The sequence below is a fragment of the Brassica napus genome, unplaced genomic scaffold (genome assembly GCF_020379485.1).
Source record: "Brassica napus cultivar Da-Ae unplaced genomic scaffold, Da-Ae ScsIHWf_1060;HRSCAF=1499, whole genome shotgun sequence".
Taxonomy (NCBI): Eukaryota; Viridiplantae; Streptophyta; class Magnoliopsida; order Brassicales; family Brassicaceae; genus Brassica; species Brassica napus.
In genome coordinates, this window is record NW_026014488.1 from 87,564 (window position 1) to 159,652 (window position 72,089).

Genomic DNA, 72,089 nt, shown 5'->3' on the forward strand with positions numbered 1-72,089 from the left:
GCCAGCGTCTCGTTCGTGTTCCTTGAGTTTGCACCTCCCCATCGCGATCTGGAAAGACTGCAGGTGCGCTTTCGGGTCGGTGGTGCCATCGTAGATGGAAATTTTGATCTTCCCCGGGTCCGAGACGTTGGTCTCAGTAATTCGGGCAGTGAACGGGGTTTTGCGTGCTTCATCGAGAAGTCTGTCGATCTCGGGCGCAGCGCTTGTCGTTTGGTGGATTTGTGATTTCATCGCTTTCACCTCCACTACGGTTTTCGCGATGTACTCGCGGAGATCGTGGATCTCATCAGGATTTCCGGCAGCCTTGCGAGCTTGTCTGTATTGGCCGCGGTGGATCCTGGCCTGCTTCTCGGCCAGCTCCTCCTGTTCTACCCAATAGAGGTTTTCTTCTTCTTCGGTCATGGGTTTTTTGAAGGACGCGTCCTGCCGAGCGGACTGGCTTTGCGTTCTTCTTGGGTGGATGTCAGCACCGTTGTCCGAGTGATCGTACTGGTCGCTTATATCCAGGTCGATGCGCTCGATTTCTTCTCCTTCGTTGCTCCCGGTAGGAGGTGGAAGGTTCTCTGCAGTTGGCTGTGCACTTGGCTGGCCCGTTTCATCAGGGGTTTGGCCTGAGGAAGCCTTGTCCGCGTGTGCAGCTCGATTTCCCGGAGTTTCAAAATCAAGTCTTCTACCGCTGTGGGCTCTTGTGGTTCCGCGCGGGGCTTTGCTCCTGGCCTTCGCCGTTAAGGTTTCCACCTGTTTTGCGAGAGAGGCCACGAGTTTTCCTTATTCGTCCGTCTTTTTCTGAGCGGTGGCGAACATTTCCTTCATCTGGTCTAGTATCGCGGTGTCGGCAGTGATCGTTGATATGTTTCCAGCTGGAGTTTTATCAGCGTTGGCATCGACGGGAGTCCCGTCGTGCGTTTGCGGGTCTTTGTCAGCGTTGGTCGTCATATCGGACTGAGCGTGTGTGGTTGCGAGAGAGATAGATCCGTACCCCCCTCCTTCTAGCGCCAAACTGTGGGAACCGAAATTCACACCGTCGAGTTTTGTTAATCGGAGGAAAGCCAAGTTAACCTAGCCTTCCCTGAAGGTCCCGGTTATCTGCTGGGCCACGCACAACACAATCAATATGAAAGATTCGAAAGTAATAAATCGTAAAAGAGCGAAAAGAGAACAAAGAGGTCTTATTTCCGAATTCACGTATGAGCGTGAACAACAGGTAAGATCCTAGGCCACTAGAGCTGTCGGTATGTTCGCTAGTCTAGCCACCTAAGTTCTAACCTAGTCGAGTCGCAGCTCGGTAGTAAAAAACAGAAAAATGCCTAAATTGCTCTAAGTATTAAGTTTTCTCTTAAAATGCCCTCCTCTTCGTCCTAGGTCCTCCTTATATACTCCTCCTTAGGTCGGTTAACCTCTTCTCGGGCCGGATTTGTCGTGAAATGGGCTTCTACATACTTCCTTCTTCTTTGTGATTATCTTCGGAAATTTGACATTTATCTCTTCCCGTGGATGAGATAAACCGTCATACCAGTCTTTGGGTTCAAGTCTTTTGGGACCATAGATGGGTCGTTGTCCGCAATTCGGACCCTCTTTGGGCCGTATCGAGACTTAAGCGTTTTTACGATTTTACTCGCGAAGTAGCCGTTGGTATAGGCATGGTTCTTCCAACGGAACCCTGTTTCTTCGCATAGCCGAGGCAGTTGGTGTTAAGTTAACCGTAACCTGCTCTACTCCGAAGAATAGGAAATTGTTCGAGAAACATAACCTTTCCAACTTCCTGCATACTTTCGACGATGTTTTTTAGACGGAACATTGGTGTCGTATCCACGGACCCGAAGACTGAGTTACGGAAACTTCGGACGAAGATGCATGGTTATGGGATGGGACCGGGTTCGGAATGGTCCGCGGAGAATTGGCCGCGCTCGCCGGGCGAGCTGGCTCGTGTCGCGGCCGAGCTCGCCGGCGAGTCGACCGGCAACACGGCCGTGCTCGCCGGGCGAGCTGGCTCGTGTAGCGGCCGAGCTCCCCGGGCGATCCGTTTCGGCTAATCGTTTTCTCGGCTTTTGAAGTTTTGACCGTGATTCGGTTTTTCTGAGGACTTTCGGATATCGATTCCGTCGTGAACGATTTTGACCCCAACATTCGTCATGCTACTTATACTTTAGTATATAACGGATAATTGTAATATAGGAGACATAAGTAAGTAAGATATGGTGGAATTTGTTTGTTTTTTTGTTACGATTTGAATTGAAACAACTAATTAATGTGTTTAATTATATATTATTCAGTAAAATATACAGGTGGTCCCCAAGGAAATGGGTTGGACACGGGAACGGCTCTAGACAGAGGTGCTTGTGGTTACTACGCATGTCCCACTTTGGTTGGTTGTCGAGAACACGATGCACGACCCACATAAATTTTCGTTTGCATGAGATCCAGTTGTTCACTAAACAAAGATATCACAACGACTTTTCCAAAAAAGAAAAAAAGAAAAGAACAGACAATCTTGTTGTTTTTAAGAAAGGGAAGAAGATATATCCTTTTCATAAATAAAGATAATAAAATAAGACGGGAATCGTTCATTGCATGTGATCATCCACTTGGGAATTTAATAGACATAGTTATATATTATTATCAAAAACAAAAAGGAAGGAATATATTTTTTTAATAAATACTGTTTCATATTTTAAGTAGTTTTAGAAAAATATTTTTATTTCAAAATGTAAGTAGTTTTCGTATTTTTAGGTAACTTTTATATTTATTGAATACAGTGTGACCAATCAAATTAAATAGACTTATTTTTTATTGGTTAAATTATATCTAACATATTATTATAAAATACTTTTTAAAAACATAAAAAGTTTTTTAATCTTCGTGTTTTTAACCAAAACTAAATGGTGACCAAGGAACGAAAGGTAACACTGAATTCCTTATCATTCCCAAAAAAATTCAGTATTCACAAGGAATAGTTTTTCCTTTTTGTTCCTCTTCATTCTTTTTTTTGTAGAGAAATATAGAACAAAAGCATTCTTTGTTAAATTTGATAAGGAACAAGCATTCCTTTTCATTCCTGCCATTTTATTCCTATACGTTCTTTTCCTATTCGTTCCTCGTGTTCCCGAAAAGGTCACCGGTCATAGCCTTATATTATGAAACGAAAGGAGTATAAAAATAGGTTTAGGTAAGATATCACGCGAAATTTGCGCCATTAATTAGAAACGTAAGCGGCAATTGCGCTTGCGCCCTACCTAATCTGACCCCACCCATGTTCTTTAAATACGTCCCGCATGCGTTCTCATTCTCATTATGTTTCTTCTTTCATCAAAACTTCTTCTTAGGCGTTTGTTTGTTCATAAGTTTTGGTTTTAATCTCTTGTTCGTTATGATGTTTTACCAAAATCGTTTTATGATTCTCTTGTACCCTTACGTTATTCTTTTTCTTTTTAATGGCAAACTCAAATCCGGTGGTCAAGTTGATGATGACCAATCTCAGATCCTTGATCCTGGTAGGGATGATGATGAGGGCTTAAACCCACATCCTTGATCGCTGATTAGGAATGGTCTTAGATGTTTCTTTTTGTTTTGTTTTTCTGTTTCATTCGGATGATTTTATGAAATCGTTTTCTATGTTTTTTAAAAAAAAAAACTATATGATTTTCAGTGGTAATTCTCTATGGGTCAATCCCATACCACAATGGTTTAATTGCCGTGTCCCACATACCCAAAGCCCAATACTATTCGGCCCAATATGATTTAATGCCCTGATATTTAGTGGCTTTCGGTTCGTTGTTTCAATCTCTAGGGTTTTTCAAAAGTCGACTCTCCCTCACCGGCGAGATATTCAACCGAGTCTCAGGTTTGATGCATTTTTATCTCTCCTCTTCTCATCTTTCATTTCCCTGTTTCTATCCATGTCTGCTTACTTGAAATCGTTCGTCTGTTCTTTTCAGGCTTGTTTTCGAAAGTCGCATCTCTCTCTCTCTTTCTACAGAGATATTCCACCACGATTTGCAGGTTTTCTTATGACCTCTATAATCTCTATTCAAATGTTGCTGGTTAGGTTGTCATATTTGCATATTTTGAGCCACGGATGCTTAACTTGTTTTAATCTCAGATTTGTTTAGTCACCTAAGCAAATTTACTTATATCGCCTAAGTTTAAGACTATATGAAATGAATAATAGATCAAGTGTCCTGTATACGCTCTGCTCAACTCTATCCGATCATCTTTCCCTGTTTCTATTTATGTCTTCTTACTTTATATCCTTTTTTGTTTCTCAAAGTTTGTTTTTTTCTCTTTGTGTATCTAGTAACTTGTATACTTTCTGCTCAACTCTCTTTTTGCGCTATGTTTTTATTCAGATCTTTTCTGATCAAAACCTTTCTTTTGTTTTCCAGAATGACTGGAACAGATAAAGCCATATTCTACATTAGTGTCGATCCTTCAAATGTGGAACTAGCTGCTGTGCTCTACATCAGCGTATTCAAGGCCGAGAGAATCACACAATATGATGATGGAAGTGTTGAGCTTAAGATTTTCGATTCGTCTGTGTTGGTCACGAGTGGCTCTCCTCGTTTCAGGTGACTCTTAATATTATTTTTATGTATCATATAATCATTTTTCATTCATTTTTAACGTGTTGATTAAGTCCCATTTGTTATTTGTTATTATAGGTCCATTGTGGAACTCCGAGTGGATCCTCATACCATCTCTTTGGTTATAGATAGCCAAGCTTTTGTTGCGACAGATCTAAAACTAAATCTCTCTTCACAATATCTCCTGAAAGTGATAGACCCTTTCCAAGTCATTTGGCTGTTAAGTATAAAGGAGTTTTCTGATGGTTTGCGTTATCTTCCTTCTTGTACCAAAGTAAGTCCTCCCTTTTGTACTATTAAGTCGATTTTATTGCAGTTATATGTTACATATTTTATATGCTACTTTCTTATACGTTACATATTGTTTTGTTAAGTGCAAATACCCTTCACATCATCGCCCCGCTCTCTGTTCCGAGATGACAAGATGGCAACTAATGATTGGCCAATCACTTGAGACTCGAGAGTTGTTAGGGATCGAACCCTATTTTAGAGACATCGAAACCTTAGAAGCGGTATGTGTTTCTATTTGCATATTTTTTTCAGATATATTATTATTATAACAATAATAATTGGTTTGATTTATCTATGCAATTCAGGACTTGTTCCGGATAAGAGAATGTAGGACTTTCTACGAAATTCTTAATGTCAGATCCTTCGTAGGTGTTTTGTCTACCACACTGGACGAGGTACCCTTTAATGTTTTGCATATTTCTTTGCATATTTTTTTTGGTTTTTGATCGTTTTATTCCAACTTTTCAGTTGGAACGTTTTAACACCCTATTGCAAGGATTGCATGTGGTTCGGGCTCTGAACCCGACCTACGAAGCTGCTGGCAACTTCAAGAATCTGTTACGTTCTGCTGTAAACAGTTACAACAGTCTACTGGAGGCCATTATTCCTACGGGAATGGCTAGGGAAACGCGTGAGCTGCCTAACCCTGTTGCAACTCGGGCACGTGCAGCTGATAATTGGAGGCAATTGGTGAAGCGTTGCCACTCTGCTAGATTTCTCATGAACAACAAATTAAGTAAGGCTAACACTCGTGAGGAGCTATGGATGTCGGACCTCCTCTATGACGAGGTATCAGATTGGAGGAAACAAAATATATGATATCCAGATTTCTCATGAACTTGGGTTTTCTTCTTTTGAATTAGTAAGAGCTTTAATTAGTTTATTTACTTGTTTGATTTTTAAACATTTCATTCTCTAAGCTTGTTTTTCTTGTCACTCCTTGGATATTGGGTTTTATCTAGTTCATGCTTTTGTTATATATAAAGAACTTTTAATTTCAAAAAATTGAACATGCTAATATGTGCCTGATCTAATGTACAACACTTGATATCAATATTAGTACACAAACTTACGCCCTGGAAGAACACAGAATAAAATATGATCCACAACATTTATGTATTCTATTCATTTGTAGCTAGTGACTCTTTCTTTTCTGGTCACCCGAAATCATTTATATTGAGAATCCACTGTGTTGTATTATTTATTTGTATAAAATATGGTAGGATGCTTTACCAAAACTTTTGGTGGGTCTGGTACGATAGTTGTTAACAAATACATCGCTATCTTATCTAAATTCGAAAATAAAATCTTTAACATGGAGCGTTAGAGTTTGCATACAAAGCGTGCATACTTTTTTTTTATTATAGATTCCGACTTACATACCATATATCAAATTAAAACATATTTTCATATTCCGAACTTGTTTAGTAATCAATTTACGTATTAATGTTACTGATAATAATACACAGTAATACAGAAGTGTAACTAATACTATTAATATTAAAAAACGGTACAATTATCATGTAAACACACAAAACTCAAGCAAATACAACTAGATTAAGAAGCATGTAATCATCAAAATATGTTCTTTTACTTTAAACGCTGGGTAACACATTACATCATCATATAATTTCTAAATCTATTACAATCAACCAACTACCTGCAACATATGCAATATTAATGAACAGCTCTACGAATAATGATTCCACGATGAAGCTCTCCCCGAAACACTTGAAATCACGGACGGTTCTGCATGTACGACATCCTCGATGGATAGGCTCTCACCGCAACAAGCTATCACAACAAACGGCTTGCTTACAGTACTCTGGAACCTCCGAAAGCTTCGCATCCTATATGCAAGAAATTGCATAGTCTGGGATTCGAATCCCATACCTGGATGTAGAAGCATTTAAACCTTAACCAATAGACTAGGATGCTTTCACAATCAAAATATATTCTTATAGCATGAGATTTAGTGTTCATACTTCTTACACACATATGAGTAATGACTAATTGATTTAAATTTTGCATACAAATACTATGATTTCTCTCGCTCTATTGTTATTGTAGTAAGTTGTTCTCAACAACTTTATAAACAAAAAATGGTAATGACTAAACATTTGCACCAATTTTAAAAAATAATAATTTTGTTAAATGGAAATGAAAGAGGAAGCTGAAGTTAATGTGGAAGTTTGGTGGTACTAGAAGATTTGGTATGATTGACTGGACAAATGGGCACAAAGTGAGTCAAAAAAGTTTTATTCTACAGTAACCAAACACATAAACTGGTTCCAATCTCAGACATTGTAAGTGGGACACCTTCTTTCACTAGTGGGCTTCAACATCTGATCCACAAAATTTTATTGGTTGAGTTTCATTATTATATATCTTTTTACTGACGTTGTTTGTGAATTAACGATGATAATTGACATTGTTTGTCAATTAACAATTAACGATGATAAACATGTCACCAAAATCAATCAGGACATCTGATGACTATGTTAACCAAATTGTCATTCATATACTATACGTGTGCAATTTTTACTTTAAAATAAATCTGAAGTTGACGCCAACGATAATGAAATAAAAGGCTTTTAAACTATAAAAATAGATTTTTATATTAGATGTAAATTCAGTGATACTAGTTTACGTTTATTTGATATAAAGGATGCAAACTGTGGACACTAATGAAGATGCAAGTGGAACTTGTAGATGTCAATAGTCTTCCGTGACTTACTAGGCGACGAAGTCACTGATGCTGGATGTCTTAACGTAGTCGTTGAAGTAGTTGTTGAGGCAGTGTGTGTTAGAGAGTGAACTAGGAGGCATGCAGAGTGGTAGAGACCATGTGGACGCAAGATGCTGAGCTGGCGTGGGATAAACTTGAGCAAATTTATACCGTGGAGAAAAGGCAAGAGATAAACTTGGGGAGTAAGTTTATGCCTTGAGGAATAAGTGCATTTCAAGAAAAGAAAAATGTACTTATTGATATGGAAGTTGTCCATATTCATGTTCCTTGGAGACTAGGGTTTCAGGAACGTGGAGATCACTATAAAAGAGCTATGGAGTCATATGTATTCCATAAGACACTGACTATTATTATAGAAGAAGGGTGAAAATCCCTTAGGGGTGTGTTCTTGGGTCGTGCTGAAGCAGATGCTGAAGTACTGACGGGAGACAGACATGTTTGGGTAGATTAGGAATCTTTCAGTAGCAGCTGTTAGGGTGTTAACAGACTGTGTAAAGCTGATAAGCAAGTCTTGTAATAAATTGTTTAGGCGATTTCGAATAAAACATAGTTGGTTGCTTGTATTTGATTGTCTCTTTGATTTAGCATCTGCATTACCTATATTGTGGTGTCATCTTGCACTTACAAGTGGTATTAGAGCGGGTCACCTAAGTTACTGGTGTGATCCTGAAGGTGAAGAGGGACACGATTGTTATATGCAGAAGACAATCATGTTGAAGGATGGCCGGTATGGTCATTGGAAGGTGCGCATGAAGCTGTTGGTTCGAGGAATCAATGATGCTGTGTGGATAACTGTGAAGACTGGGTGGGAAGAGCCTACCATATTTACAGGAGAGGGGAAGAAGCCCAAGCCTAAAGGGCCAAGACAAGGAGTGGTTCGAGAGGTAGTTCGAGAAGTAGTTCGACGGATGCGTCAGAGTCTGATGCACTACGCATGAAGGAGCAGACGGGTGTGTCTGTGATGGAAGGCTTGACATCTAAGCATCTTTGTTTTTGCTTAGTATGCAATCAAGCAGGGGGAGAAGTGGTGACGTTCTGGTCCAAGGAGTGCATATCTCGTGGGGGAGAAGAGCATGGTGATGGACGTCTTGTAGTAGATGGTGCTTATCTCGTGGGGGAGAAAAGTATATATATTGTAGAAGATGAAGATAGTGCAACTCTCGTGGGGGAGAAAGGCATATCGAGTATGAAGGTTTCCAGGTGAGGAAACGTGGTTGTTAAACCAGAAGGATATTGTGCTTGATCGGCACACAAAGCTAAAAGGGAGAGATTGAAGATGCAAGTAGAGCTTGTAGATGTCAATAGTCTTCCGTGACTAACTAGGCGACGAAGTCACTGATGATGGATGCATTAGTCGTTACTACATAAGAAATGCGGAGTAGTGGGTTACCATGTGGATGCAAGATATGCTGAGATGGAGAAAGATAAACTGAGGGTTTATGTCTTGACATAGTCGTTGAAGTAGTTGCTGAGGCTGTGTGTTTCAGAGAGTGAACCAGGAGGCATGCGGAGTGGTAGAGACCATGTGGACGCAAGTTGCTGAGCTGACGTGAGATAAACTTGAGGAGCAAGTTTATACCATGGAGAAAAAGAAAAGAAATAAACTTGGGGAGCAAGTTTATGCCTTGAGGAATAAGTGCTTTTCAAAAAAAGGAAAGTGTACTTATTGATATGGAAGTTGTCCATATTCATGTTCCTTGGAGACTAGGGTTTCAGGAACGTGGAGATCACTATAAAAGAGCTATGGAGTTGTGTGTATTCTATAAGACACTGGCTATTATTATAGAGGAAGAGTGAAAATCCCTTAGGGGTGTTCTTGGGTCGTGCTGAAGCAGATGCTGAAGTACTGACGGGAGAGAGACATGTTTGGGTAGATTAAGAATCTTTCAGTAGTAGGTGTTATGGTATTAACAGGGTGTGTAAAGCTGATAAGCAAGTCTTGTAATAGATTGTTTAGGCGATTTCTAATAAAGCATACTTGGTTGCTTGTATCCGATTGTCTCTTTGATTATCTTCTGCATTACCTTATTGTGGTATCATCTTTGCACTAACAACTAACACAAGTTTAAGTAGCAATGATTTATTTACCAATACCAAACTTGGCGAAAATGAAGGACAAGCGCCAAAGCAGTTTCTCTCAGCTCACAGTCGTCCAGAAATCAATCAAAATCTCACCTTCCATTATTTTTCTCAGCCTCTCTAATTCTTTTTTTTTTGTCATCACCAATTGTTCGCATTTAGAACCGGTTCTAGCTATAACTAAATATTTGTTTATATCCCAAATATTTTAAAAATATTCTACATATATCTCATGATTTCTATATTATCAAATTTTTATCATTAAAGTTAACCAAAAATGTTATCTTTTGTATTTTCAGGGAAATTCAGATCTTTTGCTTTAATCTCTCCTAAATTTTGAACCAGCCTTTGCTAATACTATTTTTGGCGTAAATTCTGATTCGGTTATGCTTGCATTGTCTCTCATACACACAACACACCACAAAAGGAGGTGTATAAGAATTTCAATTTGAAATGGCCTTGATGGCAATTCAGTAAATCTACACTTAATAAAAAGTTGATAGGAAGAAGAAGCTAACAAAAATAATAGCTAAAAATGAAAACTGTTGTGAATTAATTAAACAAGGATGAGATGAGATCCCTTTTGTTTTATATAAGTATATATTAATATATTTATTTCTGTCTTTTGTGAATAAAAGTAACGAAGGGAGAGAGAGTAGACAAAAATGATGTTATTATTTCTTTTATTTCTTATCTTGCAATCGTACAACAAAGAGGGAGATGGTATTTATAACCCACTAAAGTCGGTCATGGACTCAGATATTTACCGAAGAAAGATGTGGTGGGGACATATGTATAGTGATAATCACACACATTTGATGAGAGTGGGACATCTGTTACCATGATGAATAATCATCTTTTCCAATACTCCCCTAATTATTCATCTTATATTACGTAGTGCCTCGTTAAAAACCTAATCACGGAAAAACTCATTGGGACAAAAATCATGACAAGGAAAAAAGAGTACACTGTTGTAATCTCCCCCTAAGAATAGTAGACATAGATTTCTTGTCACAGGTCACGCAAATGTCGCATTCCGATACCGTAGACATGTTTTGGGAATGTTGTAGTCGGAAGAGCTTTGGTGAACAAGTCAGCCGGATTTTCGCATGACCGTACATACTCGATGTGCACTTCTTTATTTTTCTCGAGTTTCCTTATGTACGAGAAAAATCTTGGAGGGATGTGTTTTGTTCTGTCGCTCTTGATATAGCCTTCTTTAAGTTGAGCGACACACGCCGAGTTGTCTTCAAATATTTTCGTCGGTTCTTTCTCATTGACTATTCCGCTTGATTCTTGTATGTGTTGACTTATTGACCGAAGCCACACACATTCTCGACATGCTTCGTGAAGCGCGATAGTTTCTGCGTGATTCGAAGAAGTTGCAACCAGAGTTTGTTTCTGGGACCGCCAAGAGATCGCGGTTCCACCAATTGTAAAAACGTTGCCGGTTTGCGATCAAGCCTTATGAGGATCTGATAAGTATCCTGCATCTGCAAAACCAACCATACTAAACTCGGGTTTTCTAAAATATTTTAACCCTAAATCAATTGTACCTTGGAGGTAACGGAATACATGCTTTATTCCGTCCCAGTGCCTGCGAGTAGGAGCAGAACTATATCTTGCCAGGAGGTTAGTAGCAAAGGCAATATCTGGCCTTGTACAGTTTGCAAGATATAACAGCCCACCGATAGCACTTATATAAGGTACTTCTGGACCTAATATCTTCTTGCTATCTTCGCAGGGCCTAAAAGGATCACTCTCAACATTGAGAGATCTACCAATCATTGGAGTACTCAAAGTAGTCGCTTTGTCCATACGAAAGCGTTTCAATATCCTTTTTGTATAGTTTGATTGATGCACAAATATCCCTTCTCGAAGATGCTCTATCTGGAGCCCAAGACAAAACTTTATCTTGCCGAGATCTTTCATTTCGAACTCCTCTTTCATATGAGTTCGAGCATCATCAACCTCCTTTTGAGTTCCAGTTATGTTCAGGTCATCTACATATACAACAATGATCACAAAGCCAGATGACGATTTCTTTATAAAAACGCATTTCTTTATAAAAACGCATGGACATATCGCATTATTCACATATCCTTTACTCAAAAGATATTCACTTAAGCGATTGTACCACATGCGTCCAGATTGCTTTAATCCGTAAAGTGATCGCTGTAACTTGACCGAACAAATCTCCCTGGATTTTTCTTTTAATGCCCCTGGCATTTCAATCCCTCAGGGAGTTTCATATATATATCGTTATCCAACGATCCGTACAAATATGCGGTCACAATGTCCATAAGATGCATTTCAAGATTTTTAGATGCCGTTAAGCTCATCAAAAATCTAAACGTAATTGCATCCATTACCGGGGAATACGTTTCCTCAAAATCAATTCCCGGTCTCTGAGAAAAACCTTGGGCAACTAATCGGGCTTTATATCGGGTTACTTCATTTTTCTCATTTACTTTTCTTACGAATACCCACTTATACCCAACATGATTTATATTCTCAGGCGTTATGACTATAGGTCCAAAGACATTTCTTTTATTCAGGGAGAGTAATTCAATTTGAATGACCTTCTTCCACTCCTCCCAATCATGTCTTTTCTGACATTCCAAAATGGACCTTGGATCGGGATCATCATTTTCATGATCGATCTCTTTGGACACAAAAAAGGAGAACATTCCATCAACATCTTTTATCTTATTTCTGATCCATAACTTTTCATCTTGGGCGTAGTTGATGGAAATCTCATACTTTTATGTTCCCTTCTCGTCATCTGGATCATCTTTATCTATGCCTTCTTTCAGACATTTTTCAGTATCAGGTTCTTCTGGAACCTTACTTTGTTCATCCAATTTCTTTTTCTTTCGGAGATTTTTATCTTTAGAACCCGATGGCCTCCCCCTCTTTAACTGAACCCTAGGTTCATTCATTTTGTTTCCATCAGTTTGTTTTTTTAGGAACATCAACTCTGGATGGAACATTTTCAGCGGGTATACATGATTTCGTCACCCTTCTCGTATCTGTGAACGCATCTGGTAACTGGTTTGCCAAATTATTCAAATGCACAATTTTCTGAACTTCCAGCTCTCTTTGATTCGTAGGGGGATCAAGGTGTAACAACGACAGTGTACACCAAGTAATCTCTTTAGGAATTCTATTAATTTCACCCCTAACGCTGGAAATTCATCCTTATTAAAATGGCAGTCGGCAAATCGTGCCGTAAACATATCACCAGTTACTGGTTCCAGATATCTTATTATACTTAGTGACGTATAACCCACATATATTCCCAATCTCCTTTGTGGGCCCATTTTTGTTCTTTGTGGCGGTGCTATCGGAACATAGACCGCACACCCAAAGACACGGAGATGGGATACATCTGGCTCTTACCCAGATGTCAATTGTAATGGGGAGTACTTATGATATGCACTCGGTCTTAACCGAACCAGTGCAGCTGCATGCAATATAGCATGACCCCATACAGAAATTGGGAGCTTCGTTCTCAGGACTAACGGTCTTGCAATCAACTGCAACCATTTTATCAATGACTCGGCCATGCCATTTTGTGTATGCACATGGGGAACTGGATGCTCCACATCAATCCCCATTGACATACAATAATCATCAAAGGCTTGCGATGTAAATTCACCAGCATTATCAAGCCTTACTTTCTTAATGGCATACTCTGAGAACTGCGTTCTCAACTTTATTATCTGGGCGATGAACTTTGCAAAAGCCGTATTTCGTGTCGTCAAAAGAGACACACTTGACCATCTACTAGATGCGTCAATCAATACCATGAAATACTTAAACGGCCCGCATGGTGGGTGGATCGGTCCACATATATCACCATGTATTCTTTCAAAAAAAATTGGTGATTCATTGTCTACTTTTGCTGGTGATGGCCGAGTTATAAGTTTTCCTTGAGAACATGCATTACATGTAAACTCGCCCGTTTGCAAAATTTTTCCGTTTTTCAACGGATGGCCATTCAAATTTTGCACAATCTTTCTCATCATGACTGAACCAGGATGTCCTAGCCTCTCATGCCAAATTTTAAATGTATCAGTAAACTTCATGTTTACCACGGCGTAAGACTCAGTCATGGTTATTTTCGTACAATATAGTCCAAAGAATAACATTCTTAACTCTTCCAATATATGTTTCCTCTCGGACTTAATGCAAAGAAATTCAGTGCCATCTTTACTCATAGTCTCAATATGATATTCATTTCTTCGGATATCCTTAAAACTTAATAAGTTTCAATGAGACTCGGGGGGAATACAATGCATCACTTATTTCAAATATTGTTCCCCCTGGCATTGAAAATTTCGCTCTTCCAGAGCCAATAATAATCTTTGCACTACCAGATATTGTACTTACGCTTCCAGCGTAATCTTTTATTTTGAGACTGGAGAAATATTTCTTATCTTTAATTATCGTGTGCGTTGACGCACTATCTGCCAAACACAAATCTCCATCCATAGTCTCAAAGTTTGGCATTTTCTGAATATAAAACATATATTATTAAACATTAAACATGAAACATAACATATATCTTACAACAAAAGATATAGATACTATAATACAATCTACTTATATCACATCGATTTATATCACTCATCGATACTCTCTGGCTCAACCAGAAAGTCCGATACGTCGAGATGAGTATCATCATTTAAACCATGAAAGGATGGCCCGGGTTCTTCAGAGATGAAGTTAGTTTCACCTCTTCCTTTCTCTTTTCCCTTTTGGGATTCTCTATACAGATCGGCTAAATGTTTTGGCATACGACAGTTACGTACCCAATGACCTTTCATGTCGCATCTGTAGCAAACCTTTCCCGTTTGCCTTTTATCATCCTGGCCCTTTTCATTCCTTTCATTTTCGTGGAAGTCTTTATTATTTCTTTCATCATAGGGACGAAATCTTCTTCCTCGTCCTCTTCCACGACCATGATAACGGTTTCCACTACGTCCACGACCTCGTCCTCTTCTATTATCATAACTGGATGATGCAACATTCACTTCAGAGAATGGAGCAGATCCAGTGGGACGAGCTTGATGGTTTAAAGTCATGAGTTGATTATTCTGCTCCGCTACAAGGAGGACTTGCATCAACTCCGAGTAACGGGTATATCCATTCACCCGGTACTGTTGTTGCAGGATTACATTTTCAGGATGGAACGTGGAGAGAGTTTTTTCGATCATATCATAATCACTTATTTTCTCTCCACATAACATCATCCTCAAAGTAATTCCGAACATCGCGGAATTAAACTCACTAACTCTTTTGTAATCCTGGAACCGGAGATGGATCCACTCGTGTTTAGCTTTCGGTAAGATCACATATTTATGGTGATCGTACCTCTCTTTTAAAGATTTCCAGAGGTCACAAGGATCTTCTTTTGTAATATATTCATCGTTTAAACCATCATGGATGTGGTGTCGTAAGAATATCATGGTTTTTGCTTTTTTCTCATCCAACGCCGTTTTCGAACTATCGATGGTTTCCAAAAGCTCGTTTCCTCTCAGGTGCATCTTTGCACCCACTGCCCAGGTCATATAATTATTTCCCGTAATATCCAGGGCATTAATTTCTTGCTTTGTCAAATTCGACATGATAACTGTATTCATAGAATAATAATATAAATATAGTAAATACGAGAATTTAAATGCATAATTTAAATGCAGAAATTAAAGGCATAAAATAAAAGCAAAAATTAAATTGCAGAAATTTAAATTGCGGGAATTTAAATAGCATAAATAAAATCGGGAGGCTTAGCCTACCACATGATCCGAGGAATCATAGACTACCATATTGATCATTTTTTCAAAATCCGAGGAGACATGGTCTACTATTTTGACTTTTACTTATTTCAAGGTCCGAGGAGACTTGGTCTACCATTTTTGACCTTTTATTTTTATTCAGGTGGCAAAGCCTACCACGTGTTTCACTGATCATGAAGGCATAGCCTACCATAACGATCAGTCGGGGAAGGCAACACCTATCATCCCGAAAGATAAACAGAGAAAGTCCAGCCTCTCACTCCGAAATAATAATAAAATTTAAATAAATTAAGTATATTGAAATACATAAATTTAAACATTACCTCGGCTGGTTTAAGAACTTTCGGATTGATAAGCTTCAGTTGGTCAGAGCTTCGTGCTGATAACGTGTTGTGAATTAATAAAACAAGGACAAGATGGGATCCCGTTTGTTTTATATAAGTATATATTAATATATTTATTTCTGTCTTTTGTGAATAAAAGTAACGAAGGGAGAGAGAGTAGACAAAAGTGATGTTATTATTTCTTTTGTTTCGTATCTTACAATCGTACAACAAAGAAGGAGATGGTATTTATAACGCACAAAAGTCGGTCATGGACTCAGATATTTACCGAAGAAAGATGTGGTGGGAACATGGGTATAGTGATAATCACACACATCTGATGAGAGTGGGACATCTGTTACCACGATGAATAATCATCTTTTGCAATAAAAACCAGTAAAATTTAGGAGGAAAAAGTGAAGTAACGATTAGTCCCACAAAAACGTGCGTTCTTTATTAGAAACTCAAAACATAGCTGTCAATTTTTAAGTGGATAATATTGTCAAAATTTTAAAATATGTTTTAAGAGTTATGGGAGAGGCTCTCACCGATGCTGATGGCCTAAGGTGGGACTTAGATGTCAACTTTACACTTGACATCTCTTGTAATATAAAAAAACGACCAAGGATACAAAATTGAAATTAAAAACCACTCTGTGATAATTGGATTGACTCATCTATATATATATTATTTAGAATCTTTTCTAACTACAGATATGAGACTTTTGTCCCTAATACAACCTCTCGAAATGATGGTTTTTTAAGCGTTGATCTCGGAATATTTTGGGAAGAATCAACGGGCCGACTTTGGGATGGATCGATAACAGATCGAGTTGGATTGTCTGGATCGGGCTTTGATCTAATGTTAAGCTAAATATGATTCCAATCTAAAACCAATTGGTGATAACTGGATTAACTCATCTATTTTATATATTGTCCCTAATTTTATCCTCATCTTCTTATTTCTTCGAATTTCACACCTCATCAAAGAGTTTTGTACAGCAAGCTTCTACGACATCAGCCATCGTCAGAAATATGTTGTCTTGTCCAATCATGTCAGCAAAGTGCGACAAGTGTAGCTTGTCTATCACCAACGGTCCAGGATTCGCAAGAATCAACTGTTATATAGACAAAATCATAGTCAGATAATATTTTACAACTAATTCACTGATTGCTTAGATAAAATGAAAACATTAAATCTATTTTTTAATATGTTTACCTGAATATCTCTCTTCTGGAGAGATTTGTACAAATCTTCTAGGACGTGGATACCATTTACCGATGTCCGTAACAGCTGAAATCTTATACAATAAAAGAGACTTTTGTCTCTCCTCCTTGTGCCACATCATCAGAAAGGAGAGGGCAAAACATGACACGTGACATCTCCTATGTTTCTCTACATCGACATCTCTCAATTTTGACGAGAGAACTGGTTTCCTTTTCCGTAGGCCCATTAAAGTAGAAAAACTCATTTTCCAGAAGCGCTTCACCTCCATCGCCTTCTTGATTTACCCTACCATCACCTTTTTGAAACCGTCGAAATCACTCCTATCTTCCACTCCACCACCTTTTTGAAACTGTTAATTAATCACTGCAATAGATGATATCTTCATCCGTCTAGCTTCCATGTGTTCCCCACCAATTCTGACGACTATATATATGAGACCAGAAAGAGAGACCACAACTTCCATATGGGGATCGCTATGGTTCTGGTAAACCGAGAAGGTAATTCGATTCCACTGAATCTGTCTTCCTTTTAACTCATCGGAGAATTTTTGCTTCCTAACACTACATTATCTTATACAAGAGCACTCGCTCAATGTTTTGTTTCTTTAGCTCATCGCATAGAATTGGATTTGTAACATTTGATTGTTTTCTTATTGTTGCAGTCCACGCTAATTAAGGGGACCAGCTGTTTGTGTCTGTGTTTTTGATGGTCTGGTCTCAGTTGTTGAGACGAAGGTGTTCGTCGCAACTAACGTCAATTATAAGTTTGTCGGAGGTTCTGGTTTTCCTGAAATCTTTTTTAAAATTAATCAATTCCACTTAGCAACTCCTGATATTTTTATTTTTTCCCTTCTGACAGATCGTCTCTTCCTAAACAATACGACAAAAACCCATTTTAACTTTGACAAATAATGTGCTGTTGGACAAAAATGCATTTTTACTTAGCTCTGCTTATATGCAGTTACTTTAAGCTTTAGTAAAGGTGAACTAGAAGACTCACCAGTAGTGGTTGTATAACACAAACTCATACGTCTTCTTGGGTCGATGAAAACCTACACCAGGTCAGATATCTGAAAGCCTAAACCTTTTTATGCATCACCTCCAAAGATTTAGTGTTAACCTCCATTTGTCAAAATTCTTCCTTCAGGTATCTGAATCCATTATCGTTTCCGGAACCTAAGAGAAAAGGGTTTCACTTTTAACCCAAGAAAAGCCAATTATCATATATTGTGTGTCAAAGATACGATATCTTGCATATTTGCATTGTTTTAAGCTTCCATTTTGTACATAATGATCATATAGATTAGGAGTTTAGCAACATTTCATTAAGTCAAATATATAACAAAGCAACACTTTAAGTCTTTAAACTATCCACTGCTACAAAAGCTACAATTTTCTGCCACCCGAAAAACATTAGCCACTGCTATTTGTACAAGTAAATCAATAAATTAGTGTTTCATTTGAAACATGTTTATTCAATATCTATATCAATATTGTAATTTTAAAACGCAACAACTATTATGTAGATTTATGTGTCTCGCAGTTAAAGTAAATGATCACTCTTCTACGATAACAATTCATATGTTATCTCTAACATATAAATTCCTAATGTCATACATCAAAAAAAATTCAACTTGCATCAGTCAGTCGCATCCCACTATTTGAATACGTACCCATCAATACCAATAGCAAAAAAACATAAGAATCTCCATTCTAAATTATACAACAAATCAGCAAAAAAATTTACAAATTTAAATAACAAAAATGTCAAATAATCTGCGCGTAGCGCGGACATACCACTAGTATGGTAATAAAGTTAACATACTTGGCTTCAAACAATTAAGAATATTTTGCTTAGTATTAAAATTAACATACGTGACATTTCAGTGATTAGAAACTGGATCCTAGGTAGGCTTGCTAATTTCACCTTCTTTTCTTCCTCTAATCTTTGAATCCTGTAAATTTAAAAGTTTTCAGATAAGGGTTCTTGTGAACCAATAACACATCTTGAGCTTAGCTTTTTATTTTGCTAAACAAGATGGAACAAGAAAATATAGTGACATGAACCAAGTTATCTTGATCCCATAACAAACCCGAATTTATGGTATCAGAACTGACCCAACACCCTGATCCATGAATCCGGCCTAGACAGTGGCCCGATCATCCCATTTACTGATGACCCATAGAAAGTTCAGTTCCGCCGAAATTGCTAGAAAATAAAGCATGATTTTTGTTGGACCCAATTTTGGTCAATATCTTAATGGGCCGCGATCAAAGACATAGGCCTTAAGGAGCCGAAGCCCACAACAAAAATACGAGCTTGAGGAGGTCGCGAAGGTCGTGCAACAAGAGACAGAGATCACAGAACCGTTACGAATATCACGAGGTCGACTCACTATAAAGGAAGAGGAGTGGAAACAAAGGAGGACACGTTGAAAACCCTAGAGAAAGCTACACACATACATCGACCTTGTTTTCTCCCATTCTTAGATCCTTTTCTTTATGGATCTCACTTGTGTAATTCGATATAGTTTAACTTATTGTATTCGATCTTATTCATCAATAAAGTCCATTTTTGCATACGGGAAACTGTTTACATCGCTGTGTTCTAAAGATATCGTTGCCTATATCTTTTGTCTTCCCTAGATCAAACTCCCGATCACTATCAAATACTTAGTGTAGATTTTAGATTCTACATTTTGGCGCCGACTATGGGGAAGATAAACGAAAAGCATCTTTGCTAAGAAACCGATCTAAGTTTCCTAAGCGCGAATATGGATCCAAACCAAACCGCCGGAATTGCGCCCTCAAGAGTCAACGATATCGATCCTATCGGATCCGACTCGGCGACCGAAACCACACCAACTGGGTTAACAGGAGCCAATGACGCAACCGAAACAACCCAGACGCAACGAATCCCTCCAATCGGGACTTCGAGTCAAGATCAACCTCTTCCGATCAACCAGACATTGATCCCGGAACGAGCTGGAGCTCGAGTCTGGAACCGTCCCGAAGATAGACAATCTTTCGACGACCTAACCTGATCTAGACCGACTTCGCCGACTCCTCTAGCCCAAACTCGAGGAGAATTTACCAAACTTTGAGGAATGATGACGACTCTAATCGACGAAATTCGTAGTCATAGGATCGCCAATCAAACCATTGCTAACAGACTGGACCAAGCTGAAACGGAACTCACAGACCATCGAGCTGCAAACGCTCGAGAAAGAAATCAAACGCTCCTCGATCCATCAAGGGGAACGTCGAACCCTCAAAAGGCCGGTCTGTTCGGCACTCCAGAGATCCCAAGCGCCCTATCCGGACACTACACGAGAGAGAACTCACAATGACCCCCGCCGCAAGGCATGACTCACTGAAGCTTAAGCTATAGTGGATTGGACGAAATCGACACTGGGCTCCAACGCCCACAAAGTACTCAGATCCAATTTTAGAACGGATCAACGGAAAGACAGGGGGAACCGAGAACTCGGGTCCCACCACCGAACCATTCGATCCTTGAAAATCGAACTCCGTCTGCGTCGAGGACCATCCGTCAAGCAAGATTCGATAACCCAACAGAAAAAGCTCGGAGGCTCGACCTTCGCCCCCCCCCCCCCCCCCCCCCGTTGATATCGACCCTCAAAGGGAAGACCTGGGTCGATGCCGAGCTCAAAAAGATACATGCCATCGTACATATGGCAACGAGCTTTGCCCCAGATATCGATATGGTTATTGAGGAAACGAGAAGAACTCCATTTACAAACAAAATTGCTAGCGTGAGGCTGCATCATGTTGGAAAACTAAAATTCCTCGACTAAGCAGGAAACTCAGACCCAAAGGCCCACGTGCGAGCCTTCCGCCTCGCAATATCGAGAGCACACCTCACCGACGATGCAAAAGAGGCCGGTTACTGCCGCTTCTTCTATGAGAACCTCACAGGTCCCGCCCTTGAGTGGTTCGCTAGACTAGAAGAAAAATCGATTGACAATTTCACCCAGTTGGTATCTACATTCCTCAAAAAATATTCAGTCTTCGTAGAGACAAGGGTTACCGAGGCAGATCTCTGGAATCTCAAACAAGCACCTTTCAAGCCATTGAGAGCGTACATAAACAATTTTCGAGAAATCAAGGCCAAGATTTCGCATCCAAACGAGGTCGTCGCCCTAGCAGCATTGAAGTATGGCGTCTGATTCTCGTCCAAATTCAGGGAAGAACTAGCAGTACAGGTACCTATCTCGTTGGATGACGCCCTACACCGAGCCTCTTACTTCGCCACCCATGAAGAGGAGGTCGCAGCCTTAAAGGAACAGTGCATCGCAAACAAGAATAATGCGACCAAAAAGCCTGCTGCTCTCAAAGAGCCAACCACCAAAGGGCAACACTCCTATGCAATAAATAATTCGCCACAAAAGTCTTCAACATACGACCTCAGCAAATACTGCACCTTCTACGACCGCAAGGGCCATTCGATCGAAGAATATCGAGCCACAATCCGCAGTCAAAACAAAAATTAGAAAACGACTGAAGAAACCGGAGAGGAAGAAGAAGAGCCAGCGACTCCAAAATCCAACCGAAAGGCCAGAGTCTCGACAAACAAAAGAGGCAGGGAGACCGAGCTGGAATCACCGAGCTCTCCACCCTTAGCTTCGAAAAAAGAGTCGACATGATTTCGTGGGGGCTAAACAACAACGTGACCAACGAAATCAAGAGCCAGACCAAAGGGAAAATATGCTTCGAGATCACAGTAGCTATTCGCCCGTTGGTAAACCCTGATGAAGCTATTCCTCCTCCAACCGTCACTCAATACAACTCAAACACAGAATCTCCCTGCGGAAAAACCCCCAATTTCAAGCGAAAGAACAAAATGATCAGAATCTGCGAGCTACTAGGAAAATCGACGGCTCTGCAAATTCGTAAAAAAAACAGAATGCAATCCTTCAATCGTAATCTGTCTGGGGGACAAAGATACTATCGACCAGCACTAACCAAGAAATGGAATTTTCTGGCCCATAACAAAGGCAAAAAACGAATCGACCTCATTTACGGAGGTTCCAAGTTTTGCAATTCGGTCAACTCAATCAAAGCGTACCAACGTAGAGCCAAAAACAATGTAGGGGTGAGAGAACCCTTATCAGGTCCTGCCACAAAATCACCTTCGACGAAAAAGAAACCGCAGGCTTAGACAAACCACACGACGACACTCTCGTAATACGACTCGATGTTGGCGGTTGCGAACTATCTCGAGTAACGATCGACACCGGAAGCTCGGCCGGTGTCCTCTTCTACGACACATTCAAAAGAAGGGGATTCACGAAAGCACTCCTAAAGCAAGAGCGAACTCCCCTCATCGGGCTCGCAGGAGAAACCACCTAGTTCCTCGGATCGATCGAGCTCACGGTAACCGCTGGGGAAGTTAGGAAAATCGTAGAATTCATCGTATTAGACCGACCATCCCCGTTCAACGCAATCCTTGGGAGGCCTTGCCTATATAGCATGAAGGCGGTTCCCTCAACATATCACCAATGCCTAAAATTTCCAACCCCAAAAGGAGTCGAGACTATCAGAGGAAGCCAAAAGAACTCCAGGATATGCTACCTCACGAGCTTCAAAGACATCAAGCAACACTCCTAAATCGAGCAGCCAAAACCAACAATAGACGTACACGAACCATCAAACATCAGACCCAGTCCCTAGGAAAATAATCGAACTATGTTATGACTTGATCCCTCGACGAGGGTATGTAGGCAAATCACGACACGAGTCCAGTCACTCTCCCCCTACAGAACTCGAAGCGGGCATATCGCAACACCCGAGGAACGACGGCACAACAATGTCAAAAACTGCCTTCTTTTCACAAATATGTAACTAAACAGAATCCAACATGTTAATAAAATCAGTTCTTAAAAATTCGAACACATCAGACTTCTAATATTAGAAAATCGCATAACTGCGACAGTTGACCAAAAACCAGGATCCCGATCAAGTCCTCGGCCGCAGCCAACTCCGTCAACAAGCGCAAAAAACTAGCTAACAAAATCTTTTGTTACATCGAAACTATCGATAAAAGTATCTACAACAAATCGACACATGGCCCCAAAAGATCGGCCTCGCATAAACATAAAAAGGGCAACAAATAAATCGGATCCACGATCCCCTCTTTATTAAATAAAAAATAATAAAGCAACAAAAAGCTGAGGGAAAAAGAAAGAAATTCCCTAAAAGCTACTCTTCGATGTTGAATTCACCATCCTCAAACCGACTACCCGAGCACTTCGCCATGTCGTCCGCTGCAGAAGGGACCTTAGCGAAGAAATTCTCTGGCAGATCCTCTAAAATCTGAGGCAGATCGAGCTTCCCAATGGAGAAATCCGAAGTCTCCATCACATCGACCTAAGTCCCAAGCTCAACCTCCTTCGCTCGAAGCCGCAACAACTCATCCGAAGCCATGAGATTGTTATTCATGATCTCCTTCAAGAGATCTATATTAGCCACGACCTCCCGAAGACGAGCCTCACAATCAGTTGCAGCCTTCTTCTTTTCCTATTTCTCCTTCATAGAGACCAGCACATCCAGATAGCTGCCCGCCATAGCCTTTTTGGCGTCATAAGTCGCACGGCGAAGGTCGTCGGAGAACTTGTTGGCAGAGGATTCAACCTTCGCTTCCAAAAAGGAAACTTGCTCGAGGGCCGATTTCCTTTCGTTGCTGACAACTTGCAGACGAGCTTCGAGCGAAGCAGCCTGATTCCCCAGCTTCTCGGCGGCAGGCAGTTGAGCAGCATTGGCGCGCTCCAGGTCTTGAGCCATCTTTAGACCAGGCTTTAGCTCGCGAACGACCTTCTTTATTTCATAAAGTTCATCAGAATGCAGAACATCCTGCATGCGTTTCTCTAAAGTCGCCGCAAACTCGTTGCTAGCCTCCCTAGCCTGGAACACAACAAATCAGCACAAAACAAACCGAAAAATCGAAAAGAATCGAATATCGAAAAGAACTACCTTAGCATGGGCCACATCCATCTTCACGTAGGCCTCGCATTCCGTCATATTCTGCAAAGAGGGAAGCGGACACCCAACATGTTTGAACTGCCTCACCAAGTGAGCGACACTATCAGGATCTTCCTTAATAGGGCAGTCCTTGGAATGGGAAAACTTCCAGTGAAACAGCTTAGCAATAGCCGCCTCGCCCGAAACGCCAAGACGATGGTCTGACCCATTCGTTTTAGCTTTCTTCGGGGGTCGATAATGCCCCTCTGAACCCATCGGGCTGTTCGACTTAACACGAGCAGCAGAATTCTCACCCTCGAGGTCCTTCACCTCTTGGGTTGAAGCCCTTGGGAGCCGGGTCTCCACCTGAAGAACTTCCATAAGCGCCTCGCTCACATCTCTAGATCGAATACGTTCCGCGTTAGCACTACCAGTTCGAGTTTGTGCCCTATCAGAATCGCGAGGGTTCGATCTTCTTGAAGCCATGTTACTTTGATAAGAAAAAGCGAAATCAATCACTATGATGAATCTTATAACAAAGTGAAGCTTTATAAAGGTCAAGGTCTCGCTGTATCTCAACGACCCAAACAAAGGGAATCTCGAAGGCTAAGGAATCAGAGATATCCCAAAAAATTATACTTATCCTTTAGGAATATCTAAGATATCACAATCAAAGATCGCGGAAAACAAAAGATATTACACAAAAAAAGGAGAAAATTAACTAGAAGCGGAATCATTGGGGATATACGACCCCCCGCCTTGATCCACTAAATCGTCTGAAACTTGAGGAAGATCGAGCTCGGAGATTGACCAATCCGGCACGGCAGCTGAAGCAAGAGATCCTTTAAACGAGCAAGCTCTGCATCCACACTTAGACCCTCATCCTTGAGCTCGTTCAGAAGATCGATGTTGGCAGCCACCTCTTGCAACCGGATCTCAGCAGACACTTCATTATTCTTTATTGACCATTTATCCTTCAGAGATTCAAGGATCTCTTGGTATCGGGTCGCGATATCATGACGAGCAACGCGAGAAGCACGACGAATGTCCCGATCTCTCTCGACCTCGAGCACCTCAATTCTTGCCTTCTGAGCAACCATCTGGGTCGTAAGAGCCTCGTTCTCCTGATAAACTCTCTTCCAATCCTCGGTAAAAGCCTCGATCTTTTCGGCATCCTTCTTGCCTTCTCGCTTGGTGGCTTTGAGTTCCTTCGAAAGCCTCTTAATCTCGGAACCAATACTCTCGATTTCCTTGTCATTCCGAGAAGCCACGACGTGATCCTCCATCACCACGACGTATTCATTAAAAGCTTCCATCACCGGAGAAGAAGTCGAAATAAGCAAACTAATACCTCGAAGCAACTTTTCAAGGAAAGCAAGGCAAGAAACGAACCTTAGAGCTCGCTACTGCGACCTTGGCATAGGCTTCCCTCTCGGCTGAGGAAGCGAGAGATGGGAGACGGCAACCCGCAGACCTCATACGACCAGCAAGGAAAATTAGGTCACTTTGGGCCACAAACAAAGAACCATCTCCCTCAGGAGAAAACCTAGCACGAGATGGACTGGGCAAGGCGCCCTCCGACAACCGGCGTCGTTTACGAGTCGCCGCGACGGTCTCGTCTTCTGAGCCAAGACTCAACGAGACAGGAGGCTGCCTCTCTCCCGAGACATCTTCATCGTCAGAATCGTGAATCGAGATCAAGGGAGATTTTCTCGAAGCTCGGCCCCTCGACGCAAACCCGGAAGTACAGAACGACGACCTCCTCACAAGCTGTCTAGTTAATCAATCTGAAGACTGGGTCTGAACGGAAGGAGTCGCTATGACTTCCTTGGAATGTTCGGCCTCATCCTCAGAACCCCCAACCAAAGGAGCCCTGTTGGTCCTCTCCGGCATAGCGAAGACAGCTCGAATCTGAGTTTGGTCAAAAGTAGACCAGTTCGAACGATCTCTCCGAAGAAGACCAATCAGACCACGAATCTCGTCTGACATCGAAGAGCTTCCAGAAGGAAACGAATCAATCGGGATCTACTCCACGAGGAGCGCTACAGACATAGGTGATATCATCCTTCTCGCATCACTGGAAGAATCGAAACCACATTCGTAGGCCACGAAAGGTTGAGTCACCAATTCCCTAAAAAGGAAAAATCGACACATAGACAAAAGAAAACTAACCGATATTCTCGGCCCAACGCCGACGGAGCCGAGAGAAGTCGAATTCACCCATAGACGCTCGATCCATCTTGAAAACAAAAAATTGTTCGCGCCACTTCTCGTCGCGGTAGGGAATGTCATCGATGACATGGCGACCTGGGCACGGAGACACGAGGAAGGGACCAGGGTTCTGCTGGTTTCGCTTCTCCAGAACGAGCTGTCGGAACTCACCAAGGCCAAAAGAAAGGCCCTCCTCCCTATCCTTGACGAAGAAGGTGACAAGATGTCTATGAAAATTCGGGAGGATCTGAGTAAGCGATAACCCATGCTCCGCCAGAATCTCGAGTATTGGCTCCGGAATCGGGAAGATAAGACCGCAAGAGTGAAAGAAAGAAAGATAGGCTCCGTAGTAGCCTTCTCTCATGGTTTCGGGAGTCTCATGCATACCGGCCAAGTCGAGAACGACGGAACGATCGTCCATGTACGCCCTGTAAAGGTCCTCGAGATCGTCGGCTTTAGTAGTTGGAGGAGGAAAATTGTACGACGAAGACATCTCGAGCTCAACGAACAAAGAATTTCAGAGCAAAGAAGAAAGAGACGAGAGATAAAAATGATAGTAAGACTAAAGAAGATCTCTCACGCATATATATAGCCACCTAACGGCTCCATCGCCGTTCTCAAGGAAAATAATGATGACCTAGTCTACGCCCTAGCGGCGGCTAAAATAGCTGTTACCGATTAAAATAATAATAAAAGAAAAACGCACCAACAAACGGCTTTTTAAAAGTCATCATTAAACGAAAACCGAGCGATATCGGCTACCAAGCGACGAGACCGGGCTAAATGATAACCCCAGGAACACCAACACTTGGTGTGTATGCCAACGAATAAATGGCACACACATTAAGGTACTGACCCTCCTTACCTTTTTACAGTGTAGACATTTAGCTTCAAGTATTGGGACAAAGATTAATCAAAAACTTATTTTTCATTTTGCAGTGTAGTTATCGTAACTGTCAGGCGACATTTCACCCCACCTGTGCCAGAAGTGCTGCCTTTCATATGACTGGTGGTGGGAAACTTCCGCATAAGGCTTACTGCACAGCTTGGAACACAAGGCAAAGGTCTTATTGGTCATCTCATTTACTCATTTTCTTGATGGCCCACTTGCTTCACAAGGTTGCTTATATATGTGTCTGACTGTTAGCAGGCTAAATTTCATAAACATGGGGCAGATGACCTGAAAAGTCTCAAGCATTATAGGGTAGAAGTTCTTAGCTGAAAGAAAAAATGATTTTAAATTATTTTTAATTCTTAGAAATTTCGCTGTATCTCTTCCAGGTTGAACATGAGAGGTTATGCGTTCTATGTGAGCGGATAGTAAAAAGGGAGAAGTTAAGAGTTAGTTAGAATACCTAAACTCTAGATCTTCTTTTCACTGAAACAAAAAGCAAATGGGAGCTTGGCCTTTTACTGGTGTATATTTACAGCGAGAGCTGGCTGTTTCCTCACATGAGATATTTGCAGCCAGAACGGATCAGGCTGGACGCTCATTACCGGTCCGTAATCCATTTTCTCCTCCTGAAGTTTTCCGACTCAGCTACAACATCAATAATAGGTTATCCAGATAGTAATATATAATGGCTGTGAAGCAATACGGAGGTCAGATGATATCACCATTGACAGCACAACCTCTGTTAAGTAGCGAAGCAAGGGTCGGTTTACTCGTAAGCCAACAGAAAGCCAATTATTTTCCGGTAAAACCGTCCCACGCAAACATTGTATAGTCTCGCCAATTGTTTCAGAGGAAGGAGATGAAGAATCAAAGACTAAGAAGGTGAGAAGAATCGTTTTTTCTTTCTAAGTTGCATGCATTGTAAGTTCGTCACTTATACATGTTTTTGTCTTGATAACTGATAATAGGAGCATGTAGAAACATTTGCGAAGGAGCTTCTGGTGATGACATCGGATGAAGCTTTTTTCAAGATCCGGCGGCTTCCAAAGGGTTATTTTATGTTCCTATTGCTTAAATCATTAAGTATGTGTAGTGTTTTTAAAACTGGACAGACTCTTGGTTGTGCAAGGTTCGACCATGACCCGGTCACGTACCCAGTTTGATCTAATAATTTGTTCGATAATGAATGGTCAAGTAATCGAATTGGATCTCGGTGACAAAACACTATTAAAACTATAAAAATGATATAAACCAATCATATGATCAAAAAATAGTATTCATTTTAATTATATATCATATTTACTCTGTTTATTTTAAAATTTCTATATCTAAATTATTAATAACTATATTATTGAATAAGGTTTGATGATCCGGTCGAACCATATTAAACCGTAATCCAAATAAATTTAGTTCAGGTTTCGGTCCGGTTTTAAATCCCACACCCCAAATAACGATGCGTTCTCCCTAAACAACGTTATCTAAATTAAGAAAATAGCAAGACATCTGACAGTTAAGCAATTAGTTGGTTTGAAACTTTGAATATAAGACGCCTTCATGAGTACCCTAGACATCCTTGTGTTTGCCTTTTAATAGCCGTAAGGCACTTATTCGGTGAACTTAATCATTATGTTCTTTTAGTAAAAAAGTAATTAATAATTGAGAAAATTGCCGGAACAAAATTTAGGATGTTGTCCCTCAATTTTGTCAATTTTGTTTCTATTTTACCCTTTTTATTTCTTAAATTTAATGGAATAAATAGTTTTATGAATTAAAAATATTAAAAATATAAATAATTAATAAAACATCCATGTACATAAACACATATTTTTTGGTTGAAAAACTTGATAAATAAAAAATTTTAAATTATGTTCTACTAAAAGTAGAATTCATCTTTTACGAAAAATGGGTTAGTAGAAAACGAATTCAAGAATAAACAAGTCCACTTATTTTTTCTGAAACGAACAATCTACTTTTAATTAAAATAAATATGGAAAATGTGAATTCTATTAATTGTAAATATATCTACTTTTCTCTCGATTGCAGTTTCTAGTTTTACGAAGTATTCTAAAATCTACATGAGATAAAAATTGCATTTAAGATTTTTTTCATGGTTCTACTCATTGTAAAAGGTGTCTTCTATGGATAAGAAAACCTGTTTTTCGAAAATTAAGGAAGTTTCAGTTAATAAAATATTCTAACTCCTAAAACGTGTTTTGATCGATTTGCTTTGCTAAAATATAAAAAACGATTTTGCATTTTCTTCTTCATTAATCTCTGATTTTTCCTTGGTTTATCTTGTGATTTTCTCAAACTCTTGTTCTATGATGTATATCTATACAATATGTGGTGTTTGGAAATTTGGTGCAACCACGAAATAGGTTTTTTCGGCTGATGAAAAGGGGTATGCTACTGTTATTAGAATCAAGTTCTACCTTACAGGATTTTAAAAGAATGGTTGTGGAAGATTTGGATATGGAAGAAGATTAAGGTTACATGATATTTGGTTCAATGTCTTTTGTTTCTTTTTTTAATTGTTTTAACATTTCTTTTACCTTTTTAAAACATTTTATTTTTATCTTTTTTTTTATTATGCTTTAAAAAATAGTTTTAGTTTGTGTTTAATTTTATTAATGAAAGGTTAGTTTTAGGATTATGAAAAATATTATACCGTAGAAACAACTTAGTAATGACATTATATTAAGGGGACAACCATCCTAAATTTTTGTTCCGTTTTGGCAATTTTCCCGTAATAATTTCAGACAACGACAAAATTAAGACACAGAATAATAATTAAACTCAACCAAAAATTATCAATAGTTCAGTACATTGTTTTATACATGATTGCCTATTTTCATTGCTTAGCATTCATTAATGTTCAAGTAATAGTTAAGTTAGTTCTAGGAAGGACAACTAGTTCTTCAAATTTCAGACGTCATTTTTACAATATCTAGGTAAGTCAAGACATATAATTCAGAACTAATTACAACTTAGATTATATCAAGAATAAAGACAAGCTACAAGAGGGGTGTTTTATATTATGATATTATAGGAGAGATCGGAGTTGATACTTGACCGTTGTGAGTACGATCAGCCTCCGATTACAGATTACAGCCTCCATGATTTGTGTTTTCATTGGACATCTTTATGCAGAATCAGTATAATGCAGAATCAGTATCATGTTTAAGCTGTTTTAAAATACTTAATATATGATGCTTTGTTAGGAATCTCTGCCCAAAAACACCTACACTTGTTGTGTATGCCAACGAATAAATGGTACAAGCATTAAGGTACTGACCCTCCTTACCTTTTTACAGTGTAGACATTTAGCTTCAAGTATTGGGACAAAGATTGATCAAAAACTTATTTTTCATTTTGCAGTGTAGTTATGGTAACTGTCAGGCGACATTTCACCCAACCTGTGCCAGAAGTGTTGCCTTTCATATGACTGGTGGTGGGAAACTTCGGCATAAGGCTTACTGTACAGCTTGAAACAGAAGGCAAAAGTTTTATTGGTCATCTCATTTACTCATTTTCATGATGGCCCACTTGCTTCGCAAGGTTGCTTATATATGTGTCTGACTGTTAGCAGGCTAAATTTCATAAACATGGGGCAGATGACCTGAAAAGTCTCAAGCATTATAGGGTAGGAGTTCTTAGCTGAAAGAAAAAATGATTTTAAATTATTTTTAATTCTTAGAAATTTCGCTGTATCTCTTCCAGGTTGAACATGAGAGGTTACGCGTTCTGTGTGAACGGATAGTAAAGAGGGAGAAGTTAAGAGTTAGTTAGAGTACCTAAACCCTAGATCTTCTTTTCACTGTAACAAAAAAAACAAATGGGGGCTTGACCTTTTACTGGTGTATATTTACAACGAGAGCTGGTTGTTTCCTCACATGAGATATTTGCAGCCAGAACGGTTCAGGCTGCACGTTCATTACCTGTCCGTAATCCATTTTCTCCTCCTGAAGTTTTCCGACTCAGCTACAACATCAATAATAGGTTATCCAGATAGTAATATATAATGGCAGTGAAGCAATACGGAGGTCAGATGATATCACCATTGACAGCACAACCTCTGTTAAGCAGCGAGGCAAGGGTCGGTTTACTCGTAAGCCAGCAGAAAGCCAAGTATTTTCTAGTAAAACCGTCCCACGCAAACATTGTATAGTCTCGCCAATTGTTTCAGAGGAAGGAGATGAAGAATCAAAGACTAAGAAGGTGAGAATAATTTTTTTTTCCTAAGTTGCATGCATTGTAAGTTCGTCACTTATACATGTTTTTGTCTTGATAACTGATAATAGGAGCATGTAGAAACATTTGCGAAGGAGCTTCTGGTGATGACATCAGATGAAGCTTCTTTCAAGAACCGGCGGCTCCCAAAGGGTTATTTTATGTTCCTATTGCTTAAATCATTAAGTATGTGTAGTGTTTTTAAAACTGGACAGACACTTGGTTGGACAAGGTTCGACCATGACCCGGTCACGTAACCAGTTTGATCTAATAATTGGTTCGACAATGAACTGGTCAAGTAATCGGATTGGATCTCGGTGACAAAAAACACTTTTAAAACTATAAAAATGATATAAACCAATCATATGATCAAAAAATGGTATTCATTTTAATTATATATCATATTTACTCTGTTTATTTTAAAATTTCTATATCTAAATTATTAATAACTATATTATTGAATAAGGTTTGATCCGGTCGAACCATATTGAACCGTAACCCAAATAAATTTGGTTCAGGTTTCGGTCCGGTTTTAAATCCCACACCCAGACACCCCCCCCCCCCCCCCCCCGGCCCCCCCCCAAAAAAAAAAAAATTTCTTATCACTAGATCCCCCCAATCTTACAAATATCATCCCCAAACCACATATAATTTTCAACTTCTAATTTAATTCCAAAAAATCTACTAAATGGCGTTTAAATGACTAAGGCGTTTAGCAAATCACGTTTACATACCGGTACGTACTAAACCATGCTAAAAACCAAATAAAATATATTTTTACAAAAATTATATTTAAAAAAAATCAAAATCCTTTCTGCTGCGGTTTTAATGTTCACGATTCTAACTCTGAAACTAAATATATGATAAATTAAGCATAATACACGAATAGAATGTAAGAAAAAAACATAATGCAAACACACACACACTTTCATACTAATCAGAGTCATTACACTCCGTTAATACTAACAAGCACCACAAAGGAACAAACTGAAAAAAAAATTGAGCAAACCGACATCATAAAATTGTATTACATGCAATAAAAATCATTAATAAAAGTAAAAAAAACTTCAATCATTATGTTGTTTTCGTAGATTCCAAATCTATTTGTGGAATTCGATAACAGAATATGAATAAGCACGACATATAGCTTCACATCGACTAAAACCTGAACCAAATGCCAAATGCTCGAACTGTGAAAACGATTTCTCTTTACCGCCCCAGCATTGTGTTAGCATCAACATGTCTATAGCAAACATATAGTTAGAGGAAAAGTTACCCCTCTTTGGTTCTGTTGGTGTAATCAAATCTACAATGATCACTTTTCCATTTTTCTTTCCAACAATTTTTTAGAAGCTTTATACAAAGTTCGTCCGTCCAATCATGTAATATCCACTATCAACAAATTAACCACATTAATTTAGAGATATTAGACTAACGAAATTCAAAGATATCAAGTTTTATATTCATATATATTCTTACTTTCATAAATACTGCATTGTTGGGATCGTGAAATCCCATTTCCAAATCTTTATTCTTCGATTAGTACGATATTGTCCACTTTAGGCATAAGAGACCGGTAAAAATGTCTCCAGGGACATGCTCCACTCGTAGACTGTAGTGCCACTTACTCCTCCAACATCCACCAAAGTGTTAACATCTTTAAATCCTTACATAACTCAAAAATCTCGGACTTGATTCTTCATATTTTATTAGTTAATTGTGTTACATATAATAGAAATACTTACTTCAAACTAAAAATATATAAAAAAGCAAATTTAAAAATTAGTTATATATAATTTAATATACAAAAATTCACATACAAATAAAAATGATAAATGTAACAAATTTAAATATATTATATGCGCATAGCGCAGAGAAAGGATCTAGTAACTATTAAAATTGATAAAAATTTATAATTGTTCGAATCTAAAAATGATATGAAAATAAAATATTTTTTTCTAAATAATAAAAAATTATGATGACAACTAATTTGTTTAGATATATATTAAAAATAATATTATTATTTTTTGGACATCTTTTTGATTTTCTTTTTAACTTGAATTTGAAAAAATCGACTTTTAATATCGAACTGGGTCACTGGTATTAGCAAGTTAGATCAACTTTTGACCAGGTTTTCCTGTTTAATTCAATTCTGATTTTTAACACAATCTGGAAACAATTTGAAAAGCGAGTCACAGTTTGACCGGCCAATCCAGTCCGGTTTTCAAAATATTGATATGTATACATAGATCTAATCAGTTTTATAATTAGATAACTCATCCAACACACATATAGTAAATATATGCATAACATGAACCATTAATGTATTATATGGTCTCAATAATAAACTGAAATAGTACAGATGTAATTATTAAATTGTTGTGTTTAGAAACATTATCTTTATCTTAAAATAAACACTCGTACCCGAGTCAGAATCTAGTATATTTTAATACTATAGATATATAATACTTACTATGTTAACCATAACAGTTTTATTGTTTATACGTTGTAATTTTAAGTTTTTTCTATAATGTATTCTTCTAGTTGTTTATTTATAAGAACGTATTTGTGAATTGTAAAAAAATGGAACATAAATTAAAAAAATTTATAGGAACATATATATATATATTTATATGTTATAATGGTGAAGCTATTATTTTATTTTTGATATAATTTCACTATTGTAAATCCAGTTTGGCATATATATTTGTCTAATCCTCAAAGGCTCAATAAACATATTAATAGATCATATTAGTAAAATAATTTATTAGTAAAATAATTTATAATTTGTATTTTTTTAACTAAGCCCATTTGGAAATCTAACTAAATTTTTCCAGGACAATTCATCTTCCCCTCGACTTTGTATTTAGTTTGTTTTTTGTCGGGAAGGCAGATATATCTATTTCCTCCTCTCAAATCATGAACCTTAACCATATCTCGTAATCTCAATCGAAGACTAACCTCCAAAAACGAAAAAAGATTGTTAGATATATCTACATGAGTTCCATCTTCGTATCAAATTACGTGGCTATTTGTTTTTCATGTCACTATTAGGGTTGGGTAAAAAATCCGAATACGAAGAACCGAACCGATCCCGATCTGAAAAAGTAGTACCAAGCCCAAATTGAAATTGATTAAATATGAGAATTAATTAAAATCTTGTTATTTAGAGAATCAAAACCGAATCCGATCTGAACCAAAGTATTTTGGATACCCAAATGTATCTGAAATAGATTTATATACTTATATATATATTAATTATTTTTGATTTAATGTATATAAAAACATCCAGAATCTATGTGATATTCTTAAGTTGGTTTAAATACTTGAAAATATATACAAACAGTCAAAAATAAATATCTAAAATAGTTAAATCATACTCAAAACACCAAAAATACTTAAAATAATAATTGATTTTCTATCCAGATATTTAAACCAAACTAATCTATATGTTAAGTTTAGGTATTCTGACATATATTATTCAAATTTATATGTAATATATTATTCTGTTTATAGATTTTACAAAATTTAAAGTACATAATGATTTTTAAAGTTTTAAAATAATTTAAATGGGTTATCCAAATCTGAACCGAACCTGCAAAGATCCGAACCGAACCCGGAAAGATTCAAACCGAAATCCGAACCAAAATTTAGAAATATTCGAATGGGACTGAAATCTTTGACCCCGAAATCCGAAACTCAAACAGACTCGAACCGAACCTGAATGGGTACCCGAATGCCTACCCTTAGTCATTATTATATATCAGATATGTGTCATCATATAATTAATCATATTTTATATGTACCATCGTATAAGTTATCAAATAATTAATAGTATTTTATATGTATCATCATATAAATAACCACATATATTATATTTTAAAACCTAATGCAAAATATAAAAACCATAATTTAAGTTGGTGTTTGAAATTGAACTTTGTATTGAAAACATTTTGTTATAATGGTTATTGAAAAATATTTTAGTAAAAATCAATTTTTGAATACATGTACATTTTTGAATCAATTTTTGATGTTAAATTATTATTTTGATTTGAAATGTGTATATAAAGTTAAATTTTTTTTTATGATTATTTAGACAAAATATGTTTTTAGGTAATTAGATTGGCATTTTTTCGTATATATATTAAAGATGACCGAGATAGATTGTTTTTCATAGTATAATAGACTTCCAATTTTTTTTAATAACATAAACCTATTATATATATTTTTAAATATACTGCTATCTATGTTTCCAAACAACATTATTCCTTTTTATACTCATATCCATGTTTCCAAACAATTCTCAAATGTACTTTAGTTTTAATAATATAGATTTTTAGAAATACCACAAGCTAAGTACCACTTGTCCAAAATACCACCAATCAAAAAATATACTAACATTTAGGTTTAGGTTTTAGTGATTATTGTTTAAGGTTTAGTATTAAGGGATTAGAGTTGAGTTTATAAACTCTCTATAAATATTTTAAAAAATAGCATTTTTATATGAATTAAGGGGTTAACATATCTATTAATTATGTCCAAAATAAAATTGGTGTAAATGGGTTGGGAATTTAATCGGGGAGATCATAAAAGATACGGATTTAAATGAGACGAGTTTATAAGCATTTTTATATCTCTACCAAAATATTTGATGTATTGGTTACTAACTTTACGATATAAAATATTTGGTGGTTTCAGAGGGCGGATCACAATATAGCAATAAATTAATATCTGAAATTTTTGAATTTCTGTGATTGAAAAGAAAAGAAAGAAAAATGTGGGTGTCAAAAAGTTTTCTACTGTAAAACTGATCATAAGTGAAGGGCCGAACCTGTCAATTCAAAACTTACAGGGCTAAATTGTAATTCAAAAAGAGTTAACGCTTTGAAATGCGAAGTTAAGTTAGGACAGAGCACCGTTAAGCAACCGCACTACTGATCAGCTCGCCGCCGCAATGATCTAAAACCGTCCATTCGAGGGCAAAAGCCGCGAATCCATGGACTCATCATCTCGTCTCCGACATTCTCCGCTCTATCCCCAGATTCTTCTTCATCTCCCCACCTTCCATCGGTCGTCAAAACGGTTTCCGTCACCGATCACCGTTAAAACAGAGAAACCTCCGTGAAGAATCAGTACGACGCCGTTTAATCTGATGCTTGCTTCAGGATCAAGATGTAGAAGAAGTGAAAAAAAAAAAAACAGAAAAGCTATTTTGTACAGCTTTCAGCTTTCTTTCCAGACGCCTCTAAGGCGGAAGATTTCTTTCACAAATTCGACCAAATGGACGACACCTCAATTTTTGATGCTTTAACTCTACTGCTGGATGAATTGACATTCACAAAAGCTCAGACTATTAGAGTAAGTCCAAACTTTTATTATGATTGGCTTATGCGTAATTTATGTTAAATTCACTTCACAGTTCGTAAGGTTTTCTCTGAAACATCTACAGTATCGTGAATCTTTCTTGATTAATTCTGTGCTGCGTTATTTTAGTATTATCGGCTAGAGTATATTTTTCAGGAAAGGCATTGGTGTTCAGAAAGAAGCAAAATATATAAACACTTTGAATGTGCATAGTAGATATATTCAACTTCAGTACATATTTGCTCTTTACATTTTACTTTTTTTTTTTTTTTCCAGAAGTTTCTCGAGAGAATTGGTGCAAATCATCAACTTTTCGACTTCCTGCGCATACTTTCTACAAAATGTGCCCCTACAAACTGTTCGGTATCTTCTGGAACAGCTTTTTAGCAGCACCTCTGCTGACACGCAGTTGAAGGCTTCTTTCATCAAACTTCTTCTGGTAAGAACAAATGCAGAGAAACATGCAGGCATCCTCTAATTATTATCCTTGCGTATAATTTTTTGTTGTTCCGTTTGATATCCGTCCTTTGTTCATTTAAGGTGTTCTGTTGTGCACTAATGTTCCATAATCCATAAAACATTTAAATTACACAAGCTGTTGATGGAAAATATGATACCCAGCCAGAAGATACGCATGTGGTTTTTCGTTTTCCATCCATCTGTGATCCATGCAGAGATCAGCAAAATGATGTAAGTTGCTAATACTTCTCACTGTAAGATGGGAATGTTTCAGTTGTTCAGTCACTTAGATATATCAATGGATTCATCAGAAATGCTACAAGAGAAGCTGGGGGTGTAGATCAACGGGAAGTAGATCACTCACTGATTGTCCAGATTAACATGATAGTGTTCCTGATCCATGTTCTTGCACATGACCCGGATTTCCCTTCAGAAGACTGCATGGATGAGCATGTATATGCTCGGTTTTGTGGGTAATAGCTAAGTTCCGTTTATTGTTGCTAATTAGTTTCTGTTGAATTTTTGATTATTACATCTTCCCTTTGCAGCCCTATGTTGTCGGTGTTACTTAGTAACAAGGAAACCGTCCTTATCTTGTTTTCTATCTTACGGGCAATTAAAAGAGCTGAAGATGCTTGTAAAACTCCGTTAAGTTTGACGTGGTAGCACTGAATAAACGTATGCTTCTTTACCATGCGTAAGCTAATATGATAATGGTTTGTACTGAAGAGGCTGCATAGGTTATCTTAAGTGACTGGAGAGAGTTTATTCGAATGATAGTGAACGTTAGATTATTGTGTAATCCAAAAGTTTCACTTGCCTAATTTGCAGGTGAAATCCGGCCTGGTGGATTGAGGGGAAACCACAGAGACACCATACATATAATGAGACGTTCGTCAATGTGAGGAGCCAGCCAGCCAGCCAAGACAATGGGAGAACGGAGTTCCCAATGAGTTGATTGTGGGGACGAGGAAGAGATCTTCTGTTCAGAGTGGAGGTGGAAGCTTTTAGTAGTGAGAAGATATTCCTACCAAGTCTGTATTTGGGAGTCGGATGGTGAAAAGCTGGGGATATCACTTGTGTCATGTTCAGTATCCATATGATAGAAGAAAGAGATATCAAGATGTGAAATATTGTAGGTTTTTTTTTTTGTTTTTCTTTTGGGTGTGTGTTTGTGGTTGATGCATTGACATGAGATTATCAGGTTGTACCATGTTTTGTTCTGCTCTCATTATTTCAAAAGCAGAACATGTGCGCAACCTTGTTCATAAACTGTTGCAAATGTTATTGTGATGCTCCGTTTTTTGCACGAGAAACCAGTGAAGTGAATGAGCACACAATCATAAGTAGTAATATTTTTGAGATAGCAGAGACAAAAGTAGTAAATATTTGAAGACAAAACAGAGATACCAGAGACAAAACGTTGCTTGCCAATCAAAAACAAGTTTTGGACATATTTTTAGTAAATAGACGAGACTTGCATTTCTCTAATACCACCTAGAAATGCGCCAAGTCAGGGTGAGGATTTCTCCTGTTTCAACATCGTTTTGTGCTAGTGACTTGTCCCCCTTCAATACCCCTTCTTTGCCACGTAACTTCAGATCCTTTGCTGGCATTTGAATCTCATTGGCTATTTTCTCCTTCAAACTCGACACCTTTTCCGATAACGACCCCACTGCTATTTTAATGACTTTCCTTCCATACACTGTTGGAACCCACACCTTGATCGTCGAGGAATCCTTGAAAAAAAAATACACATACATATATATCAAGTTTAACACACAAAGACTAGTCCAGTTCCAGCCCAAGGAAGAAAAATATTTACCTCTATAACACTAGATGACTCGTCAACCTTTCGTCTCTTTGGCTCTGATGAAGAGGTCTGTTCATAAAGACAATCACACGGACGTACTAGATGGAGATGGATGTTCCCCATCATCTGAAAAAAGTATCCATCCTCCAACTGAGCAAAGCAGTCAACAGCCTCCACAAAACCATACAAATCATCATCAAAAGTCATTGACCCTTCTTCCTTTTGCTCCTCCCATTGAACACAATGGAAGTATCTCTCAATAACTGTCTCTGTATCAGCATCATCTGAACCCTCTAATATGTTGGAATATGCATGAACAGCTACCTCATAAAAATGGAACAATTCATCACTTGGTTCCATAAACTTTAAAACTGTTCTTGCATCCAATTTCTTCTTCAATTCCCGACAAATGCGCACCCCATACCGTGCCACAAACACAGCTGTCAGCTTAATGATAGCTATATCATGGGGTGAGGAAAATCGATAATAGTTAGAAGGAAACGAGAAGGGAGTTCTTAGAGTTGGAGGCTGATCAAGACCACCACCAGTATCAATCTGCGTTAGCCGGTTCATCATCACTGAACGGCATTCAGGTGCAGCCACGATAGCAGAGTAGCCATTAACATCCATCCATGCAAAATGATCAACACCACTCAAAAAAGCCGACAATTCCATCACAGCCACTCCCTTTTTAAGCTTATTCAACTGAAGACAGTAGAAGAAAAACTCAAGAGCCATGGCCAAATGATCACCGCCCTTTGTGAAAGGCTTCAATACACTGGAATACACGTCAATAAACGCGAAAAAGAGCGCTCTCCTGCTATGAGTTAGCTTCAGAAACTCAAACTCAGTAGGCGCTATCTTCATCAAAGCCTCCATAAAAGACATCCCATACCTTGTTACAAACAGCGCTGTGAGCTTGATAACACCAAGCTCATCGGGTCCAATCGATTGAGGAAATGTGTATTCAAGGTGGCTACACATGGACCTTGAGCATTGAGGGTAGTCACTGAGCTTACGTCCCAGGGGAAGCAGAACAAGTATACCAGGATGCGGCGTTTGTAGTGGTGACTGCAGGTTCTTTATCATAACTGAAAGGCGTTGAGGTGGTGACATGATACCAGAATACTGCGGCTCATGCATGTGAGCAAGATAGTCCACACCTGCCACAAAGGCATGCAAATCAATGATAGCCCTAGTCTTCACTCCCTCCCCCAGCTTCGGCTTCTCAAGTCGAAGAAGACGGGAAGAAAAAACAGCAAGAACGACCACCGAACAGAAACCAGGGTCGTTGGCCCTTTTGGAAGGCATTAGTATTTTTGAATAGGCATAAACAAGCACATTGAAAACATGGGACCTGATTTCAGCTGGCTCCATTGACGGAAACTGAGGCCTTTGATCCCAACGGAAAAACAGAAAGTCAAAGTGAGGGTTGGAAACCTCTCTCATCATCAGCGCCCGAAGAAAACATTGACCGTACCGAGACACAAAGAATGCAGTAAGCTTAATGATAACTAGCTCTTCTAGTGAAATCCTTTCGGGAAACATATATGGGGGAATGGGATCAGGTTCACACTGGGGTTGGATGTCATCCTCATCTTGATTAGGATGATGAGGCATAGTCATAAGTGAAAAGGAGGGTGGCATGGCAAGAGGAGAAGCATCTCGGTCGTCCATGCAGTCAAGACCATACGCCAAAGCATGCAAATCAGTGACTTTCTGATGCAGCTTCTCCAACTGAACATAGCGGAAAAACTCCCCAAGAGGAGCTTCATCAGCATCAGGAGGAAAAGGCCTTAGGACTCTATGATACAGACCAACAAGTCCGTTGTAGTAACTGAATGTCTTGTCAGAAGACTTCAAAAAGCTGAAATGGGGGCACATGGGCATGTCGATCAAAGCGTGCCAAAACTGTTGGCCGTAGCGCGCCACAAACAGAGCAGTGACCTTAACCAAACCGAGGTCGATGGGTGTGATGTCATCTGGAGGAGGGTGAGGAGGAGGAGGAGGGTCGTCCCTATTGGGAGGAGGCTTGAGATCATCATCATCATCGAATTTAGGTCGTAGGAAATGAATCACCCCATCTTGGCACTGAGCAAAGTATGCATCGCGCTTTTTCCTGTAGACTTGGTGATAGGGATGATCACAACTCTTCAAAAAGCCGGACCTTTCAACCTCCAATACAGTCTTGCTACCAGGCGGCTTGTAAGGTGCATTCTCAATACAACGATTGGCTTCCAAGATTAACTTCTCATGCTCTAAGCCCAACTGGGCTACCACACGTGCTGTTCTCTCAATCACTACTAAGATTTCTGGAGGAGGTTGTGGTGGCGACGTCATTCTTCTTCTTCTTCTTCTTCTTCTTCTTCTCTACAACATCAACAAGGAAACATCAGAAATAGAAGAAGAATAGGAATCGAATTGACAACCAACCACCGTGAATTAAGCTAAGTTCGTAAAGAAAAGAAACTACAATTACTATTGAATGAATACATACAAACCAAAGACTAAACGTGAATCCCCTAGCCTTTCTATTACGGGAATAATAAGATTGATTTATTCACTTGAACTATATATATATATATATATATGAACACACACACACACACACACACACAAAAAAAAAGGAAAAAAAAGAACCTTAATCGGGTCGGGAGAGAAGGTGAGACTCCCGGAGATAACAAAGACCCAAGCTTGATGAGAAATCAATGCTAGTCCGAGGAATAGGATTTAATTCCTCGCGAATCCAATCCGATGTTAGATCGCCGGAACCCTAGTGTCTTTCTTCTTCTATTGGGGGTGGGGGTCAACGAGAAAGGTAATTTATGTTTTTTAAAGCAGGATCCTATTTTATAAATCCAGGATTCTACCCTTGGATTTTATCATATTTACAAAACAATGAAAATATCCCTATATTTATGGTAACAAATAAATTTTCTTTACAAACCAAAATAAAACCATAAATACTAATTAATTATTATCATTTACTTTAGCTAAAACGTTAGCAGATCCATACCAACTTCTTTTTATATAGTTGGAATATGCATCTAAGTAATTGAATAAAAATATTATCATTAAAAAATAAAATATGCATAAAAATAATATTAAAATATGCAATTAGGAAATATCTTTAGTATATAAATATAATACTTTAGAATAAATTAAATTAATACAATACTTTTCTAAAAAACTAACTTTTTTAAAATTAATTTCATAAATACAAATAAATTTTTTGTATAGCATATCTATCATCAATACTATTAAAACTGAAGGGTCCTTTTTGAGGTCACCTTGAAGTTTTGAATTATTTACAATGTGTTGTATTACATTTTTAATAAACATTACATTTTTATTTTTATTATTAATTATTAATACTATTTATTTGAATTGAGCAAGAGAATATTCTCTATCAATACTAATTACTAAACAAATTATTATGCTTTGCATTTCCCTTAATAAAACAACAATTTATAATTCCTGACTAACAAAAAAAAAAAAAAAAAAATTCCTGACTAATGATGAATACTTATCACGACACAAAAGAAAAAAACTAACTCATCTATGAAGGAGATTTTCATAAAAGAGTCAAGAAATTCTCATAAACAAGTCAAGATCTATGAAGGGTGATTTTCATAAATGAGTCAAGAAATTCTCTATCATATCACTGAGGTTAGTGTACAACTGCTTTGGAGTTTATTGGTGGTTCTCTTAGGAATAAATAAGGAGATGGATTGCTTATAAAATTAAGGACTATCTTTTCAAGAAAAGGGGGGAACTTGGTTTCTAATTAGCATTTATTTGCAAGGTCTTGGAATAATGGAATTGGTTTGGGGTTTTATTTCAAGATTTACGGTTTGGAATAATGGAATTGGTTTGGGGTTTTATTTCAAGATTTACGGTTGTCTTCCATGTCTGTGTATCTGTGTGTTTATGATTTATTACAGAAACTCTTATCAACTCTCCACATTGTCATCAGTGCATATTGCATATCCAGTAGACAAGGCTCAGGACATGGTACATATGGATTTTAAAAGGTTAAACGTTTCTTTTCCAAGTCAGATGGTCTAAAGTAAGTGCAAGATTTTATTTTTATCCGGACTAGAGTCGTTGTCCGCGCTACGCGCAGAAAATGGGCTATTTAAATTTTGTGTTTGATTTGGAATATTTTATTACTATTAGTAATTTTTATATTAAGGAAAATTGGATATTGCAATTTTGTGTTTGATTTGAAATGTTTATTACTATTAATAATTTTTTTTATGAAATATTTGTAAAAGCAGAGCAATTTCTTCTGAAGATTATAGTGTCATGTTTGGAATATCATTAATTTATGTTTTGTTTAAATTATACTAATGATTTTGTTTAAATTATACTAATGAATTTGTTGTGTTAACATCAACTATAACATCAAAATCATTACTATCATCTTATTTTTTTATAAAATATTTGTAAAATCAGAGCAAGTTCTTCGGAAGATTATAATGTTCTGTTTGGAATACCATAAATTCATATTTTGTTTCATATTTTATATGTAAACATAGTTAAAGTTTATATTAGTCAAATGGTATCAGTTGAAGAGGTTGAAAAAATGTTTATATTAGTCTTTTAATAATCATACTTAATATTTATTAGTAATTAAAATACTCTGTTTTTTTGCTAAAGTTTATTTTTTTTGTGCTCATATGTATATCATTTTTTAAATACATAGTCTGGGTATTATGAAACACGGTATTATAATGTTTTATATTGCTATATTAAATCACAAAGATTATATCATCTACCATGTGTCATTGAATACTATAATGTAGTTTTTTTTTTCTTGTGATAGGTTATCAAGTTTCATATATACATTTTTTTATATGTAGCATATTGGATAATGAAACATTTGCTGGTTGAATTGCTGCAAAATTGTTTGATTTGGAATGTTTAATTGCATAATTTGTAGATTTTTTGGAAATATACAATTAGAATTATAATTTGTATTAGAGACACACACAAATCTCATACATAGGAGAAAGAAAATATCGTGCTGAAGCAAATAAAACATAGAGAATCAAAATAAAACATACCAAGCAAATATAGCATACTGAAGCAAATAAAACATAAGTGAAGCAATGGTGATACAAATATCACAGCAGTAGGAATATTAGGTAGATGTTTTAGCGAGGACCATTACGATCACGACACTTTCCTCGTGCTGACTGTGGTTGAACTGAGTCATATGCACCTATTGCCCTCAGATAATGCATGTAATCTGGGTCGATGTCTTCTTCCCGATCCTCAATGCGTATCAATTGGTTTGCGCTCGGCTCTGGTTAGCTTGTATACATTAGTTACTCCTGAGGTTGAGCTTTCTTGAGTGCTTAATTATTGATGTGGCTGGTTGAGCTGTGTTGACCGCTAATTGTTGTGGCGGTTATTGTGTCTGGTTGAGCTGTGTTGACTGCTTCTCTGCTTCCATTAGAGTTGCTAGCTGGAAAGTTAACCAAATTTAGATCTTTAAAATAAGTAAATAACGAAAATAAGAACATGCAATCTAAGTTAATGAACAAAACTATGTGAAGAAGGAATTACTAAAGACAAAACTGATAAATTTACAAAAGTTAGATCCTTGACTATCCCTATAAATCGAGACTATTGGTTATCTCTGAGGTACGTAAGGCTTCAAATCTTTGTGGATCTATGAGGCTTGTGGTGTATTCAAAAGATTTATAAGATGGATGAATAAGATCGAGGGACTAGATGTCGATAACATGTGTAAGATAACACTGTTATCTAAATCGTGGTGGTTGAAGACGGATTTGATATAGGATTGTGGAGGCTCTGAGAGTTTGTGGTGGCTTGAGATGGATTACGGCATATGAGAGAGTTGTGGTGGTTTGAGGGAAGAGAGAAATCGATAAGGGTAGTAGCATATCTAGGTTACTTCCAAAAAGTTCGACCAATGGTGAGGATAACTTCAACTACTAATCTCCACCGTTAAATCATGTCAATCCAATGGTATAAGTTGTTGTTTTTTTTTTGTTTCTCTTCAATTAAATACGGAAATATGGTTATAAATATTGGGACCGTTCATGAAAGGATCCAAATTATTATTTATAGAATCACATATCTAATTAAATTGATACCATAGAAATACTAAATATTTTTTTCATGATATAAATAAAAATAATTTAGAAGCATAGTTTTAAATAAAGGGAAAACAAAGTCTTCACAGCATTATAAAAAAATGCGAGACTTGATGTAGTTTTAAGTATCCAATAAATAAAAAGTTCACACAAATAAGAATGTCTGAAATATAAATATTACAAATATTTTTAGTAGTATTTTAATAGAAAGATATTGTATAAAATTGAGAAAAAGATATTTTAATAATATTTTTTTTTGTCCAAATATATGTTATCGTATTTTTAAACAACTTTTAATTAAAGTTAGTAATAATACTTTTTAGAGGTTAATTTTTTTTAGTAACTATATTTTTATCAAAAACTTATGTTTTGGAGCATGTTATGCAAGACTCAAGCCGTAGCCACAGAGTAATATTTTTTTTGCTTTTTGCATTGTAGAATAGGGTTTTGAAATATTTCATATACTATGATTACTCCTGAAAGTTAGAGCTTTATAGCCAATTCGTTGACCCTTTTGGCCTGTTATCTAGAAAGCTTTTGTTATAACTTTACTTCTTTTACTCATGTGTGCAATGATGGAGCAGATGTGTGGGTCATTGAAGACTTTCTTACCAAACGTTTTGAGTTAAGGTTCGGGTTAAACTGACCAATCTTAGGAAGAGAGGATACGTTGAGGAAGCTTGAAACTTCGGGTATGGAGGAAGAGAGAAACAGGAGACTGATGTGTGAAGCAGGTCGTCCTGCCTGAACCACTCTCGATTCACCATCCTCCAATCTCCGCCGTTGAGCCAAGCAAGAATAGCAGATACCGTGAGATGCTCGGAAGATCTGTCAGACAAAGTAAGATCTGAAGGAGTCTTTGGTTATGGTTCTGGCCTTGTATCCTGTGAATCACCATCATTGAAACGATTCAACCAGTAAAAATAGAGAGAGAGATATTTAGCTTTATGCTAGATGCAGACAGAGTTTCGGAACATTATATCATTTCGAAACAACATTTTAACTTAGACAATAACATTATACCAAAAAACTAACTGTCATTGAGATTACAACCGATTAGAAGAGGATTCAGACACAAGCTACTTGACAAAAAGATCATATATTAGTCACATTCTTCAAAGAGTTATTGACTTTACAAAAAATCACTTGGCTGCTATTCTAATTCAGCCTTCTACGTCCCCTTGGTCCACTTGTGTCACTGATACTCCACTGATGGGAAGACCTCTTCCAATAGGTTCTTCATCTCCTGGTAGCAGAGGAACTTCCTTCTGAAGCATCAAGAGTTGGTAGATGAGGTTTGGGAAAATCAGGTTTTTGTCCCAATCTGTCTTGCGGGTCATGTCCATCACTTGGTCATACACAAGATGAACAAAGCTTATCTTCTCGCGTTTGGCGACAGCATATAGAAGGTGGAGTCGGTTCTTCATCATTGAATCAGAGTCAGGACCTGGAAGCCAATTCCGCTCACACACACGGTAGAGTGTATGGAAAGGATTGAGCAAAGCATTGAGGTTGAATCCTGTCCATCCGGAGCATTGGCCTCCAGTGAGATGGGAGATGGCTTGCTTCAGAACAACCTTTTTCCACTCAAAAGAGTGCTCAACAGATGGTGTCATCATCAGTTGGTTGATCACCGATGGTGTAAATTGGAGAATATAACCCCGAATAAGAGCACCCTCATCGTTGTAGGGTTTGTTCGAGATGAACTCCCTCACAACTCTAGGACAGAACGAATGCACATGCATCACAGTATAGGACCATCCTATGCTATCGATAATGCTAAACACATCATCTAAAGCATGATTCTTAGGATCTAAAAGGACCCTGAACTACAAAGCCTCGGAGACAGAGATAACGATACCCGATAGAGGCGTCCTCATTGTGATGACGGCGAGAATATCCTCCGATTGGGGTAACGGTATTGCGGAATAACAATCGGCTGCTCTGGAGACGATCATCGTACGACTTGAATTGAATTTGAGGTCGGAAGTGATAGGACTCTCCGAGTGAGGAATCTATCTCGGTGAACCTCTGCCGTCTAGATCGAGTAGTAGGAGAATTGTTCTGTTCAGCCATGGCGGATGTGATCGATTTGAGAGCAGTGGAGAGATGAAGAGGAAGAGTCTCGAGTTTCCCTCGTTAAAAGGAAGAAGAAACACTCGAACTTTCTGAAACGGCGTGATTAAAAAAATCCTGTGTCTTCCGGCTTCCTATTATATGTGGTATTTCGAGCACGAATTATCCAAAGTGTATCCTTACTCTAGTGGTAGAGTAGACCTCCTAAATGCTCCTGGACCAGGGTTCGAACTCTCCTACCAACATGTGTTTAATTTTCGGTCAGTTTCCATTTTTGACTTTTAGAAAACATATTGTATGAGGATTATATTATATTTTGACCCAATGATTTAAAAAATTAACTACAAACAGTGTATAGTTATCATCTAATATCATAGTTTCGATTTTAAGGATGCGATGATTTACCAATTAGTAGGAGTAAGTTGTTTTATAATTATTCATAATTATACATGAATTTTGGAATATTATAAGATATTTTCATGAATGTGACTACGAAACGGTAATGAAAATTTGCAAATATTAAGATAAACTAAATAAATAAGCCAAAAATAGTAATCTAAGTTATAATCTTAATTAAAAAATAGTTGTTCAATCAATTTCCGTAGGAGAAAAGAGTATTTGAGTGTGCCTTTTTAATTGACTTACGAAACGGTAATGCAAATTTAAAAACCGTTGACTGGTTTACGTTTGATCCCAATTGGAGTTATGCCATTAGGCTTAGGATGGCAGTTTATTCATCTTTTGGAAGTGTTGTATGATATCAATGTCGTTATCAAAGTAAAAACGTGATCCTGGTGTGGTTGTGAGTGATAATTTCCCTGTAAAAATGAAATATTTGTAAGCATTTGGTTTAACATAAAACTTAAGCTTAGTTTATCACCTTCATGTAACCATGGAATGATACTTGCGATGATTACAATTTGTTTTTTCCTGGTATATTTGCGATTTAGATAAACGATTGTTATGCTACACTGGTGGATGAGAAGAATATATCCAAGTGGAGCGTTACCATTATCGGACATCATGATACTCTCTCGTAAGCTCCTACTTCCTTTAATCAACATTTTTAGAGATCTTGGGATTGACTCTTAGATAAGGGTTTGTTTGAAATGGTATTGCTTCCAATTGATTACATCGGAACAGAGGGAGAGGAGTGAGGATCGCTCTGTCTTTTTGTCTCAATGCTCTGCTTTTTGTCTCAATGCTTTTATGGGGTTTTAATAAAGTTGGTGGCTTTGCAGGGAATGGGGATTCTTTAACGCTATCATGACCTTCCCGCAGAACTATCTTAATAGCCCACTAAGCGTAATGTTTACTACAGATAGTGACATCCTAATGGTTAACTTTCTAACAGAGAATGATGATTGTTAAACTAGGTGTTTTCCTGCACACCATGTGTGCAGTAATGAATTTTTTAAATCTAATTTATATTTAAATTTTTTTTTATTAAATATTATATATTTTACTATTTTCTTACTAATATTTAATATAGATTTGATATATATTAAATCAATTTGCATAAAGCTAATAAAAATTGTATAATTATCAAAAATTTAACCTAAACAATATTTATAAAATTTGTAGATATATAAGAAACTAATGATTTTACGATTAGATATTTTTTTTTAAATTGTAAATTTTTTGAAAGTTTTAGTAATACAAATTGTATAATTATACAAAAATAATAATATTTCGAAATTTGAAATGTTATATATGAATATATTTATTTTATAGATGATGTTAAGGTGGGTATTCGGGTACCCATTCGGGTTCTGTTTGGATCTAATCGGGTTTCGGGTTTAAAGATTTCAGCCCCATTCGGGTATTTCTAAATTTCTGTTCGGGATCGGTTCGGATCTTTGCGGGTTCGGTTCAGGTTCGGATAACCCATTTAAATTATTTTTAAAATTTTAATATTCATTATATGCTTAAAATTTCTCAAAATCAATAAATCAAAATAATATATTACATATAAATTTGTATAATATATGTCAAAATACCTAAAATTAACATATAAATTGGTTTGATTTAAATATATGGATTGAAAATTAATAGATATTTCAAGAATTTTGGTGTTTTGAATATATTTTAGCTATTTTAGACATTTACTTTTGACTATTTATGTATATTTTTAAGTATTTTAGACAACTTTAAAGTATCTTATATATTTTGGATGTTTTTAATATATATTAAATCTTAAAATAAGTAATATATTTAGGTATATAAATCTATTTCGGTTACATTCGGGTACCCGAGATACTTCGGTTCGGGTCGGGTTCGGTTTCGGTTTTTTAGATACCAAAATTTTGAACCCGTTCTGATATTTAATCAATTTCGGTTCGGGTTTGGTACTACTTTTTCGGATCGGGTTCGGTTCGGTTCTTTAGATCCGGATTTTTTGCCCAGCCCTAGATGATGTATGAGCTATTACCATATTTTAAAAAAGGTTACCAAAAAGAAATGTCAATATTAAATGTAATATATGAATTATTATCATATTCTAATAAGTTTGCTAAAAATATAAATCAACATTAAATGAAATTATCTATGTCATATTTTTCCGGAAGCCATGTCATCAATTTCAATAGCCATGTCATATTTGTTTTGTGAAATTGATTGTAGAGAGGACATCTGGCAAAATCACTTCGCAAATATAGTCTGGGAGATAGATCATCCGTTTTGCATTAACGTTTCTATCATGATGCAAGTTATAATAGAGAAGGATGATCCTATATGATCACTTAGAAAACAGGGCTGAGTTTTTAGGCAAGGTGGTGGTAGAAAAAGAGGAGAGCATATTTGCAGAGATAGTGCATTAGATAGAGCTTATTATCTCCAGAGGAGATAATCTAAAATGGTTTGTGAAGACTAATAAAGAGATTCACCAAAAAATTGAGTATAAGGAATACTTTGACACTGAGTAAGGATTTGTTTACCTCCAATATCCACAGGGGGGGGGGGGTAGGATGTTGGTTCTCCATTCCGTTCATATGACGACTGTTGGGATCAAAAACGGTTACGACAAAGTTAACATTCAAATGTCCGAAGAAGTAAGCGAGAATATTTCTACGAAAAATATTCTTTCGAAAAAGATTTGTTTTTACAAAGAGCCTTGCGGAAAAAACACGTTCGCGAAACATCGGAGAAAACCCGAATAAGGTCGCTGCGTAACGATCGAACACGCACACGTCTCGGTCGCTATGTAGCGACCGAGCTTGTCGCTACGTAGCGATCGAGCTCGAGCCAAGCTCGGTCGCTACGTAGCGACCCAGCGCGCGTCCCACTCGGTCGCTACATAGCGACCGAGTGCGTCGTAGTGACCGAGCTCGAGCCAAGCTCGGTCGCTACGTAGCGACCGAGCGCGCGTCCCGCTTGGTCGCTACGTAGCGATCGAGCACGTGCACGTTTTGATCGTTACGAAGTGATCGAGCTTTCCAAAAACGTCGATACGACACGAACCCATGCATTCTCGTCTACTCTTTAATGCTACTCCCCGAAGACCGTAGCGAACCCATTTCATGTTTCTCGTCATTTGAAGTCATCAATCAAACTTTACGATAAAAACCGCGGAAAGTTCGTTTTTATCGAAAGAAATCGTAATAAACGTCTCGAATCAAAAGACGGCCCAAAGAGACCTAAGACGTGATTCGAAGCCCACTTACGATTTTTTAACCAAAAGCTCATAAAACGTAGGACAGTTTATGCTTGGTTCGCAAGGGAAGATAAATGTCAAGTTTCCGCGGATACGAAGTTTCTGAAGATAATTACGAAGATCGGGAAAAATGGAATATCTCCATTTTTAGGCTATGACGGCTTAAGGGAAGAAGGGGAAAAGCGTAAACCGACCTAGGAGCTAGTATATAAGGAGGCCTAGGCGAGAGGCATGGAAGATGACTTTTCTCAGAGCAAACTTAGCACTTAGAGCAATTAGGCAACTTTTCGTTTTTGTTATTATGAGCTGCGAATCAACTAGATTTTGCAGTCTTAGGTTGTTAGAACTAGGGATCTCGCTGACAGCTCTCGTAGCCAAGGCTCTTACCTTGTTGTAACGCTCATACGCAAATTCAGAATAAGACTTCTCTTTGCTCTCTTTTCGATTTCTTATATTTTCGTCGTTGTTATATCGTGTTCTGATTGCTTGGCGTGTGGTATTAGCAGATATCCGGGATCTCTGGGAAATTAGGGTTTTCCTAGTTTCCTAATTTAAACGGAAATCGTCAGTGCAAATTTCGGTTCCCACAGTTTGGCGCTAGAAGGAGGGGACGTACGGATCAATCTAACCCGCAAAAGCCACTCAACGATCGGAAACGATATGCAAAACTCGACATGCGCGAACATCATCTCGTTCAAGGGGGGAGCAACGGTCGATCAGGCCAAACCTCATAACGATCTCCTTGTTATCGAGCTAACGATTCGTGATATCGATATCGCTAGGGTATTAATCGATACTGGAAGTTCGGTTGATATCATCTTCAAAGATACTCTCGAGAAGATGGAGATCGATCCATCTGAAATAGTGGAAAATCTTAGCCCGTTATTGGGACTTTCGGGAGAAACCAGCTTTCGGATCAATTAATCTCGCTGTAAAAGCTGGAACCATGACGAGAATCACAGAGTTTCTAGTCGTAGACCGTCCAGCATCCTACAACGTTATCATGGGAACGCCATGGTTAAATTCCATGCGCGCGATCCCATCAACGTACCACCTTTGCCTCAAATTTCCAACTCTTAACGGAATCGAGGTAATATGGGGAAATCCGAGGGTATCGTAAGTGTGTTTCGCCGCAGAACAAAAAGGAAAAAGACCCGACCTCGAAACCATTCCTAGAAAGGTGAAGAAAATGGCCTCCGACGAAAACACCCGGAGTCAGGATTTAGCGGAACTCTTTTGGCAATCCCGTAAAATCCTGGCCCAGAAGAAAAACGTGAACCAACTTGCGAACCCGTGGTGACGGTGTGTCTCGACGAAGCGTTCCCAGAACAGTGTGTCGAGATCGGAGCCGATCTCCGTGAGCCCCTGAGGACAGAGCTCATAACCTGTCTGAAAAAGAACCTTAATACTTTCGCATGTGCTGCGGAGGATATGCCAGGAATCGACATTAACATAACATGTCACGAACTGAATATCGATCCAACTTTCAAACCAGTCAAACAAAAAAGACGTAAGCTAGGACCCGAACGCGCTTCCGCAGTGAACGACGTGGTCAAAAAATTGCTTAAAGTCAGATCGATAACAGAAGTGAGATATCCAGACTGGCTCGCAAACCCCGTATAGTCAAAAAGAAAAACAGGAAGTGGCGAGTCTGCGTGGACTTTACTGACCTTAACAAAGTCTGTCTAAAGGATAGTTTCCCTTTACCACACATCGATCGGCTGGTCGAAGCGACGGCGGGAAACGAACTTCTATCTTTCATGGATGCCTTCTCAGGTTACAATCAAATTATGATGAATCCCGACGATCGCGAGAAAACTGCGTTCATTACTGAACGCGGAACTTAGTGCTATAAGGTAATACCCTTTGGCCTCAAAAACGCCGGCGCAACTTATCAACGACTCGTGACCGTATGTTCTCCAAACAGCTCGGTAAAACGATGGAGGTCTATATCGATGACATGCTCGTCAATGCCCTCCGGGCTAGGGATCACGTATCACATCTTGAGGAATGTTTTACGCAACTAAACTCCCATAACATGAAGCTTAACCCGACAAAATGCAGATTCGCCGTAGCATCGGGAGAGTTCCTCGGTTACCTAGTGACATACCGCGGTATCGAAGCTAACCCGAAACAAATCAATGCGTTGATCGAGATGGCTTCGCCCAAAAATAAGCGAGAAGTCCAGAGATTGACCGGAAGAGTCGCAGCACTTAAACGATTCATTTCACGGTCAACAGACAAGTGTTTACCTTTCTACGACATCCTACGGGGAAATAAAAAATTCGAATGGTCGGAAGAGTGCGAAAACGCCTTCCAACAGCTGAAACGATACTTAGCTACTCCTCCAGTCCTCGCAAAACCTGTGGAAGGAGAACCTTTGTTCTTATACATCGCGGTATCGGCAACAGCTGTGAGCGGCGTCCTGATCAGGGAAGAGCGCGGCGAACAAAAACCTATTTTCTATATAAGCAAAACCTTGCTGGATGCTGAATCTAGGTATCCACTAATGGAAAAATTAGCATGCGCAGTCGTAACATCGGCGCGGAAGCTAAGACCGTATTTCCAATCCCACACGATCGTCATCCTCACGACCTTCCCCCGGCGGACAATTTTGCATAGCCCGAGTCAGTCGGGCCGACTAGCCAATTGGGCGATTGAGTTAAGTGAGTACGATATCGAATACCGACCAAGAACAAGCGCAAAATCCCAAGTACTCGCAGACTTCTTAGTCGAACTACCAACAGGAACCGTGACCAACGAGGAACCAAATTCGACATGGCTCCTTCACGTCGACGGATCCTCATCCAAGAAAGGATCGGGCATCGGAATCCGCCTCACATCTCCGACCGGTGAGATCCTAGAACAGTCGTTCAGGCTTGAATTTCACGCGTCCAACAACGAGGCTACGTTTAGCTCACGGGTTGAAGATACGCAATATCCGCACCTACTGCGATTCCCAGCTAGTTGCAAGTCAATATAGCAGAGAATACGAGGCACGAGACAAAAGAATGGACGCGTATCTCAAATTGGTCCAAAATTTAGCCCAAGAATTTGACTGCTTCGCTCTTACCAAATCCCCCGTTCCGAAAATGTCCAAGCCAATGCTCTCGCGGCCCTGGCATCAAGTTCCGACCCAGGTCTCTAAAAGAGTAATTCTGGTCGAATTCATCGAACACCCAAGTATCGGACAACCAATCGTCGTCAACCTCATCGGGGACCAAGACGAAGAGGTAGAGGAAGTTTCGGTACAGCCGGAACCGGAACAATCCGATTACGGCTATGATACCCCATGGCTGCAAAGAATTCGAGCCTACATCACCGACGGGACATTACCTCTCGAAAAATGGGCGGCCCGCAAAATCCGAACACAGGCCGTGCGTTTCGTAACAGTCGACGGCGAAATTTACAAATGGAGATTCTCCGGACCACTCATGACGTGTCTGGAGGGAGAAAAGGCGAGAAAAGTCATGGATGAAGTTCATTCTGGGTCCTGCGGAAACCATTCCGGTGGAAGGTCGCTAGCAGTGAAAATCAAACGCCATGGATTCTACTGGCCAACGATGATCGGAGATTGTGAGAAGTTCGCACGAAAATGCGAAAAATGCCAAAGGTATGCTCCAACCATCCTACAACCAGCGGAAGTCCTCTCCTCCATCACGCCACCATATCCCTTCATGCGCTGGGCCATGGACATCGCCGGACCTCTTCACAATTCAAAGCAAAAGCGTTTCCTCTTAGTCCTCACCGATTTGTTCTCAAAATGGGTAGAGGCAGACTCATATGCAAGTATAAAAGACGTCCAAGTTGAAAATTTCGTATGGAAAAACATCATCTGTAGACATGGAGTTCCTTACAAGATCGTAACCGATAACGGGTCTTAGTTCATCTCCACCCGATCCGAAGGATTCTGCGAGAAGTGGAAGATACGACTAAACAAGTCAACTCCCATGTATCCGCAATGCAACGGACAAGCCGAGACAATCAATAAGACCATTCTTGATGGACTTAAGAAATGCCTAGAGACTAAAAAAGGCAGGTGGGCCAACGAACTCGAGGGAGTCCTCTGGTCGCATCGCACCACCCCAAGGCGAGCAACGAGGGAAACGCCTTTCGCTCTCGTATATGGAACGGAATGCATGATTCCCGCAGAAGTCGAGTTCCCCGGTGTTCGAAGAAGATTACTACCCGAACGAGAAGCGCTTAATAACGCCATGCTCTTAGACGATCTTGACCTCGTTAATGACCGCCGAGACCGAGCACTCATTCGAATCCAAAATTACCAACACGCAGCTGCAAAATATTATAATTCCAACGTACGGAATCGCAGATTCAACGAAGGGGATTTGGTCCTTCGCAAAGTCTTCCAAAACACCGCCGAGTGAAACGCGGGAAAACTTGGAGCAAACTGGGAAGGACCCTACAAGATCGAAAAAGTCGTTCGACCAGGTTCCTACGAAATAACCAACATGCAAGGCGTAAAAGTTCTGAGAACCTGGAATGCAATGCATCTCAAAAAATACTATCACTAAACAAACAACTTCACGATTACCGAACTACGAGACGACTTGATCTCCATAAGGAGTACGTAGGCAGTTTGTCGAAAGACGAATTCAGGTGTCCCCCCTCACTAAAAGGGGGGGGGGGAGTGGATACGTATACTCGTATAGTCTCAAATTCAAAATATCTGACCACACCCTCGATATTTCTGAAACTTTTTAACCGAGCAAATCATCTTCATCCGCAAATAAACCAGTCGCTAAGAAAAAACCAACCTTCGACCCTGCGAAACGTCGCACAAAATCGCCTAAAGAGTTGTTTCCTGGCCGACAAATTGAAACCCTCGTCACGAAAAACAATATACTCATCAACATCTCAGCAAAACACATATTCTTCGCGAAGACCCAAACGGTAATATCTACCACCAAGTTCGTTGCTGATCACATCGAACTCTTAAACGTCCTAAACAGACATAGCCATCTCACGAAGATGACTCTCGTACATCCGACACAAGGATAATAGTGCTATAAAAGAAATCCGAAATTTTGGTCTAGCACTTCCAGTTGGCTTAAAAATTGTCTCTGGAGAGATGCTCGATTCGTATCAGACAAGTTGTATAAGCCGAGAACCTATCACGGACTTTAAATCGGTACGAATCAGGGTAAAATCGCAACAGATAGACCGATAGCCGGCTATTCCCCGCATTAATCTTAAAACCGAGAGTAAACCTAGGTCTTGCCCTAAACCCAGCGCACTCGTCTCTAACATCTCAAGGCATGATATCGAAAAGATATGAGATCCTAAACCATACCTATATGTTTATTTTCAACGTCTCCAGATACCCCGCGAAACCTGGATCTCGCAGAAAAACTCTAGAAACAGACCGAGAACAAAGCATTATCTTCCTTCCACATCATGCACTAACTCACAAAAACACAAATTGATTATCTTTTCATTTAAAGAAAGCCGCAAAGCGGCAGAGATTCAAAGCCAAAAACGGCCAGTCCCGAAACAAGAAATAAGGCCACATAAGGATGGAGGAGTCTCACTCTGAAGTGCCCGGACTACGGCCATCCCGCCCTCGACAGTCGCTAAGGCCAACTCCCTGCTGCGGATGCGCTCAAGGGAGCCTAGAAAGTCGGAGATCTTCGCCAAACGAGCCTGGAACTCAACGCGAAGCGCTTCCTTGGCCTCTTCGATCCCGCGACTCGCTGATCTTTCACCACTCTCAATCTGACGCTGAAGTCGGTGAACCTCCGAAGACTTGGCCTTCCTAGCCTTCTTCTCTTTAAGCAGTGAGCTCGCCGTCTTCCCAAGGTCCCTCTCGAGCTCCCCGATCTCGGCCTCGAGCTTAGACACCTTCACGGAATGAGAACCCTTGATAGCTTTCAGCATGGCCTCTGTTTCAGAACAATTTCCTTGCATCTCCGTCAGATCCCCTGCCAAACGACTGGCCTCAGAACCGCACTCACTGATCATTCCATCGATCAGGGACACGAACTACGAGACAAGAGAACAATTAGAGATACGAAATGGGACAAACCCTAAAAACAAAAAAAAAATGGAAACATCCAACGAGCCAATCGTAAAAATCCAAAGTAGGGGACAAACCTTTCCGCGAAGTTCCGACGCTAGATTTGAGCCTCCTTGCTGCGAAGATTCCCCATCGCCGCCCTTGGTGAATTTCCTTTTCCGGCCCTTTGGCTGAGCGGCCGGAACTGCACTGGGAGCACACAGCGCTAGGACAATCTCTTTCCTAGCCGGAGGAGGAGGCATAGATTCGGCGACCTTCTCTTTATCCTCGACAAGGATCAGAGTCGTAGACGATCCAGTGGGCTGAACAAAAGCGTCCGGAACACAAATAACGCTCGTGCCAACTTGAGGTCCTGCGTTCTGCGAACTTGAACCTCAGCTCCATGATCCAGAGCAACTTGAACCTCAGCTCCATGATCCAGAGCAACAACCGTAGTGGAAGAGGATGGGAACTCAGTGCCGGCTCGAACTGGCTCCTTTTCGGCTTTGCGGTGAGCTAGTTTCTCTCGGAAGGAAAGATGGCCGGCGACGCAAGCTGGCACCTCAATCGAGGAAGCCGGAACTGGAGCTTCGGAGGTGGCCTCGCCCATCTCAACGTCGGAACTTCTCTTGTCACCCTGGGAAGAAGACATGTCAAAAGACTAGAGTTTAGGAAAGAAGCTAGAGAGGATTTGAAGGAAGGAAAGTTTGAAAGAAATGAATGATAGGAGCTCACTACTTATAGAAGTATGAGCTTAGGATTTAGATTTTTATAATATATATTTCCTCGATGACTTTCCTCCGCAGAATTCAGAATGAAAACTTCGTCCGATACACCTGTCTTTGCCCCAATCTCCAAACCGCACGCTAGAATCTCGTCCCGATCCACGATTCTAACGAGCTGGGGGGCTAACTGTTGGGGTCAAAAACGGTTATGTCAAAGTTAACATTCAAATGTCCGAAGAAGTAAGCGAGAATATTTCTACGAAAAATATTCTTTCGAAAAAGATTGTTTTTACAAAGAGCCTTGTGGAAAAAACACGTTCGCAGAATATCGGAGAAAAACCCGAATAAGGTCGCTGCATAACGATCGAACACGGACACGTCTCAGTCGCTACGTAGCGATCGAGCTCGAGCCAAGCTTGGTCGCTACGTAGCGATCGAGCACGTGCACGTTTCGATCGTTACGAAGCGATCGAGCTTTCCCAAAACGTCGATATGACACGAATCCATGCATTCTCATCTACTCTTTAATGTTATTCCCCGAAGACCGTAGCGAACCCATTTCATGTTTCTCGTCATTTGAAGTCATCAATCGAACTTTACGATAAAAACCGCGGAAAGTTTGTTTTTATCGAAAGAAATCGTAATAAACGGCTCGAATCAAAAGATGGCCCAAAGAGACCTAAGACGTGATTCGAAGCCCACTTACGATTTCTTAACAAAAAGCCCATAAACCGTAGGACGGTTTATGCTTGGTTCGCAAGGGATGATAAATGTCAAGTTTCCGCGGATAAATACGAAGTTTCCGAAGATAATTACGAAGATCGGGAAAATGGAATATCTCCATTTTTACGCTATGACGGCTTAAGGGCAGAAGGGGAAAAGCGTAAACCTACCTAGGAGGTAGTATATAAGGAGTCCTAGGCGAGAGGCATGGAAGAGGACTTTTTTCAGAGCAAACTTAGCACTAAGAGCAATTAGGCAACTTTCTGTTTTTGTTATTTCGAGCTGCCACTCAACTAGGTTTTACAGTCTTAGGTTGTTAGAACTAGGGATATTGCCGACAGCTCTCGTAGCCAAGGCTCTTACCTTGTTGTAACGCTCATACGCAAATTCGGAATAAGACTTCTCTTTGCTCTCTTTTCGATTTCTTATATTTTCGTCGTTGTTATATCGTGTTCTGATTGCTTGACGTGTGGTATTAGCAGATATCCGAGACCTCTGGGAAATTAGGGTTTTCCTATTTTCCTAATTTTAACGGAAATCGACAGTGCGAATTTCGGTTCCCACAACAACCCTGTGAATTTTTTTGAAGAAAAGTTAGAGATATGCACTAAGTTTTGTAAGTTTTGCCTAATCATAGATTCCTTACACTTAAACAGTTTTATGGAGTATTTAGTGTTAGAACTTAGAGGATAGTTCCAATGATAGTTGAGAAGCATTTTGGAATATGTGAAAGAGGGTTTGAGCTTTTTCCTTGTGCTGTGTTTCTTGAAAGGATTTGACTCGCTATGAGGAAGGTGGAATAAGTATGTTAGTGCAGAGAAGATGTGGTTAAATCTTACGTTTTGGAATAAGTTTTAGTCATAACTATTTGGTTTGAATTAATGTTACGGTGCAAAACTTATGCAGTCAATTACGTTCCTTTATGTTAATTTTACAAAACGTTACGATTTGGTTAATATTGTATTTCCTTTTTTGCTGTATGTGATCGTAAAGATCAATAAGAATATTAACATCATAAGGTTTCCCAACCTCATTTACAACCAACTCATATTACTAAATTTGTAAAAAGTTGTAATATTCTCGATGACACTCGGTTGGCCATTGATAAGGAAAATACTAATAAAGATCAATAAGAATATTTACTAATCATACATTGGACGTAGTAGATATGTTCAAACATCACAGATCCATTAAGTTATTGACAATGTATATGTATTTTAACGCTAAGGAAAGAAATTATTAAGTGCAGCCAGAATAGATTATAAGAAAGAAATATAATTCAATGTTGGGAAAATAAAGTCTGAGATTGAAATACCAAAGCATAGAGTTTTAGCAAAAATAAAGTCTGAAATTGAAAAACCAAAGCATAGAGTTTCAGTAACCATAAAAACCAACACTTAACACATCATAGCCACTTCTGGCTCGCTTGGAATCCTCTGCCTCAACCTTATCAGCAGCCCTCTTCACACTCCCAAAGCATGTGGAAGGATCATCATCAGCATCTTCCTTGTGCAAAGTTTTCTGTGCGTCTGGTACATCCCCATTTCCTTCCAAATTGGCTTCAACTTCTGGAACTTCTGGAGTGAGCACCTTTGTCACAGTCAAAGATTGGGTCTTGCCAGTCAAATTGTGATTTGACACCTTCACAACGAATTTACGAGTGTGTCATATGGTATCGATAAGAGCTTGAGGTACCGGAACCAAGTGATCATCTCCTACATTCTCATTGGCCTAACATAAAGTAATCAATTGTCACTATATACTTCTAATTATCTTGGGAAATACAGTTCTAAATAACAAAGGCACACAGATTTGTAATTACCTCGAAATAATCCTCAACCAACTCAGAAGCTTTCTTTCCAGATAACTGTTGGGGTCGAAAATGGTTATGACGAAGTTAATGTCCAAACCTCCGCAAAAATGAGTGCGAGTATCTTTTACGAAAGTTGTACTTCGTAAAAAATGTCGCAACAAGGAATCTCACGATAAAACCTTGTTCAAAGTCTCGATTGAATCAAATACCGACTATCCCAAGGCGACAGACACGTATCTAAACCAGCCACAGACAAGCTCGAGTATGGCGATCGGACCACGGACAGGCCAAGCATGATCGCTACGCAGCGACCAAGCATGCACACTGCTCGGTCGCTACGTAGCGACCGAGCTCGAGCCAAGCTCGGTCGCTAGCACGCGTCTTGGTTGGTTGCTACGTAGCGACCGAGCGCGCATCCCGCTCGGTTGCTACGTAGCGACCGAGCGCGCGTCCCGCTCAGTAACTACGTAGCGACCGATCTCGAGCCAAGCTCGGTCGCTACGTAGCGACCGAGCTTTCCCGAAACATCGTAGCGACCGAGCTTTCCTGAAACATCGGATACGACACGAATCCATGCGTTCTCGTCTACTCTTTGATGCTATCTCCCGAAGACCGCAGCAAACCCATTTCATGTCTCTCGACATTTGAAATCGTCAATCGAACTTTACGGTAAAAACCGCGGAAAGTTTATTTTTTATCGAAAGAAGCCGTAATAAACGCTACGAGTCAAAAGACGGTCCAAAGGGACCTAAGATATGACTCGAAGCCCACTTTACGATTTCTTAACCAACAGCCCGTAAACCATAGGACGGTTTACGCTTGGTTCGCAAGGAAAGATAAATGTCAAGTTTTCGCGGATAAATACGAAATTTTGAAGATAATTACGAAGATCGGGAAAAATGGAATATCTCCATTTTTAGGCCATGACAGCTTAAGGGCAGAAGGGGAAAAGTGTAAATCGACCAATGAGCGAGTATATAAGGAGTCCTAGGCGAGAGGCATGGAAAAAGGAGAACTTTTTGAGAGCAAACTTAGCATTTAAAGCAATTAGGCAACTTTCCGTTTTTGTTATTTCGAGCTGCGACTCAACTAGGTTTTGCAGTCTTAGGTTGTTAGAACTAGGAATCTCGCCGACAACTCTCATAGCCGAGGCTTCTACCTTGTTGTAACGCTCATACGCGAACTCGGAATAAGACACCTTTTGCTTTTTTTTTTACGATTTTTCATATTCTTATCGTTGTTATCTCGTGTTCTGATTGCTTGGCTTGTGGTATTAGCAGATATCTGAGACCTCTGGGAAACTAGGGTTCTCCTACTTTCCTAATTTTGACGGAAATCGACAGTGCAAATTTTGGTTCCCACAGTTTGGCGCTAGAAGGAGGGGGATACGGATCAATCTAACTCTCAACCACATCACGCTCAACCAGACATGTCAACTGACGACGCAGACAACATGCAAACTCCTCTCAACGGAGGAAGCGACACTAATCTCCACACTCCAGCAGCGGATGTCTCCGCGGCCAACATACCAGCCAACTCCCCGACGCTCGAGGAGTTTAAAAAGATGTTCGCCACCTATGAAAAAAGGTCGGAAGAACTGGATCAGCTCGTGAACACCTTGACCAAACAGGTCGAAACCTTAACGGCAAGGATTCGAGCAATCCGTCTCCGCGGAATCACGAAGGTTCGCGGGAGAAGATTCAACTTCGCAACCCAACTCGACAGGCCTGGAACATCGCGGGAACGACCTTCGAGCCAAAACCCTAGCGAAACATCCCCTGCCGGGAAAAGGAACTCTGAAAGCCCTCCATCTCCCGCAAAAGGCTCGGAGGTTATGAAGTCGAGCACGTCGACTTGGATCCCAGCGACGTCTCCAACGATACCGAGGAGGACGCTGACAGACATCCGAGAAGGACCAGAAGCCGATCAGCTCGGGAAAGCTCTCCGTTCGATAAACCAATTGATGTGCCGCAGTCCACAGATCATTACATGGAACCAGCTCAGCATGGAGTTCAGGACGTTCTGAACATTTCAACCGAGGTTCATGTTTTTCACCGTACCAGACTTGACTAGGATCATGCCAGACTTGAGAAAGATCATGCTAGACTTGACTTGGATCATGCCAGACTTGAGAAAGATCCTGCCAGACTTGACTTGGATCATGAGGTTTCACAAAATGATCGAGACTTTTCTATTTTGGCTCGATTGCCTCATACTGCACGTACCGGCGACCGTACTGATGGACTGATCGACCCTTTTGATCAGTTCATGCACTTTGATCAGCCAAATCTCACTAAGGCAAGGATCCTTCACTTATCTGAAGACATAGGACACACTTGGTCCAGTATGGTTCATGATCTGGACATGGTGGTTCATACGGACAGTCCCACATCCGTCGTTCTCCTTACCGCAGTTCATGCTTCAGGATACAACGAATCTGGACAGAAGACGAACAGTCACCTTGTCTAGTCTTATCTCTTTATTTTCGTATTAAAGACTAGATCTAGATCTACGTTTTCATTTAATTCCTAGATCTACAAAACACTATAAATATGTAGTCCATTTCATCAATAAAATCAGTTCAGATTTGGTTGTTTATTTTGTTTTTTCTCTGAGTGAGAGAGAGAGTTCTTTAGCTAGTTCATTGGTGTGAACCGGCTTGTTGATTTGGTGGTCAGCCAATTCATCTTTGTGAGTTGTTTGGTGGTTTGCCAACACATTCATTCTTTCTTTGGTGGTTAGCCATAGATCGTGGGTATATCAAGAGTCATTCCGCATCTCTTGACGATCCTTTCAATCCATGTCAGTTCCAGAAGTGCCGTTTGCCTTCTCGGATCATATCCAACACCCAGCTAAAGTGATCCTCCCTATCTTAGGGTTCTTCACAAATGACGAAAGAGGAGGAAATCCTCTATTGGGACGAGCAGGAAGAGCTGGCTGAAAAGCAAACCGAGATCGCCCGCAGCAAACGCCGACAAGCTCGGAAATCTGCAGACGAGACGTTGGACATTCACAATCTTCGCGACTACATCACCAAAACTGCAGCAGAAGTAAGGGCCGTGAAATCCCAGATCCATCACGCTACCAGTGCTGCCCCTGAGATCGACAGATTGCTCGAGGGGGCTCGGAAGACACCCTTCACCGCTCGCATCTCCGATATGAGGGTATCTGATCCGGGAAAAATCGAAGTACCAAAGTATGATGGTACGACCGATCCCAAAGCTGACCTTTAGTCTTTCCCCATCACGATGGGAAGGGCCAGACTGAAGGATAGCGAAAAAGACGCCGGCTACTGCTGTCTATTCGTCGAAAACATGGAAAGAGCAGCTCTCGAATGGTTCGCACGCCTCAGGAGAAACTCCATCGGAAGTTTCCGCCAGCTCGCATCAGAATTTCTAAAACAATATTCTATGTTCATAGATAGGAAAACATCTGATGTCGACCTCTGGAGCATGTGCCAGGGGGAAAACGAACCCCTCTGCGAGTTCATAAGCCGGTTCAAGCTGGTCATGTCAAGGGTTAGCGGGATAAGCGACAAGGTGGCCATAGACGCGCTCAGAAAAATGCTCTGGTACAAGTCGAAATTCAGAAAGTGGATAACCCTCGACAAACCGCGGACGATCCAAGATGCCCTCCACAAGGCAACGGACTACATCTTAATCGAAGAGGAAGCAAAAGTTTTGTCGCAAAAGCATAAACCAACAAAGCCGCCCTTGAAAGATGTAGACCAAAAGACGAAAGAGAAAAACTCTCGTAACGACAAGTACGTCCATTACGATAGGGAAGAACTCCAAGGAGGGCATCAGTTCAGATCAAGGTCGAACTATGGGAAATACATAGACTCGCAACCAAGGATATGGCGAAAACACCTTCTGCGAGTTTCACCAGTCCCGAGGACACTCCACGACGAACTGCAAAGTCTTAGGATCGAGATTGGCCGCAAAGCTACTAGCTGGAGATCTCTCCGAAGTGACCAGTGTAAAAGATCTCATCCTTGAGACTGATCGCCCCCCAAAAACGGACAGAAATCCGCCCGCGGAGAAGTCCCCACAAAGAAACCAGTCCGGGGATAAACGCGGAAGAAGGCCTGACGACAAAGGAAACGACAACAATACATGATCATCGGAGGGTCGCAATATTGCAACGACACGGTTTCGGCCATCAAGGCTTACCAACGGAAGGCCGAATCAAGTGCAAACTGGCCGACATAGTCTCCTCCCCGAGATGATCAAAACAACTCGATAACTTTTACGAAGGATGAAGCCAGTGGGATCGATCAACCTCACTGCGATCCACTCGTCATAGATCTTGTCATACGAGATCTGGAAGTCGGGAGAGTCCTCATCGACACGGGCAGGACGGTCAATGTTATCTTCTACGACACTCTCAATCGGATGAACATCGATCTCGGGGAAGGAATTCCAACGCCAAAACCACTTACGGGTTTTTCAGGCGAAGTATCGATGACCCTCGGATCGATCCAGCTGCCAGTCATGGCCAAGGAGATCACAAAAATTGTCGATTTCGTGGTGGTCGTTCATCCTGCCATCTACAATGTGATCATGGGAACCCCATGGCTCAACGCCATGAAAGCCGTTCCATCTACATACCACCTCGGCGTCAAATTCCCAACCCAGAGCGGAGTCACATCCATCTGGGTTGTCAAAAACAGTCGCGGCTTTGCTTCCTCGCAGAACATAAGTTAAGGCAAATCACGACTTCTGCAATGGCAACTCGCAATCGCACGAAGTTAGCTCAGCCTTCAACCGAAAACACTTCAAAGAAAGACGATTCCGTATCGTCTGCTGACACGAACGCTTCGGACATCGAAACTCAGCACGATTCCGAAGTCGACACTATAACTCCTCCGGAAAACCCGGACAAAAACGTTGACCCTGCCACGGTCACCATGATCAAGGCGGTCAGCACGGCGACAACCGCCGGGTAAGAACACTCGCGGCACAAAACAGAACTACAAGATGGCTTGATCCTCAAAAGAGGTACATAGGCAGCTCGTCAAAAGACGAGTTCAGCTATCCCCCTCTCTAAAAGGGGGGGGGGAGTGGGTACGTTTACTCGTATACTCCCACGTTTTAAAGGATGCATCATTGTAATCGAGTTTTTTAAAAAAAAAAAATCCTTTACTACAATATGCATTTTTTCTTTTTTCGAACGTTTACGCTCCAATTAAAAAAGTCTCAGGACACACTTAAAAAGTCTACGAACATTAGACTCTTGTCAATAGCCTTATCCGGTCAAAATCGCAAAGCAATCATTCTCCAGCACCCAAATTATACGTATAGTCTTCGAAACAACTGCGAGACATCGCCAAGTTAAAATTCGAAACTCTACAAATTTTCCAAATGCGACCAATAAAAACCCGACAAATATTTACACCCTGTTCATCGATTGGCCCCGACGAACACGCCAGCCGTCTTAAACAAACGCAACCTGATCACTCTTGTGATCCTCGAACATCCAACACAAGGATAAAAGCGCGCTACAAAAAAAAATCCGAAATTTTGGTATAGCACTTCCAGTTGGCTTAAAAATTGTCTCTGGAAAGATGCTCGATTCGTGCCATACAAGTCATATAAGCCGAGAACCTATCGCGGACTTTAAATCGGTACGAATCAGGTAGAAATCACAACAGGAAAATCGATAGCTGGCTAGTCACCGCACAAACCTTAAAACCGAGAATAAACCTAGGTCTTGCCCTAAACCCATCGCATTGGTCTCTAACATCTCAAGACATGATATCTAAAAAATGATACGAGATCCTAAAACATGTCTCTCCGTTCATATCTGAACGTTCCAGAAAGTTCATAAGAATAAAATAATTCTTACGAAAACTCACATCTTAAACAAACCAACAGATTGAACGTCTCAACGGAATTAAATATGAGACGACAACTCATGTTTACTTCAAACCCACTCGAAACAAAGTAACGAAAACAAACATACGTTATATATAGAAACCACATAGTGGTAGGGATTCGAAGCCACCAACAGCCAGTCCCGATAAAGATAAAAACGCCCAAAACAGGCCCATACAAATTTCAAAGGCCACATTCGGCCAGACGTAGCCACACTCGGCCGCAAAGTTCTAGATAAGGGAAAATTTTCTTCCCGTCAAACGTTCGCCTCTCACAGATCAAATTTAAAATTCCCGGACAAGGAAGCTCCGAATGCATCCGCGGGACAGTTCACTTCCTCATCGTCACCGGCGAACTCGGTCGTGGCCTCTATGGTATTGGGAGAAACCGGGACGGGATCCCAAAATCCCTGGATCCTCCCGTCGATCAGGGGAATGAGCACCTCAGCATGGGCATGGTTTTTCATTCCATCTTTCATGAACCTCATCTCCTCCTCGAAAACATAGTCTTCCGCCTGCGTCTTCTAAAGACTCCCAACTGAACCGCGACACTCACGGTAATCACCCACCAAGCTGTAAGCATCCTTGAGGTTCCCGTACTCAATCTGGAACTGAGAGGCACGACTATTCATCACCTCGACGATCTCCCTCTTACCCTTCCATTCCGCCTTACGAACGGCCCTCGCGTGATCACGAGCGAATTTCAAGTCTCGCTCCAACATCTCGCCTTGCATACGAGCAAGATCCCTCTCCGCCTTCTCCGCTTTGAAGCGATAGACCATGGCCTCTCTATGGCTCGCCTCAAGGGCTGAGCCAAGCAAGTTCAGACCCTGCAAAATCAACTAACGTGTTTAGACGGGAAAAAGAACATATAGTTCTATCGGCAAAATTCTTTAAAGGAGAAGCCAACCCCATTGATGATGCGAGATCCTTCTGCAACGATCCTCGACCTTCCCGTTTCGTCCGTAGACGGGGGAGGGTCAAAACCCGAAGGCAAACCGGAAAAGAAATCGTCAAAGTCCGGGAGAGGAGCATCGCTCGTACCGCTCCCATCACCGTAGGCGAGGCCCGGGTCCCATCCCGGAAGGATGGAATCATCCACAGAAAAATCTATGTCGCCAAGGTCGATATCCTTGCCCTTCGAGGACCTCAAGCCCATCTCATCCACGGAAACCACAAACGGCAGCGCACTATGAATGCGTCGTAACAAGTAAAGTAACCCTTCGGGGGACTATTAGCACACTCTCCGCGACGAGGTATCTGAAATTCCACCGTATCTGAAATTCAGTAAAAAGACCACACGATCCGAAGGAAGTCGCTAGTGCTCCTGCTCGGCGCACTATCCTCGACCGAACGATGGTTCATGACGGGGAACGATTTCTCGTTAGGAAGCGTGATCGAACCGTACCTCGCAGTCCACCACGCCTCGTTCTCGGCAGGGTCTACCGAGTGAGGTACGAACTCGATCTTCGGCAAAAGGAGATCTTCGTGGACATCTGCGGACGAGGAACCTAGAGAGGGACCTTTCTTCGAATTCTTCTTCTTACTCGACATTTTGTAAATTTCAATTGGAAACAAGAAGAAGAAGATGGAGAGGAGGGAGAAATTCTTTCAAAGAACTCCTTGTGAAAATAAACAAGTGAAAAGTTATGAAGAAGTTACCTCCCTTCTTATAGGTATGAGAAGTTACTATTTACCCACAGACTTTTCAGGCATATTTTCGCCCAAATATGCCGATCTCGTCTAATTCGCCAAACCGCACGCTACAATCTCGTCGAAAGTCCACGATTCTATCGGGCTGGGGGGCTAACTGTTGGGGTCGAAAATGGTTAAGAAGAAGTTAATGTCCAAACCTCCGCGAAAATGAGTGCGAGTATCTTTTACGAAATTTATACTTCGTAAAAAATGTCACAACAAGGAATCTCACGATAAAACCTTGTTCAAAGTCTCGATTGAATCAAATACTGGCTATCCCAAGGCGACGGACACGTATCTAAACCAGCCACGGACAAGCTTGAGTATGGCGATCGGACCACGGACAGGCCAAGCATGATCGCTACGCAGCGACCAAGCATGCACACTGCTCGGTCGCTACGTAGCGACCGAGCTTGAGCCAAGCTCGGCGCTACGTAGCGACCGAGGACGCGTCCTGCTCGGTCGCTACGTAGCGACCGAGCGCATGTCCTGCTTGGTCGCTACGTAGCGACCGAGCGTGCGTCCCGCTTGGTTGCTACGTAGCGACCGAGTCCAAGCTGATGCGCCCTTGAGTAGCGCACCAGACAAAACAGACATGCATGGCTTGATCATGGGAAGCAGTAATGATATATGTTCATTGTTTGACTCATATCTTCCAACAAACGAGTCCTCTTCGCGTGAAATCACTTGGAGAATTTTCTCAACTCAATTACGGAGCTCCTCGAATAAGAATCAGATCAAACGGAGTTCAGATGTGGGAGTTATGCAATCTGCAAATCAGGAGATCTTCAGTTCTCGCGAATTTGGGCCGTATGGATCGTCCAGCCCACATCTTGATCCTTACCGCGAATGAACCACTTGGTTCAGACGAACCTGGACGTTAGCCGAAGAGTCTCTTTGACCAGATCTGAGATCCAAGAGTTTTAATACATTGTCTTTAAATTTCTCATCTAGATTCAATTTACTAAGTTTGTCTTTAATACTTTCTTAAGTCTTTTTCTATTCCTCAAGTAGTATAAATATGTAAACACTTCTCATAATAAAGGCAGTCTAAGTTTGAGTTATATTTTGTTTATTCTTTTCTCTGAGTGAGAGAGAGAGTTCTTTAGCTAGTTCATTGGTGTGAACCGGCTTATTGATTTGGTGGTCAGCCAATTCATCTTTGTGTGTTGTTTGGTGGTTAGCCAACACATTCATTCTTTCCCAGGTGGCTAGCCTTAGATCGTGGGTATATCAAGAGCTATTCCGCATCTCTTGACGATCCTTTCAATCCATATCAGTTCCAGAAGTGCCGTTTGCCTTCTCGGATCATATCCAACACCCAGCTAAAGTGATCCTTCCCGATTTAGGGCGTATCAAGTGGTATCAGAGCCACTTTGGCTGGTTTGTTTTCTTTCCTCTTTCATCTTCTCATCTCTCCACGTTTTTCTTTTCTTATATCTTGGATCCGGGCTGTTCCTTTACTCCTTTGTGATCGCCTATTATATTAAAAAAAACAAAAAAAATCGATTAAAAAAACAAAAAAAAATCGATAAAAAAAAAAAAAAAAAAAGTTTTGGTTTGAATCACTTCTGAAGAGAAATCCAGGGGGAGTGGTGGAAGAGAAACCCTGCTGGCTGAAGAGAAACCCAGCCTTAGGACAGTTAAAGCGGATCCTTATCAAAATTCTCTTCATCTTTCTTTCTCTTTTCTTTTCCCACAAAAGTTTGTTTTGGGTTTTGGTTGCTGAATTTTGACTGCCTTTCATCCTTTGAACCAGTGGAAAGAACTCTGAGTGATCACCTAAAAATCGTGAGCTAAACACTTTGAGAGTGTGCGGATTTTTATTTGCTAACTCTTTTGTTAAGTGTTTTCAGGATGTTTGGACTTCACAAGAAATCAAATCAGGCTTCAAAACTACAACAAGATGTTTATTATCCTTTTAAAACTGTGCTTGAAAAAAAGCAATTAATTTTTGGAGATAAGAAACATTTTTCTCTTAATGGGTTTGATTCTGTGCAGAAACAAAGAAACCAAAGAAAGAGGCAAAAAGAGGGTCAGAAATGGTGGTCGTCCCTTCACCAAGGCCAAGAGAAGCAACTGTGATGTGCTTGACTGGAACGAGCTTCAGACTTATGCCAGCTTGGAAAAGATGTTGCATAAGGCGATTCATGTTGTCCGGCAACTTAAAAAGAAGGGAAACACCAACACTTCTTCTGCACCAAAACAACAAAGTAATTCTTATTCTCTTTCAAATTGTGATTTGAAAACTAATGTGTTGTCTTCTGATAAAAGCAAGGCTGTGAAACCCACAAGCAAAGCTCATTCTACCAGGTGCTTCAAATGCCATAGGATCGGTCATTATGCTAACAAGTGCCAAAACCAGAAACCGTTGGTGACTTTGGAGAATGAGAACGTTGAAACCGAGCCAGAAAAGGAAGAAATTTCAGACCCATTGCCAATTTTCGATGACTACACACATGAGCCAATGGCAGGTTTGAAATCTTGTGAACATAAGAACTTATTTTCTTCTCAATCTGAATCAGTTCCTGATGAATCTTGCTTGCAATTAACTGTTTTACAACCACAGAATCCAAGTAGTTTTGAATTAATTTATGAGTTTGAAAAGGATTCTGAAAACGTTTTGAACAAGGATGAATTTTCTGGTCCTTTGAATGCTCTTGATATTGGTGCATATGACTTTGGTCTTGGAAGCTTTGTGTCAATGCAGGAAGGGCCAGATGAAGAATAAAACTGTGGTCATCAAGCAAACCATCTTCCATTCAAAAACCGGACCAAACTCAAGGTGAGCAATGTTCAGATTATGATTCATTTACTTATAACTCTTTTCCTTTTAATGTTCCAGATTTGAGGACAAATCTTTTGGAAGAGGGAGGGAATGATGCGCCCTTGAGTAGCGCACCGGACAAAATAGACATGCATGGCTTGATCATGGAAAGCAGTAATGATATATGTTCATTGTTTGACTCATATCTTCCAACAAACGAGTCCTCTTAGCATGAAATCATTTGGAGAATGTTCTCAACTCAATTACGGAGCTCCTCGAATAAGAATCTGATCAAACGGAGTTCAGATGTGGGAGTTATGCAATCTGCAAATCAGGAGATCTTCAGTTCTCGCGAATTTGGGCCGTATGGATCGTCCAGCCCACATCTTGATCCTTACCGCGAATGAACCACTTGGTTCAGACGAACCTGGACGTTAGCCGAAGAGTCTCTTTGACCAGATCTGAGATCCAAGAGTTTTAATACATTGTCTTTAAATTTCTCATCTAGATTCAATTTACTAAGTTTGTATTTAATACATTCTTAAGTCTTTTTCTATAAATATGTAAACAATTCTCATAATAAAATCAGTCTAAGTTTGAGTTATATTTTGTATCTTCTTTCCTCTGAGTGAGAGAGAGAGTTCTTTAGCTAGTTCATTGGTGTGAATCGGCTTGTTGATTTGGTGGTCAGCCAATTCATCTTTGTGTGTTGTTTGGTGGTTAGCCAACACATTCCTTCTTTCTTAGGTGGCTAGCCTTAGATCGTGGGTATATCAAGAGCCATTCCGCATCTCTTGACGATCCTTTCAATCCATATCAGTTCCAGAAGTGCCGTTTGCCTTCTCGGATCATATCCAACACCCAGCTAAAGTGATCCTTCCCGATTTAGGGCGTATCAAAAGCCAAGCTCGGTCGCTACATAGCGACCGAGCGCGCGTCCCGCTCGGTCGCTACGTAGCGACCGAGCTTTCCCGAAACATCGGATACGACACGAATCCATGCATTCTCGTCTACTCTTTGATGCTATCTCCCGAAGACCGTAGCGAACCCATTTCATGTCTCTCGATCTTTGAAATCGTCAATCGAACCTTACGGTAAAAACCGCGGAAAGTTCGTTTTTTATCGAAAGAAGCCGTAATAAACTCTTCGAGTCAAAAGACGGCCTAAAGGGACCTAAGACATGACTCGAAGCCCACTTTATGATTTCTTAACCAACAGCCCGTAAACCGTAGGACGGTTTACGCTTGGTTCGCAAGGAAAAATAAATGTCAAGTTTCCGCGGATAAATACAAAATTTTGAAGATAATTACGAAGATCGGGAAAAATGGAATATCTCCATTTTTAGGCTATGACAGAAGGGGAAAAGCGTAAACCGACCTAGGAGCGAGTATATAAGGAGTCCTAGGCGAGAGGCATGGAAAAAGGAGAACTTTTTGAGAGCAAACTTAGCATTTAGAGCAATTAGGCAACTTTCCGATTTTGGTTTTTCTAGCTGCGACTTAACTAGGTTTTGCAGTCTTAGGTTGTTAGAACTAGGAACTCGCCGACAGCTCTCATAGCCGAGGCTTCTACCTTGTTGTAACGCTCATACGCGAATTCGGAATAAGACACCTTTTGCTC

General features: G+C 39.9%; 4 protein-coding genes and 1 long non-coding RNA gene across 6 annotated transcripts; 2 read left to right on the forward strand and 3 right to left on the reverse strand.

Annotated features, from left to right (window-relative positions):
- Window positions 1–3,283: 3,283 nt before the first annotated feature.
- LOC111202945 lies at window positions 3,284–5,995 on the forward strand. Its single transcript, XM_022696217.2, has 7 exons — window positions 3,284–3,841; window positions 3,936–3,999; window positions 4,383–4,565; window positions 4,659–4,854; window positions 4,955–5,092; window positions 5,177–5,266; window positions 5,340–5,995. The coding sequence occupies exons 3-7, from the start codon at window positions 4,384–4,386 to the stop codon at window positions 5,688–5,690; spliced, it is 957 nt and encodes a 318-aa protein (XP_022551938.2). The 5' UTR covers window positions 3,284–3,841; window positions 3,936–3,999; window position 4,383; the 3' UTR covers window positions 5,691–5,995.
- Window positions 5,996–14,327: 8,332 nt separating this feature from the next.
- LOC125595423 lies at window positions 14,328–15,251 on the reverse strand. The gene has a single exon (XM_048771214.1). The coding sequence runs from the start codon at window positions 15,249–15,251 to the stop codon at window positions 14,328–14,330; it is 924 nt and encodes a 307-aa protein (XP_048627171.1).
- Window positions 15,252–24,797: 9,546 nt separating this feature from the next.
- Window positions 24,798–26,734, reverse strand: LOC125595424. The gene is made up of 3 exons (XM_048771215.1): window positions 26,203–26,734; window positions 25,444–25,700; window positions 24,798–25,391 (listed from the first exon to the last, which is right to left on the reverse strand). Exons 1-3 carry the CDS (start codon window positions 26,732–26,734, stop codon window positions 24,798–24,800), a joined length of 1,383 nt encoding a protein of 460 aa, XP_048627172.1.
- A 9,468-nt stretch (window positions 26,735–36,202) lies between these two features.
- LOC106389597 lies at window positions 36,203–38,482 on the forward strand. Of its 2 annotated transcripts, XR_007330245.1 has the most exons (6): window positions 36,203–36,724; window positions 37,007–37,169; window positions 37,271–37,420; window positions 37,501–37,662; window positions 37,738–37,867; window positions 38,021–38,482. It is a non-coding gene; the product is annotated as an uncharacterized LOC106389597 (long non-coding RNA). The 2 variants fall into 2 exon arrangements; XR_007330244.1 differs by having other exon boundaries at window positions 37,007–37,420.
- A 52-nt stretch (window positions 38,483–38,534) lies between these two features.
- Window positions 38,535–41,992, reverse strand: LOC125595418. The gene is made up of 3 exons (XM_048771200.1): window positions 41,643–41,992; window positions 39,015–41,372; window positions 38,535–38,928 (listed from the first exon to the last, which is right to left on the reverse strand). The coding sequence occupies exons 2-3, from the start codon at window positions 41,340–41,342 to the stop codon at window positions 38,677–38,679; spliced, it is 2,580 nt and encodes an 859-aa protein (XP_048627157.1). The 5' UTR covers window positions 41,343–41,372; window positions 41,643–41,992; the 3' UTR covers window positions 38,535–38,676.
- Between the last annotated feature and the right edge of the window lie 30,097 nt (window positions 41,993–72,089).

Excerpts from the sequence above, each read along its gene's own strand:
- LOC111202945 (XM_022696217.2), top strand. The coding sequence starts at position 4,384 with ATGACTGGAACAGATAAAGCCATATTCTACATTAGTGTCGATCCTTCA. Across the intron at positions 4,855-4,954 it reads ATCTTCCTTCTTGTACCAAA|TGCAAATACCCTTCACATCA; the intron begins GTAAGTCCTCCC and ends TGTTTTGTTAAG. Across the intron at positions 5,093-5,176 it reads ACATCGAAACCTTAGAAGCG|GACTTGTTCCGGATAAGAGA; the intron begins GTATGTGTTTCT and ends TATGCAATTCAG.
- LOC125595423 (XM_048771214.1), bottom strand. The coding sequence starts at position 15,251 with ATGCACCTGAGAGGAAACGAGCTTTTGGAAACCATCGATAGTTCGAAA.
- LOC125595424 (XM_048771215.1), bottom strand. The coding sequence starts at position 26,734 with ATGTCTTCGTCGTACAATTTTCCTCCTCCAACTACTAAAGCCGACGAT. Across the intron at positions 25,701-26,202 it reads GCGTTGGGCCGAGAATATCG|ATGTCTCGGGAGAGAGGCAG; the intron begins GTTAGTTTTCTT and ends CTGACGATGAAG. Across the intron at positions 25,392-25,443 it reads AGAGGGAAGCCTATGCCAAG|TTGCTTCGAGGTATTAGTTT; the intron begins GTCGCAGTAGCG and ends TTCCTTGAAAAG.
- LOC125595418 (XM_048771200.1), bottom strand. The coding sequence starts at position 41,342 with ATGACGTCGCCACCACAACCTCCTCCAGAAATCTTAGTAGTGATTGAG. Across the intron at positions 38,929-39,014 it reads AGTCATCTAGTGTTATAGAG|GATTCCTCGACGATCAAGGT; the intron begins GTAAATATTTTT and ends TTTTTTTTCAAG.